Source organism: Myodes glareolus, chromosome 6, assembly GCF_982192425.1.
Source record: "Myodes glareolus chromosome 6, mMyoGla1.1, whole genome shotgun sequence".
Classification (NCBI taxonomy): domain Eukaryota; kingdom Metazoa; phylum Chordata; class Mammalia; order Rodentia; family Cricetidae; genus Myodes; species Myodes glareolus.
Genome location: NC_142031.1, coordinates 115,059,271 through 115,131,359, shown reverse-complemented (window position 1 = coordinate 115,131,359; position 72,089 = coordinate 115,059,271). Strand labels below are relative to the sequence as shown.

The following is a 72,089-nucleotide window of genomic DNA, read 5'->3' as shown; positions in this document are numbered from 1 at the left end:
TTGTCATGGTGGACAGGGGGACTCAGGAGAGTGGCAGAGTGTTGAACCAGCATGCAGGGACCCTACTGTTCCAGCTCCTTTCCCTGATGCTGTGATAAGATACTGTTGACAAGAGCAGCTTAAGAGAGAAAGAGATTATCCTGGCTCGGAGTTCAAGGCACAATCCATCATGGTGGGGAAGCCAAAGTGGCCATGTTCTCTCTGTAGTCAGAAAAGAGCCGTGAAATGAATTCCCACCAGTGCTCAGCTCAGCTGACTCTCTCCATTTTACACAGCTTAGGGTAGTCTGCCCAGGGAATGGTCCCACCCATCACTAAGAGATTCTACCCACATGTTTAACACAATTGATATATTCCCCTACTGGCACGCTCAGAGGCCCCTCTCCCAGATGATTCTGTCAAATTAACAATACTTACAATTATACCTGGATTCCATCCATTCTCAATATCAGCAGACAAGAAGGAAGAGGAATAAGGGAGGGAGGGACAAAGCGGGGAGAAGAGGTAAGGAGGAGAAAAACTGAACAGGATGAGGTGACATCTTGACAACCTTTAATGCGGTTGTTCTGAGCACTGTGGGTGGTTTGTAGGATGGGACCATGTGATCTCATGCTTGCATTCATATCTTTAAAAGTGGAGGGCTGCCCTCTGGGAACGGTGCCACATCTGGTGACCTCGCCTACACCACTCTGGTAGGGATCCTGTGAGTCCCGCACTCCCCCAGATAAAGCTTTAGGGCAGCCTCAGGAAAAGGACAGCAAAAATGGGAGGAGGGATTTTAAAACCTCTCTGCAAATGGCTGATGCCACCCATGGAAAAGAATCTCTAACGTCTTCTGTTGGGTAAAAGACATTTCAGTGACTCACAAACAATAAGCCCAAAATAGGAAAAGAAACCTTAAGCAGCTTTCAAGTGAATTATGAAAGACTACACTGGCCAGCCATCTATTTCCCCACTCCTCACTGGGCCCTTGTATCTGCTGAAGAGACTTCCTCCAGGCTTCACTGTTGGGAGGCCAAGCTAACCAGTAAACACTCTGTATTAACCAGGGTTGACCAGAGACCCAGACACAATGTAAGAGACAGACAGATGTTGGAGGGAGACAGACTTGTAAGTCCAAGTTCTTCAGCACAGCCCCATGTGAGACCATTGGGTAACTGCAGAAACAGGAAGGGTCAATGCTCCAAGTCCAGAAGTGGGAGTTCCCATGTAGAGATGTCATCCCCGGGAGATAAGAGGTGGGACGGCCTTGGGAAGCAGGCCCAGTGAGAGGTCCTTAGGATGTGAAACTGTGCCTTCGAGAGCATGGACAGCCCTGACTCATCTCCTCTGCTGACAGGCTCACGTGTAAGCTGTTGGTTCTGCCAAATACGTCTGCCGTGATGCCTGCCCCTTGATAAAGTCCCAAAGCTATGGACTACCTGATCTTAGACTCTTGACTCCAAAACCATCAGCCCAGTATGTTAGGCATTTTGAGAGAGTAATGTAAATCTGGCCAGAGCAGGATGCCAGAAGGAATTTGCTCTCTGACTTTAGAATGGTGCTTTCAATCGAGGACATGAAGCCTAAAGGGAAAGTAATCCCACTTGGCTCAAAGTGGGAGTATTCAAACACTCATCTCAAGCAAACTCTTAGGTAGCTGGCTGTCATTCTATAGCAAAGTTGGCCCATGGGGTTGACTGTCAGGCAGATCTGTCGAACTCCTTTTGGAACAGCAGAATTCAAATGGCCTCAGACTCATTTTCCTGGATTCCTTCTGCTGTCATTTTTTTTTTTTTGAAGAATAGGCAATGGTTAGGGTTTATTGAAAGCTTGGAGGTATAGGAATATATAACAAAACATAAAATATATTGTTAACCAATAACAAAAAATAATGAATGCTGCTTTTTATTAAAACAACCATTCAAGCCATACATGGTAGCTTACCCCCAAATTAAGACTACTCAGAAAGCTAGAGCAAGAGAATTGTGATTTCTTTTTTTAATTGTTTTTATTGAGCTATGTATTTTTTCTCTACTCCCTTCCCTTCCTTTACTCTCCCCTTCTACCCTCTTTATTGACCCTCTTTCTCCCAATTTACTTAGGAGATCTTGTCTTTTTCTTCTTCCTATGTAGATCCATGTATGTCTCTCTTAGTTGTCCACATTCCCTGGGATTATGAATTGTAGGCTGGTTTTTCTTTGCTTCATGTCTAAAAGCCACTTATGAGTGAGCACATATTATATTTGTTTCTTGGTGACTGGGTTAACCCACTCAATATGATATTTTCTAGATCCACCCATTTGCCTGCAAATTTCAAGATGTCATTATTTTTTTCTGCTGTGTAGTACTCCATTATGTAAATGTGCCACATTTTCCTTATCCAATCTTCAGTCGAGGGGCATTTAGGCTGTTTTCAGGTTCTGGCTATGACAAATAATGATGCTGTGAACATAGAGCACATGTCCTTGTAGTATTTTTTGAGCATCCTTTGGGTATATACCCAAAAGTGGTATTGCTGGAGATTGAGGAAGGTTGTTTCCTAATTTTCTCAGAAATTGCCATACTGACTTCCAAAAAAATCTGTACCAGTTTGCACTCCCACCAGCAATTCAGGAGTGTTCCCTTTACCCCACATTCTCTCCAGCATAAGCTGTCATCAGTGTTTTTGATCTTGGCCATTCTGGCAGATGTAAGATGGAATCTCAGAGTTGTTTTGAATTGCATTTCTCTGATGATAAATATTTATTTAATGTTGAGCATTTCCTTAAGTGTCTTTCAGCCATTTTAGATCCATCTGTTGAGAGTTCTCTGTTTAGGACTGCACCTCATTTTTTTATTGAATTATTTGTTCTTTTGACAACAAGTTTCTTGAGTTCTTTGTATATTTTAGAAATCAGACCTCTGTCTGATGTGGGGTTGGTGAAGATCTTTTCCCTTTTTTAGGCTCTCGTTTTGTCTTGTTGATCACGTTCTTTGCTTTACAAAAGCTTCTCAGTTTCAGGAGATCCCACTTATTGTTTCTCACAGTGTCTGTGCTACTGGGTTTATATTTAGGAAGTAGTCTCCTGTGTCAATGCATTCAAGTGTACTTCCCATGTCTCTTCTATGAGGTTCGATGTGATTGGTTTTATGTTGAATTCTTTGATACATTTGCACTCTACTACAGAGCTACAGTACTGAAAACAGCCTGGTATTGGCATGAAATCAGACAGGAGGACCAATGGAAGCAAATCAAAAACCCGGATATCAATCTGCATACCTACGAACACCTGATTTTTGACAAAGAAGCAAAAAATATAAAATGGAGAAAAGAAAGCATATTCAGAAAAATGGTGCAGGCATAACTGGATATCAACATGCAGAAAGATGAAAATAGATCCATATCTATCGCCATGCACAAAACTCAAGTCTGCTATCACTTCTTATGTGTTCTCTTTAGCCACTGCTTAGCCCAGTGTGACCCATACTGCCAGCCAGTCTTGGACCCTGCATCACTCAGCTGCCACCACAGCCTGGGAATGGCTAGCTTGTAGATCTGGGAAAGCCAGAAGTTAATCATTTGAGTTATAGGCAGTGATTTCTGGGGAGAAGCAAGGCCCATCCTCCATAGTGCCATCCCTTAAGGCGGTGCTTACTTCCCACTCACACCCAACCTTATCACTTAATGGTACTGACCTTGCAATGTTCTTGTTCCTTGCCTCAGGTCCCTGGAGCTACCCAGTTTTTGTGGCTAGAAGTTTTAAGCTTCAGCCTCAGACTTCCGAGGCTCAGGCCTCGGAACATCTGTAACATGAAGGGCCTTGCTTGTTTGTTGGGGTTTTTGTCCTGCCCGACCCACCAGCTGTTTAGTCCCAGAGAAAAATCACACAAGACTCCGTAAATTATAAGGCTGATTGGCCCATTAGGTCAGGCTACTTATTAGCTAACTCTCACATCTTGATTAACCCATTATTCTGACCTATTTTAGCCATGTGGCTCAGTACCTTTTTCAGTGGGGCAGCTTACAACCTGCGAGGGAAGCGAGAGGTGACAGCAGCAGTGACAGAGATTTGAGGACATCAGCAAGAGTCAGGGGTAGGTTTTTAAGATGTGCTGCTTTCCCCTGACCCTGGTCACGTCTGAGCATCTGGCCTCTCTGTGGGAGGGTCTTTCATCCCCAGGTACCCTTGCTGCAAATGCCCTCACAGACCCACTCAGGGGCAGGCCTCTTAGTTGATAATCAAGGTGAACCTGAGTTAGTCTGCTTGGTTAGCACAACACTGCTGACCAAAGGTTAGTGTATTTGCAGCGAACTATGTGAAACCATGGAAACTATGGCCTTTCCCACTATGTGACTGAGAAGGCAGGACTCCCATTCCTATCTATGTGATGAGACAAGTACCAGCTCATTATCCATCCCACACTGCGGAGGAATGAAACTTTCAGAACCGTGGACAAAGGACGAGGCGCCCTGTTTGAAGGCAGCATGCAGGATGAGAAAACTACAAGGTTCCTACTGGACAGACCTCACAGTCCAGACAGTGGCCTGAGGCCAGAGTAGCTCAGAGGGCCGTTCAAAGCCTTGCCAGTTCGATAGTTTCAGTCAACCTTGCAGATGCAAAGTTCACGTTAGAGTTCTCTGGGAACACTGCTGAAGGTGGTGTTCCCGAGGGGTGAAGTCCAGGTCTGGCACCATAGCGAGGTCTAAATCAACTATAAACATGTGAGCTCTCCTGCAGCTCCCAGCCCACCCCATTCCCCTGCTCCTGCAGCTCCCAGCCCACCCCATTCCCCTGCTCCTTGCTTAGGCTCTAACATGGCAGAGCTTTAGTAAAGAAAAGGGTTGGATCTCTGGGTCACTAGCAGTAAGCAAGCCCGTGTCATAGGAGGACTGTAAAGTGAAGCCAGGTAGAAAAGATTTGCAAGAGAGCCCTGTAGGGTACCCATGTGGGAGACCCACACCCAGGAGCCTAGCTAGATGCTCATGACAGACCCATGATACAGACCCATGCAGGAGACCCATGAAGGAGCCCCATGGCAACAGGCCCTATGGGAGAGACTTCAAAAGCAGTCCACTCAGCTCCCATTAGGTACCACTGAAAGCGACAGGGTCATTCCATGTCATGGCTAAGACCCTAGAACGCATTTACTACTGTAGCACACCTTCCTCTATTCTAACAAATACTCTGGGCATTGAGAATGGGATTCAAATGTGGGAGGAGGATGCTCCACATGGAGATGTGACCATGTGAACACAACCCAAATGTGGGATATGCCAAAAACAAATGGGAGAAACCCAAGCCTCTCTTACAGAGTGTCTCAGAGTGATTTTGTCTAACATCCAACCTTTGGTAGGGAGTCACCACTCCTTTCTGTGTGTTACTGACCCTAATGATTCTTTGGGCCCATGTAACATATTTCAGGCATCTCAATCAAATGCCAATAATAAAATGTTAAATCCTATCTCACTCTGCATACCTGACAGCAAGGAAAGGTCACTACTTGCAAAGATACCAAGCTGGAGAAACCCAGGCTGGCAGGCAGGTTGGGTCTGATCCTAGTCTGGGTTCAACGTTGTCCCTGACACACAGCAGGTGGCCATTATTACTGCAAACTATAAAGTTGAAAAAGATTTCCTTAATGGGTATAACAGTGTGTAAGTGCCTGATTCTTAATAGGGACACATCGAAAGGTAGTCTCTCTTTGTTTCTACAGAAAACTAATTGGATGCCTCTGCAGTTGGGTGACAGCTGCCCAAAGCCTCCCTGAAGCACTGATTTGCGACCAGGCCACAAACAGTATTTGGAAGAACATATCTGCTCAGGACCCCAAGATCAAGTTCTCAGCACGTGGAGAGTTAAAGGGAGCGAATAAGAAATAAAGAGAGGAGATAGAGACTGAGGCAGAAGGGGAAGGGAAACAAAGGAGGGGAAAAAGGAGACAAATGCAGCAGTTTATAAGGTGCAAGGAAAAATCTTGTGTTAGGATGAGGTGTTTAATTTTAATTGGGCATGTTCATTAGTTGAGCCAAAGGGGGTTTTGGTTGCTGGGCTTCAATACTTTGATAGCTGGACCTTGGCAGCCAGCCTCAGGAGGAGGAAGTGGCTGAATGAGGAAATGTCCTTTGGGGACTGGCTTCAGGAATGTAATCTAACAGCTTTTATCAGAGTAAAGGGAATGGGAGACGGGCAAGGCCTGACAGAGCTAAGCCTGCCATGCTCAAGCTGGCTAGAATCCCTTCGGTGACCCTCACCATAAAATTATTTTTGTTACTATGTCATATCTATAATTTTGCTACTATTATGAATCACAATGCAAAATCTGTATTTTTCCAGTAGTCTTAGGCAACCCCTGTGAAAACCTACAGGTTAAGATACAGGTTCAAGGATTGGAACGCTTGTTCCCTAGCTAGTGGCACTCTCTAGGAAGGTTGTGCAAGCTTCAGGAGCTGGACTCTCCTCACGGGAGGAAGCGGCTCACTGGCGAAGCAGGTCTTGGAATTTTATAGTCTGGCTCAACTTCCTGCCCACTCTCCACTTTGTGAGGCAGATGTGACAAATGGCCTTCTGCTCCCGCCCACACCACCCCATCACTACCTGCTGCCTTGTCTTCCCCACTATAGTGGACTATATCCCCTAGCGACTAGAAGCAAAGAAAAGCCCTTTCTTAGGTGGCTTTTACCATAGTATTTTAGCATAGCAGCAAGAAAGTAGCTAATACAGGGATTACGCTTCTAGCATTCAAAGCAGACTGCCTACCAAATGAATCTGGACAAAACCCTAACCTCTCTTGAGATATGTCTACATCATGAAGTACAGATCTACATCTACGCTATAGAATTGGGTATTTTAAGTGAATGTCTCTGTGCTGAAACCTACAACAAAATCCATCTCACAGCACAGGCTCTTATGAATTTTAATGAATGTGGGTGGCTGGGAGGATAGACAGATGGAAAACATCCTTTATAAAAACAAACTTGACTTTTTTTACTAAGGAAATAAGGGGTGCTTTAGGATATTGTAAGACCAAATACTTCCTGAATCTGTACCTCAGAGTTTGCTGCATCATGGGGACTGAGTTGCTGTCCTCTAGGTAGCCAGGCACACAGCTTCTCCCTGTCTGTCCAATGTGAGCTCTTCTCGTCCAGCCCTCAGTGCCTGGTGCTGGGCTATATGGAGATCACCCCACACTCATGTTCCGTCTCATCATTTGCTTCCCAGCTCTGCAGACTTTGATCACCATTGCCTCTCAGTCTCCTCATTCAGACTTGAAGTCTTTTGTGTTTTTGAGTTTGTCTTCACCAGTCAGCCTCCTTACACCTTTGATCATTTAAAATTCTCTTCTTTGGATCATCTGTGGCACCATTATGTCTTTATGATTGTCAGCTGCAGAGGGAGTTATCTAGGCATGGAGGGGCCTGAGAAAGGTAGGTGAATCTCTGTGAGTGCAAGGCCATTTTGGTCTACATAGTAATCCAAATCAGACAGGGATACACAGTAATACCTGGTCTCAAAAATATTAGACAGGCAGGCAGGTAGGTAGACAAGATAGATAGATAGATAGATAGATAGATAGATAGATAGATAGATAGATAGATAGATAGATAGATAAGGGGAGAGTGAAATAAACAGTGGAGGAGCAGGTCTGAGGACACTTGTGTACATTAGTTGCCCAATAAAGAAGTCTATCACCTATTGGTATAACCCCCCACACCAATATTCTAACCTAGTGTTGGACCAGACCTCCTTAGCCACACCAGACCTAATCTCCCAAACCTCCTGGAGCATGTGTTAGAAGACCAGATTCTAGGACTCTAGCATGATCCAGCAGGAGGTCCTGGTCCCAGGTAGCAGCGAGCACTTGAATTCCACAGTGAGTGGTGCAGCATGACCCAGATACACGGTGCAGGGTGTACCAGATGCACGGTGCAGGGTGTACCAGATGCACGGTGTAGCTTGAAGACTCACTACAAAGAAGAGCAGGAGGCCTCATTGCTACATGATATTGATTACTTACTAAAAGGATATTCACTTTGAGTGCACTAGATTAAATGGGAGATATCAGAATTATTGTCCCCTGTCAGGCTCACACAGTGTTTCTGGCAGAGGGGGCTGGGTCTGGCATATAGAACCAGTGGGAGGCCTGGGAGTGCAGGTGATTCCTGGCCAGGAAAATTCAAGAAACACTATAGAAATAGGACCTTTTTGGCAAATGAAGTTTGGGATAGAAATTTTTCAGTAGACCAAGGGTTTGGAAGTCAAACTGCAGCTTTGCGTGCACACACACACACACACACACACACACACACACACTGAGGCATTTTGTTGACACTACACCACACCCAGTGTTTAGAGAAGCGCCTGGTAAGTGGGGCTGGGGAAGCATCACAGCCAAGCGAAGAGCTTGCCACGCAAGCCTGAGAAGCCAAGGTCAATGCCTATGTCAAAGTTGACTGTGGTAGCCTGTGGCTGTAATTCCAGCACTGGGAAGGCAGAGGCGGGTGGATCTCCGAGGTTCACTAGAATCCTACTGAGTTGTTGAATTCCAAATGTTGGATCCTGTCTCTAAAATCAAGATGGCTGGCATCCTGAGGAATGGCACCCAAAGTTGACCTACGGCCTCACAAGCGTATGTGCTTATACACATACACAGAAGCTGAAAGAACGGTGTTGGCCCACATGGCTCCTGGAACTAACTGCAGAGCCCTGCCACAGGCTAGTCTGTTTCATTCTGCGCTGCAACAACAACAAGAAACCACCCATGGCCTAATGTGGTGGTGTGAATAAGAATCACCCCCATAGGTGCCTATATTTGAATGATAGACTCTGGGTTGGTGGACTGTTGGAGACTTGGCTTTAGTGGTCTGGGTGTGTCCTTAAAAAGGTGTATCACTGGGGAGTGGCCTTAGCCCACCCCAAGCCCAGGGCCTCTCTAGCTACTTCTTCAAGATCATGATGCAAAGCTCTCAGCTATGGTCCAGCACCATGACATGCCTGTCTGCTTCCCAGCATGAAGATCACAGACTGACCCTCTGAATTTGTAAACAAGACCCCAAATAAGTACTTTCTTTTTATAAGAGTTGCTTTTGTCATGGTGTCTCATCACAGGAATAGAACACTAACTAAGGTACCTAAAAAACCACACTTCAAGTCCATCTGGACCTGCTAGCCAGCATCCCCTTTGCTGTCAGACCTAGCATCCAAGCCTTCAGGAGAAAGCATCCTGGGAACAAGTGAGCCTCAGAGAAAAAGCCACCACTGGTTGTTATTGCTTTTGATCCCACCTGTTGGAAATGCTGCTTCCTCCGCCAAAAACGGTGAGGAGAGTGGGCTTTTCTTCAGATACCTCAGCCCTTCAGCACTCAACTCTCTCCGGGGCTAATTGGCTTCTATTTTTAATCACTGCTGTGTGCAGAAAGAAAGCACAGCTTTGGAGTTTTTTTTTCATCGGAGGACTGTAAACACCTCCTCCTCTCCTTGTGAATATGACTTCCCGGAAGTCAGAACTCCTCACCAACAGAAAGAGTCTGACAATGGGGAAAACAAAACCCAATTACTTTCCTTGTCCTCCGAGTCTCATAAATTACTCAGCAGGCAGGGCTAGTGGGAGGCAGCAGGGCTAGGGGGAGGCAGCAGGGCTAGGGGGAGGCAGCAGGGCTAGTGGGAGGCAGCAGGGCTAGGGGGAGGCAGCAGGGCTAGGGGGAGGCAGCAGGGCTAGGGGGAGGCAGCAGGGCTAGGGGGAGGCAGCAGGGCTGGGGGAGGCAGCAGGGTTGGGGGAGGCAGAGTTTCACAACATCATCACCAAGTAGCAAAGTCAGTCTTGAGTGTGGGCAAACATTTAGTGAGATGGGAGGGAGATTCGCGAGCTATTCTGGCGTTGTCAGAAGGGACCCCCACCTGCTGCACTACAGGCTGAAATAATCCTCTGTCAGGCTATTGTAGAAACATCTAATTGCACCCCTGTTCCCTCCCTGCCCCTCTTGAGTCTCTCGCCCACGAGCTCTGTTTTAATTACATAATGCTCAGAAGGAAAAGCAGGAATCACGAAGTCAGCTACAGGCAGTTAGTGGATGTAAACTGGTTGACTTGACCACATTCTTAGTGGTCTGGGGACCCTGATAGAATCATGGAGTCCGTTCCCGAGCCCATCTCAAACACTCACATCACCAGCAGTGTGAGGTCCAAGCATCTGTGTTTTAATAAGCTCTGAAATGATGCTGTCACTCTGATGGTCAAGGCTGCCTTGAATTGCAGTTGAGTGACAGAATGCAGAGACAAGGGTGTCACATCTTTACACACAAGTCTTATTTTCTAGACACTAAGCCTACTTTTCAATATCAGCCTAGAAGCTGTTGTAAGTCAGTGGCAGAACGATGTAGGAGGGAATCTGGAGGACAGCCTAGCTGTGCCCATTCCTTGGTATCTGAGCTGGACCTGAATTCTGCATCCCTCATGTGGGGTTTTGCTCCAAGCCATAACCCAGGTACATAACTGGTACTTGTTCCTAGGATTTTGCACCGTCCTGTACTACTCTGCCCAGATCCATAGTGGGCTAGCCTCCTCTATCCCTCCTAGCATACTGTATGAATCACATCTTACATCTCTTCTACAGACAGACAAGCCCTAACCATAGCTAGAGTATTCCAGAGCTGAATGGTACAGACGTGGATCCCAATTAGATGTGTTTTGCTGTGTTAAAAAGGAGAACAGTCCATGGGTGAGTTATTAGTGAGAGATTGTGCCAATTAGAAACAAACAAAAGAGAGATGGGTGTGCTAGAAAAGGCCGGCCTACACTGTTTTAGTGCCACTGGGCCGGCTGAGACCAGGAGGAAATCATGGTCGCTTCTTGGCTCTTCTTCAGACCCCTCCATCCCCATCACATTAGCTCCTACATCTCCCAAGACTTGGGGAGGGGGTGAGGTTTGTTATTTACAGGCCAGGTACAGGTATTGTTCTGATATCAGTGTGTTGAGCAGTACAATATTGGTTCACCTGATTAGTCTCTGGTGTGGGAGAATTGTCTGTATTCTGTCAATCATGTTTTAAATAAATGGTGATTGGCCATGCAGGAAGTATAGATGGGTCAACCGGACAGGAAGTAGAGGCAAGGCGATGAAAATAGGAGTATTCTGGGAAGCAGGAAGCTCCCTCCGCAGTTCTTCCCAGACCGCCGAAGAATCAAGATGAGAGCTTCCCCGCTGAGAAAGGTACCAAGCCATGTGGCTAGCATAGATAAGAATAATGGGTTAATATAAGCTACAAGAGCTAATAAGGAGCTAATGGGTCAATCAGTTTTATAGCTTATGGAGCTCTCTGTGTGGTTTTCTTTGGGGCTTGCTGGCAGTGGGGAACTGGGCAGGACATAAACCTCAACAAGCTGGTCCTTCATGTTACATCCCTCTGTCTGTCTGTCTGTCTGTCTCTGTCTCTCTCTCTCTCTCTCTCTTCATTTCTGTCTCTGTTTCCTTGGTGTTTCTTTCCTTCTATCTGTCTTCTGTGTTTTGGGATCAGCACAAGCCACTTCTTCCTGAGGTCTTGCTATCCCTTTTTCTAAACAGAGCCTCATCTTTCAGTACTGAGAGCTGAACTCTGGGCATAGCAGGCAAACACTCCATATCTGAGAGACCTCCATAGCCCCACAGACTTCTCCTCAGTTGGCCCTGGCAGCTTTCCACTTTGTCCTGAGCACCTCTACCCTATCTTTCTCTTGGAGAATCTCTCTTTCTGATGGTGGCTCCTTCACATGAATCTGATGGTAGATAACTCACAAGTGCCTCCCATGAGAACGATGCTCAGAAAATTTAAAGCTCTGTTCAGTGGTCTGTGGAGGTGATGCTTTCTCCCCCAAGAGCCCATTGCTTTGGCCTTGCTCCCAGTCACCAAGGCCCAGTCTCACCCTGTTTTGCTGAGTTACCCCAGAGTCTGTTAGGCACCACGACTCTTCTGTGATTCTGAACTGCCATCCACCCCATTCCCCATGTGTATTTGTTTCTTTTCCTGTTGCTGTAACAACCTGACAGTAACAACCTAAGAGAGAAAGTGTTTATTTTGGCTCCCAGTTACAGAGGATACAGTCCATCTTGGCCAGGAAGAAAAATAAATGGCAGAGAGGTATTGGGAGCAATAATTTAACACTGCATCTTTACTCGGGTAACAGAAAGCAACAAATAAGGCCAGGACATAAACCCACAAAACTCACACCTCCTAAAGTTTCCACAAACTCTCCAAACATCAGGACTAGTCAGGGGAGACACATGAGTCTATGAGTGCCATTTCATATTCAAACCGTGACCCTATCTCTGGGATAATAAGGGAGAGGTGGGATAGAGGGGCAATGCCCCGTGCCTCTGAAATCCCAGTCCCCACAGCCTCTCTACAGGCAGGAGGTAGAGAATCAGTAACATTGACATAGGCAGCTGCAGTTCATTCCTCAGCAATCCCTGAACAGTCCGTCTAGTTCCTTTCTTTAATGTGTGGAAATAAGTTGTTTTGTGTGCCCAGTCTTTGGATCTACAGACAAAATGAATAATGGTCTCGCTTTAATAACTTGTATCATATACAATTATAAATTCAAGATGATATTTATCCTAAAGGAAATGGTAGAATTTTAAGGGAATCTGGGAGCAACATGAGGAGGGAAAGCTCATTCTAGTCTGGAGCAATGGAGAGAACGATTTGCAAAAGGAAGTGTTCCTGGAGGAGGACTGGATGGAGAGGCGGAGGTTCTGGGTGGAGATGGCTCAAGCCTAGGTTTCAAGTAGTGAAAGTCCTCTTTCCTGAGACAGTCACGTTCTTTAGCTCAATTAAGAATCTAGTGTGGTTCTCAGAGCTGCTGCACAGCACAGGTAGCGTCACTGGTAGGAAAGGAAATGGGGCTGGGAGAGCAAAGAGCTGGGTAGTAACTGATGCCACAGAGAGACGCTTGGCATGCCCATCCCAGTGTGCAAACAGATCTGTGCCACAAGGGAGAGCACAGGACTTGGAAACAAGAAAAATAGCATTCTCACCCTCCCTTTGTTTCTCACTCCCTCTCTTCTGCCTCTTCTATCCCCTCACTTCCTCTTTGTTCTCTAAACAGGCCTTGGATTTCTGGTCTTTCTATCTGCACACATTCCAGGTAACAGGGAGCCTTAGAAAAAGAAGGCAATCAGTGAGAAAGCCCGGGTAACCCCAGATGATTGTAGGTTTGTGTCCTGCAAACTGTTTGTATGTGCCCACAGGAGAAAGCAGAGTGTCAAGTGACTGTTGGGAGCTCACTGATTGTGACAGGTGCCCCATGAAAGTCATGCCAGTCTTCTCTGGGCCTGAGGCAAGCTCATCATCACCTACCCAGGCATTTTCTGGGAGGCAGGTGCAGAACCCCAACTCCCTAAACTCCCACGTTAATCAAATGTCCCCTTAAGATGTGACACACTGCATAATCAATAGCACTTCAGAGTGGAAAGGAATCTTGATGATCAATCTGCTAGTTCATTTTACAGAAGAGGAAACTGAGGCTTGGAGGCATTTGCTGTCTGGCTGCAGAGCTCACAGTTAATCATGAGTGTCACAGAAGTGGCCTTCAGGTTTCAAGCTCTTGTGTCGTCACATCGGACCTCAAGGAAATGTTGAGTTCCTGATGAACATGTGATCATTGGCGTAGAAGGCTGCCTTCATCTTCCCTATGGTCTCCCTGGGGGTCTGGTGGAGAGAAAGCCCTGTGTGCCATTGAATATGAGCCTGCAAGGACAAGGAGAGTGCTCAGGAGGTGATGCCAGATGAGGGGTGTCAAAGTCACCAAAATTTCCGAGGAGGCAAAGTAGATGCATGGGTGCTAAATAATACATCAGAGCGGAAAATGCTGAAACCCAATATCCTGCAGAGAAAGAAAGCAATCAAAAGCCAGGCGATTCACACCACTGAACTGTGAAAAAGCCTCAGGAATTAACACCCAAGGATCCGTGGAAAGTAGGACTGAAGGGCGGACAAAACAGAGGATGGGGAACAGTTTGTATAAGGAATATTTAGAACCCCCATAACCCAGCTAGGTGGTCCACCCACTGTCCAAGCTCCACTCCCTGAGACACGTAAACCTTTCCTAAAGTACCTCACAGGCAGGGCCTGAGGCAAGGTTACACAGATGGGCAGATTACCTGGAAATACAACCCCACCAAGAAGAGGTAAAGGGGTCTAAGGAATGGCAACATGGGGAGCGGGGAAGGGAGCCACAAACAGAGGCACTGCCACAGTGGCTAGGATGTAGGTGCCTCCAAAACTACTATGTGGATCAGATTCTAGGACATCTTCTCTGCCCAAGGCCAAGGGGCCCCTGAGAGGATGAAAATGGGACAACTGAGTCTCTAATGCAGTTACGGAGCTAAAGCTATGAGCTCCATGTTCTTGGCGAGTGAAAGCCATTTAAAGGATACCAAATCAAGTGCTTTTCCAAACATCTCAGTACTGAAAAAACAAAACAAACAACAAAAAAAATCCTCAGATACTTCTCCACTTGCTTGTGAGGCATTGGTGGCCAGATGTGCACCCTCAGGAAGACAACTGGAAGGCCTTCCAAAAAAGACAGGTTAGCACAAGATTAAAGGTCCTCAAACTTCAACATATGTGACCTCACCAACATGGTGACCAGCTCCTAGTCCAACAGCCAAGGGTGGCCCTTCCATTCAATGAGTCTCTAGTCACCTTTGTCCTTCACGGTTCTCTATCAGTAGAAGAAGCTAAAGACCAGTAAAATTAGAAGGAAAGCTGCTCCTGTAAGAGGTCACTCTCAAATGCTGCCCTTGTATACGTAAGTCACTTTCTCCCCTTTAGAAGCATTCTGATGCTTGTTTCTTTTTGGTGTTCGTACTGCATAAGGACCAAAGACCTCACACTTAAGATGCAGGGTTAAGATCAATGGCATCTTCAAATGCTGGGATGAAAACCTGATCTCATTAAAAATAAGAGCAAAATCCAGAAGGTGTTGAACTTCAGTGCTCCTCAATTTTCTCAGCAGAAAAATGGAAATCCTGAGCACCCTACGCTCCCGGTACTCTCCCGGTCTCCAGTAAAGGGCTGTGTTCATGCAGGGCACCATTCATAGTGAACGCACGCCAAGAACTTCCCCTGGGTGTGCACGCTCAAAAGTCCAATCAAGGACCAGGCTGCCGGGGATGTGAGAGTTCACTGTGCCACAGCTTCGCTTGCCTCCAAACTGCCCTCTTGTGATGGGGCTGAAGACGCAGTGAATCCTACCAGCTTCTGGAGAAGCCTCCTCTGTGCTTCCCAGACATGTGGTCTCTCCACTCTAACATGCAAAAGATTCACTCCCTGTCCATCCCTCTGTGTGCCTCAGTCACTGTCCCCCAAGCCATCCCTTATCAAATGGAAGCTTTGTGCCTCCTGAGCCTCCAAACACCTCAAACCCTTCCATCGGCCACCACCCCAGCTTCTCCATACCAGTCTTTTCTCCGAACACACTTTCTGCCTTTTCCCCCAAATGAAGCCTGGCTGTCACTTGAGGACACTGTGTCTCCTTCAAGGCCCTCAAAGCAATAGGCTGGGGGTGAAGCAGGTGTTCTCTGCTCTCCTTACTGAGGCTCCTAGAACATCATCTGTTTGAACTCATTGGGGAATGCTCTTGCAGACTCCAAACCTAAAAATCTATTAAGACTTAGATGACTGGCTGTCTCAACCCATGCTCTTCTACTCAGTCAGTAGAGAGTGGGCAGATCCTCCTCACCTCAGCCTGCCTAGCCAAAGGAAGTCCCTAGTGTTCAGTTAGTCATGACTGTGGAGTCTTTCTGGCTGGGGCTTCTTCCGAGGCATCAAGAGACTCTGAAGCCTATAGGGCAGCCACCAGAGCCAGTAAGGAGTCCACTTGTCTGGGCCTCTATGCTTTCAGACCTATTTAGCAAAATTATAACCTCATCTGCATTTTTGTTTGCACTTCAATTCAATAAATACTTCCTAAGCACATCAATTCACTGTGCTAAACACTGTAGAGGCAAAGATGTCTACAAGGGAGGCATTTTTCAAAGAACATGCTGAAGTGGTCCCTTTGCTCTTTATCCTATGCACAAACTTGCCACCTCCAAGCACATGCAGTGTATCTTTCCTGGTACCTAAAATTCTGTCTCCTTGACGTACTGACATAAACAATTCTCAAGTGCAGATAGAAACAAAAATGATGGTTCAATCTATTCATTTTTAAAACAGAATGATTGCCTTCTCCACTTAGGCTCCTGCACGTTAAATATAATAATACTAGGTATTAAATTGGAGAGATGACTCAGTGGATGGTTTAGCGGTTAAAAGTGCTTACTGTTCTTTAAGAAAACCCTAGTTCAGTTCCCAGTCCCCACACTGGGCAGCTCACACTGCCTATAACCCTAGTTTTAGGGTCCAAAAACAGTCTTCTGGCTCCTGCAGGCATTGCAATAACACATACACTTTTTAAAGAAACTTAAAAACATACTGCTATCTAAATAAGAATTGGTATTTTACAATGTAAACATTTGCACACATGCCAAATAGGTACATTGGGAATAATATCAAAGCACAGAGCAGTAGGCTTGCCAGCCTCACAGACATGGTTTCCTGAATCAGAGTTGTATATTCTTCAAACTTGCACCAAACCATGTAATTGAGAGCTTGTATGCTTGCATTTCCCCACTTACTGAATACCACTGAATACTGTTGAATATGCTAGGTACAGTGTAAGTAAGTGCCAGATAGGTCGGATTGCTCACTGCTAACTACTAACTTATCATTAGGTCAAACTGCTAACAGCATCTTTCTCCCAATATTCATAGGCTACAGTGTGGGCAAATGACTAGTTCCATTTGGGGCTTTAGTTTCTGAGTTGTGGAATCTGAAAAGCCCAGATAGATAGTGATACATAGATATCTATTTAGAGAGATGTAAATATACACACTAACCCATCTACCGGCAACTGCAGAAGAGTTATTTCCAAACATGCCATCTCATTAGAGAGATATCCCTCATACATCTACCAAAGACCAAAACTGCCACTTTTATAAAGGTCTACATATTTTCTTCCTAAGACATTTTTGTGTATATAGACATGAATAATAACTTCCTAAACCCAGTCTGTTCTCATTCTCAGAAACTCCCATGGGTTTTGGTTTGGGTGGTTGATTTGTCGTGTTTATCTTGCGGGGTGCCGTCCCCCACACTCTGCATTTGCTGGTGGCATAGTGAGGGACTGGGGCTCTTGGTTCAGCTCACCTATTCTGCCTTCCTTTCTTGTCTTCTCTGTGCAGAGACTGTGCAAACTCAATGCTCTTACCCATCCCACAGCCCTCACATTCACATCCAGTCTGTCTTCACCATGACTTGCCTTTTTACAGGAACTGAATCTGTCCCCAGTTCTCTGTCTTCACCACATCCCTCTTCCAGAGAAGCCTTACCTCTCTCCTGGACTGAAGGCACAGGCTCCTGAGATCTGCGTGTCTGTCTTCCGTCAAAACCCATTCTCAAACGTCATCTCTAAGGTCTTCAGAAATAGTATTTGGGAAGAAGTGGGGACCAGATGATGCCATAAGGATATGGGGTCCCTCCATTGGCATTCATGGCCAGATGATAAGGAGATTATGGGCCTGGTTCTGTCTTGTCACGTGATCACTATGGGACTGGTTCTGTTTTGTCACGTGATCATTTCCTCAAAGTTCCCTTGCTTTGAGCCTCTGGGCTCTCCCACCCTCCTCCTCCTCTTGCCTGACTGAGATAGCCTGCTTCCCTTGACCATGTGGGAAAATTTATAAAATGCAACTGTTTGTGAGAAATTTATTGTGCTCAGGGGTCCTGTGTCTGCCTCTGATTCTCCCTGTGAGGTCTTGCTACCTGAGTGTGGAATGAAGTGGAAGGATCAGCTGAGAATGTCCATGTGGTGGTTGAGTCCATGAAGGAAAAGAGGGCCCTGGCACCTTCTTCCATTTCATAAGGAACCAGTCGCCCTGGGTCTGCAGGGCTCTTGCGACCTGATTGTCACCTGCTGGAGGCACACGTCCTGTTGGCCACAGAAGCGCTTCCTTTCTCAGATGGAAGGAGAACTGAGAAGTGGGTGGACAAGGCCAGGAAAATGATCAGGCAGCCTGCCCACTGAGTGTCCATGCAGTCAGGATGCCCGACCCAAAGGGACACCTTAGTGTGGAAATATCAATGAACCATTGCCTGGGCTGAAGTGTCTACCCCGGGCCATGAAAGGCTTTTCTAAGGCCTGGTGCTCATTTCTTTCTTTTCTGCTTCCTCCTTCCAGCCTCACTATGTGTCCTTCTCTACTCCTCCCGCACTGTCGTTAGCCTGCTGTGGTTCCCATTTTTCCATCCTTCCCTGGGCCAGCCTCAGGACCACTGTCCCTTCCTGAGGCTCTGCTCCAGCTCATTTCCCCTTCATGCTGGGCCACAGATGCTCTGTTTCCTCCTTGATGCCACACTGGTGAATCAATCCAATCAACACTCCTGAAAGCTCAGGGCATGCCAAGTGCAAAGGTGAGATTACGAGACAGGGACTTTCGTGCCCGAGGTATCAGAGTTTCCAAATCCCATAATTACTGGATGAGTATGGGCTTCAATGTTATTCTAAAACTATCTCTTAATATCTCTGTAGTTTCAAGGATTATTTAAGAGGATGGAGAGCTGGCTAAGTCAGTAAAGTGCTCACTGTAAAAGAATGAAGACATCAGTTTGAATCCTCAGCTCCCAAAAAGCCAGCTCTGGCAATGGAACACTTAGAATCCCAGCACTGAGGAGGCAGAGCCAAGTGGATTCATGGAGTCAGTCAGTGAGTCCTAAAAAATAAGGTGGAAAGCAATTGAGAAAGACATGGAACATTGATTTCTAGCCTTCACACATGCCAAACATGTGCACATGGGCTCATATGCACATGCCCACACACTCATGTGAACACATATATGCAGATAAACAACCAGAAGTGTTAAGCTTCTCCATGTTCTGTTTCCTTATTCATAATATGGGCACTGGATAAGACACCTACTTGAGAAGGTGTCAATGAAGGCATATGACATAATTTTGGTGGGACACACATTGCATCATGGGATACACAATACTGATAACTGTGGATGCAGTTATCCACACGTTGGCGCCATCTGTAGAAAGGAGTTGCGGGCAGGCCTGCTTTTCATCCTGCCCGGCTCCCGCACAGCTAGCTTAGCCCCAGAAATAATAACACACAAGTTATATTCATTTAAACACTGCCTGGCCCATTATCTCTAGAGAGTTAGTTACTGACTAACTCTCATATCTTAATATTAACCCATTTCTAATAATCTCGTGGTAGCACCACGAGGTAGTGGCTTACCGGAAAAGATTCAGCATGTCTGACCTGGTGGCTGGCTCCATGGCATCTGCCTCATTGCCCTCTTCCCAGCATTCTATTCTGTTTACTCCGCCTACCTAATTTTCTGTCCTATCAAAGGGCCAAGGCAGTCTCTTTATTGACCAATGAAAATAACACAATAGACAGATAACCCTCCTCCATCATTTCCCCTTTTTCTGTTTAAACAAAAAAGAAAGGCTTTCATTTTAACATAGTAAAATTACACATAACAAAACAGTTATCAAGCAAGAATTACAGTCACAATATTTATAACTATATCTTTATCATCATAATGGAAAACTATAACTACGACTATCCATTCTTTAACTCCATCAAAGACTCCAGAAGGATATATTACCTAAGTAAACAAGAAGTAAGCAACTTCCAAAACTCTAGAAATGACAGAGACATCTCGCTGCCTGGACAGTCACCCAAAGTTCCTCTGTATCGTTGGGGCACCCATCTTCGGCCTTCAGGCCCACAATATCCAGAGACATTTCCATGAAGCAGGAAATTTCAAAGGCAGTTCAGTCACTATCTGCTATGTCCTGCAGAATGTCTCGCAGACTCTTTCATGAATCAGGAACCCCGAAAGATCATCTCACCTTTAGGCAAGTTCAGCAGTCTTCTCTCTGCGGGTTCTCTGTGTCCAAGTTTATACAACAGTCCAGGTAAGAACAGTTTCTTGCCCAAATGGCTAACCAACTCCATAAGGAGCCTCTTTGATGCCCTTCTTCCTCTTGAAGTAGATTGGTGCTGCCAGGAGCAGACGTGTCTCATTGTCATGAAAAGTCCTAAGTTATTAAAACATTAAATGCCATGTTCTGTAGTCTTTGAAAGATATGAATGTCTATCTGAAATATATCTATGCACTTCTAGAAAATCAGACTAACATTACTACAAGCTTGACTATTATCGATGATTATCCATTAACAACCTATATTTTTAATTATACATTACATTTTTAAATGAACTACACAATCACAATACATCAATCAAGATCAGAAATATATATACATATAACAAAATTGACCTTAAAATCCACAACAAAGAAAATTATTCATATCTATACCATATCCCCCTTTAAATGTAAAAGAACATTTATAAACAATATCTGGGAATATGGACGTAGTTATTTCTCTCCAAACTTCTTCCTGCTGAATAGGGGCGCTATTAATCAGGTCTTTCATAGTAAACCTGTTTGCTAGCTTCGTCTCAGTTGATAGTTGAATGAAGTAATTTTTTGAGGGTGTTCACAGCAACCTTTCAGGAGGGCGTGGTCTATCATACCATATTGGGATAGAAGCAATCCACAGGGTCTCATCCTCTGTGAAAACAAAAGAAGAACCTCCTTTCCAAAGTATCATATCCTTAGATCCAAGTTCAGAAGTCAAGGTATTTTCAACATATCTATCTTGGATTAGTTCAGCAGCATTTATAAACAAATATCTTTTAGCAGCTGTTGCTCCTTCCTCAGCATTCAAACAATTCAAAGAGAGCATAATAGCATACAGTATCAAGATTCTCTGTGTAATTTTCATCTTTATGCAGCTTTATTTTTAACCTCTATTTCTTTTATTTTTACTTTTACTTTTTGACACAGGTTCTCTGTACATCTTTGTCCTGGAATAACACTGTAGACCAGGCTGTCCTTGAACTCAGAGATCCCACTGTCTCAGCCTCCCCAGCACTGGGATTAAAGGTGTGTGCTACCACACCTTGAACTCACAGAGATCTGTCTCTGCCTCCCAGGCATTGGGATTAAAGGCGTGTACTACCACACCTTGAGGTCACAGAGGTCAATCTCTACCTCTGTCTCTTGAAGTCACAGAGGTCAATATGCCTCTGCCTCCCAGGCATTGGGATTAAAGGTGTGTACCACCACACCCTGTATCTCCCTTTCTTTTTTATTTTTAATGACTTTAACCTTTTAACCTGCATATATTTTAACTCATAGTAAACCATTTAGAGGTTTTCTTCCTCTTTGAATCTCTTATTACTGTATATTTCTCTTTTTTTTTGACCACCTGAGCCTTTAAGGAGAGGATTAAAGCTGTGGCTTTTACGGCTGGAATTAACCCATTCCTTAGCTTTCCAGCCTCATGGCAGAGGTACCGCTGGAGCCATTTTTATCGCCACAACTCTACAGTGTTTTAAGGTCCCTGCCAACAAGCAAGTTGTAGCATTCTGCTCAGAGACCATACTCAGTCGGACTGCCTGCCTGAAAGAGTCAGAGTTTGCCCTGGCAGAACAGCCCAGAAAACTGGCATTTTAAAACAGCGCAGTTTTTTCCTTCTATGCCTGAAAACAAAAAAGCATGCATTCAGCTTTTCAACAACACCGTTTAAGTGTTTCGTGGCAGGACCTCTTGATGAGCTGCAAGGTTTTGCAGCTAAAGCTGAGTCAGGAAGCCTCTCTTAGATGAGAGCGCTTGCTTGCCTCTAGCAAGCAGAGCAGACCTGAGAAATTGCTGCCACCAAGAAAACATGCTTTATTCTATTCTTTCCCAAACTTTCTCAGGCTTTCTGTGGATGCAGTTATCCACACGTTGGCGCCATCTGTAGAAAGGAGTTGCGGGCAGGCCTGCTTTTCATCCTGCCCGGCTCCCGCACAGCTAGCTTAGCCCCAGAAATAATAACACACAAGTTATATTCATTTAAACACTGCCTGGCCCATTATCTCTAGAGAGTTAGTTACTGACTAACTCTCATATCTTGATATTAACCCATTTCTAATAATCTCGTGGTAGCACCATGAGGTAGTGGCTTACCGGAAAAGATTCAGCATGTCTGACCTGGTGGCTGGCTCCATGGCATCTGCCTCATTGCCCTCTTCCCAGCATTCTATTCTGTTTACTCCGCCTACCTAATTTTCTGTCCTATCAAAGGGCCAAGGCAGTCTCTTTATTGACCAATGAAAATAACACAATAGACAGATAACCCTCCTCCATCAGATAACTGTTGTTCCAAGAGAGCATTACCTCCCCAAATGGATGCTGAACTCACTCATGAATCACTGTACTAATGTCACAGGATACTTGATGACTTTGAACCTACACCCAGGAAGCTGGGCAGGCTCCATATATAGGCTAGCATATGTGCAAAAAATGTCCACAGCAAGGAAGTCCTTTGCTCCAGGAAGGATATGTATGGCTGTGACGTATGGCAGATCTACAAAAGCTGTACCGTATGGGAGATCTATTTGTAACTTACTGAGAAACCACTATGTTTAAGGAGCCAGGTCATATCAGGCGGTATCCACAAGTCACTCGTGGTACAGATGCTACAGTGGTTGGCAGATATCTCCTCCCATTGTTGGGCAGAGCACAGAGTCTCTAGTGCAACAGTTGCTCTCTTCCATCTCTGTGAAGGTGAGACAGCTTGAGCAGATAGAAGTACAAAACTTATCAGACCAGGCCTCACCCTGGTTCACAGTGGCAGAGATTCTGTTGGTCACTCAACCACTCCACGGAATGAGCACAGCCACCAGGAGATGATGTGACCTTCGACAGTCTGCCTCTAACAGGTCCAGGAACTCCAACCACAAAGCCACCCAGAAATGTGGGACCTGGCACCTGTGACTCATACCAGATTGTCCAGATGATGATCTGAGAACCTTGTGCAGGGCACAGAGTCCTACAGACCCAGGCAGAGATTGGGAAATCCAGCTGGGAAGGTCTGCTTGACCCCTGCAACAGTGAAGCACCCACAACTTCTTTGTCTGAGACTACAGATGATAGCATGACCCTTAGGAAGAACTGGGTCTGAATATGGGCTGAGAAGATGGTAAGGACAAAGAAGTATCCTGGTAAATAGAGGCTTAGTAACGCTCAATATGCACATACCTACAGAGGCCCCAGAGGGTCTTTTGAGAGTCACTGCCCTTAAATGTCAGTTGGCAATCATCCCCGAGAAAGGACAATGCAGCATGGAAGGAACACAGACTATGTCTAACTGCACGCTGGTAACAAGTCTCTTCTAGAAAATGAACTTTCTAAAACATAATTTATGTTCTTGTGGGATGGGAAGCAGTGGTGGGAGATCGGAATCCCCACCAGGGACCAGTGAGAAGCTAGGCTCACACTACCTCTACTGTCCGAGACCTGAAGCTACAGATCTTTGTGAAACAAGGCGGCTGAGAAGTAGCACGTATGTTCATCTCACAGAGAAGGTGCTCATGGAGGTATTACACCTGAACTGTACGTAAGGGTGAGCTTCAGCACAGAATTAACACACCAGTGTGCCATATGATGCTAGTGCCGCTGACTTGAAAACTAACTTCGCATTAAGTTCTCATTCCAGGACTTTAAGAAATTTTGACAGAATCTGTCCTTGTATCCCCAAGAGATTGTCATACTTTGGGTAGGAAGGTCAATTTTCCACACTAATAAATAATACAAGTCTGTCTGTGTCCAAACATTGCCACATCATGGGTTCCACAGTGGATAACCAAAAACAGCCATGGTTAGCCCATGGGGAAGACAGCACATGACCAGGCTCAGGACACAGTGGCTACTTCTTCACCTGCCGTGCAAGCCTGTCCTTCCTTCAGCAATCTGACTTCACACAGACTTCAAATGATATTCACAGGGTCCTCGCGCTCATGAGCCATGTTACATGGGAGGCTGTCTGAATGTAAACACACACAGTGTGACCCCTTAACACATCCTCATGTCACAAGTCACCATTTCTATCTCCAAGGACAGAGACAGGATAATTAAGCTAAAGGTTTTTAAAGATTTTCACAACTAATGCTGGGGTCTTGCAACAGTCTGTGAACTCACAGTGGCCCATTGCCATGAGTGCCCAGTGACCCCAGTGTGGAGTGTCAATCATGATTTACATCCACCTTCATGGAAAATACTGGAAACCTGGTGGTTGAGGGACTGCAGCTCCAGCACAGGGGAAGCATGGACTTGAGAAACTGTCCCAGGTCAGAGCAGAGATAGAGAACCAGCCCACCACGGCATAACCTGCTAGAACTTGGGGACAGAGGGCTGGACACATTCTGGACAGCATGACCATGCACTCTCACAGATGTTTGGAAGGTCGGCTGAGGATGACAGCAGTAAAGCAGGGGCTCCCAGGAGTCTGCACCTCACAAGCTGAGCTCTGCGTACAGCACCGTCTACGGTGATTCATACACAAAGTGGACATCAATTCACTGATAATCTGTGGACTTTTGTACTGTTCACTCTAAACCCAGGACCACAGGCATTCCAGGCCTGCAGTCGGCTAACAGGCCACAATCCAACTAAGCCAAGAGATCGAATGTGCACAGGAGACAAGTTAGAAACACACAGAAGTGTGTCGTTATTTTTGGAGCCAGATACAAGTGACACTAGATGGCACTTTGCAGGCTAAAAGACAGCAATGAACCACGATGGCTGTAGAGAGTCCGAGAGGAAGAGGAAGGGTGTGAAGGCCAGAGATCTGAGTCGAGGAAGCAGCATTGTCCACTGTATTCCTCCTCTCAAGACTGATGCTACCTATGGGGAAATGGAGGACTGAGAGGAGACACGTGGAGATGATTCCCAGGGAACAGTCTATGAGAAATGCCTCCACATGAATCTCCAAAGCTAATTGCTTCAGAGGATGCCATCTCCACAGCAGTGGATGGGGCATGCTGGGACAAAAGAGGCCTGGATGTCTGAGTGACTCCCAGAATGTGATGAGGTAGGCCTCTGTGACCTCACAGGGTAAATCCATGTCCTAGGAACAGCTGTGGTATTAGCCTGAGGACAGCTCAGAGTCAAGTCAGGAGGACTGGAAGTCAAAGCAAGGCCATGTCTCTGGGAGAGTTTAGGCTGTTTGCTGGGGTGGACACCACCCAAAATTAATCAGAGTGACCCATTCAGTGTGAGGCACTGAGTTGGGGCTTTAAAGGGTGGGGGGATACTGAAACATAGTGAGATACTTGAAATGTCCCTTACATAGGACGACAGCTCATCCTACAAAGATCTAGAAACCGCAGGGATCAGGAGTCTCACAGCAGTGGAACTGGACACTCAAGAACCAGGAAGAGAAACCTTCAACTCATCAGAGAGGGGTCTTGGAATGGAGCCACACAGATGTATCTGAACCAGGACGCCAGCCTCCAGCCTAGGTAGAGTATTGAGGGTTACAGTTGGTATGCCCACATTTGACCACCATTCATAGCTTGTCCAGCAATGGTAGGAAAGCCTATGGCGTACTGATGTCTGAGCTTCACTGACAGTAGCAATCTTTTCATTTGAACTCACATAGCTGATACACTTTACAATCATGTCACCATCACTGGAAACACCGTGGCAGAACCCTTTCCTCTAATTCTGAACTTACATACATGTTTTCACTTGGTATGAAAACATGTCACTCTTATCTTCAGGGTGACATCCATGTGTGAAGGTGCATGTAGATGAAACTGAATAATGTCGTGTGTCATCCTCTATCAACATCAACGAGACAGTAAATTTATGCTTAGATTTGTTAGTAAGATGACAACACCACCACATGTACAGCATTCCACTTGCTGGGACCCGGCTAAGAACAGTGTGAGAAAGTATGGCTTTACCGCATACTACACTCTGGCACACAAGAAGAAACTGGACAGAGGTGTGGTCGGGCCTCTGTTACCTCATATAATAGCTCACTGCTGTGGAAAAGGCTGTGGTCTTCGTGGGAGGGTAGACAGTATCTACTGGGGTGTGCTGGGATTCTGATGGAGCTGCAGGTGTGGAAGGAGGTTGGGGCTAAGTAGGGGGAGAAATACATACAGGATTCTTGGGATGAAGGCCTAACTTAAGCCCCTGTGCTGTTCTGGGAGGAGGGAGTGATAAAAGGTCTGAGGCACCGTGTGGCCCTTGAAGAGACCGCTCACAGGACGTGCACTATAGAAGTACAGAATGTTGCAGTAAATATCAACAGACGTGTTCAAGGAACTAGCCAATGAAAGATCCAAGGAATCACAGTTACTATTCATCAGAGAGTGATCACACAGGCCGACCCCAATCTGTGCCATGTGAAAAGATTTCAGGCTACAGATGGTGCAGGCTCTGCTGTGGCCCCAGTCAGGGACAACTGTCCCCTGTGACAGAACACAGTGTCCAGGCATGTCAGCGCTTTTCTATGCAAACCTCCGCCTGTATTCGTCACAATAGGAGACAGCAGCTGAGGCAGAGCAGCACCTGTCCCAGGACTCCAGTTTCCTTACTGCCATGGGATGGAGCTCCGTGTTAGGCTGTTCTCCAGTGAGTGACATTCTCAGAAGTCATCAACTACCATCCAGGGACAGGTAGTGAAATTTCATGACATTGTGGTCTCTGGGCAACCCAATTCAAGGCTGTGTTTAGTGGTGGTGAAGGGACAGGCTGCTGTCACATTTGTCAATCAGCTCTGTACCCAGCATCCTGCCGGTGACAAACTCCATGTGTCATGATGAGAGAAACTTGCTGATAAAATAGATTAGCAGAAATGATGGACCAACCTTTGAACTTTGCACTCAGGGCTGAGCGTGACCTATTCCAGCTGCACTTAAATTCCCAGGCAGGGTGATCCCTTCGTGAGAAGGGAGATTATGTGTGAGATTTTTCCCCAAGAAATCATCTTAAGGGAAGCCTTCATGTCCTTACCCTAAAAACCAACCCAAAGATGCCCATTTACCTGGACAACCTTTGACCTTTCCCAAACAAAATGAGGCCTGGCCTCTGGGACCTCACATGAGGGTCACTGTCATGGACATGAGTGTGACCTGGTTCTGATGGCAGCAGAGTTCATTATCATGGGCTAGGATTTAAACATTGGAGAAGGTGGGCAACGACCCATTTCAGGCAAGTGGCTGCAGAAAGTTTTTTAGGTGACGATGTGGTCTCACACCAGTGTATGCAGGCGCAGGGGCTTTATAGACAAAGGGTGACTAAGGCACAATTCAACGTCACGGGTTTTGTTATACAAGACAGATGTGATCTTGAGAAGAGTTGCGCTAGAAAGGAGCAGAGGGACAGCCTCACAGAGAATGTGCTTGGCACACACGGAGAGAACACCAACTCCACAGCACAAACACAAGCCTTGTGAACATCCGCACAGCCTCCAAAGCCTTAGCAAGGCACCGCCTAAACCATGGTTCTCAGCTTTCCAGTGATGTGACTCCTTAACACACTTCCTCATGTGCTGGTGACTCACTGTTCTAGAATATTATTTTTACACTGTGTAAATATATGGTGCCATGATTGGTTTGATGAAGAAGTCAACTGGCTAATAGCTGAGCAGGATAAAGTTAGGTGGGAAAGCCAAACTTAGAGTTATAGGATGAAGGCAGAGGGAGAGGAGTCAGCAACAGATGCAGAGAGAAAAAGAATAGGCATGCCATACTGTAAAAATATACAAAAAATAGGGCAAAACATGGGGGGTATGTGGTAATTAACATGTAAGGGTTAGATAGCAATAAGTCTGAGACACTGGCTTAGCATTTATTGCTAATATTAAGCCTCTGTGTCAGTGAATTAGGAACTGGCATGTTGGGCAGAAACTTTCATCTCCACAGTGATGTACATTTTAATACAATTCTTCATGTGCTAGGGACCAACAACCAAAACATTGTTTCCATTGCCACTTCATGCCTGCATTTTGCTACTATTATGGATTATAATGTAAATATTTTTGGAGGCCAAGGTCTACAGAAGGGGTCACAACTGATGGTGAAAACTACTGCCCTAGCACATGAGGACTACCTGCTGTTCTTTCTTTAACTTCCTGTGATACTCCTTCATGGGAATGGGATTCCACACAGATTGGGATAAAAGTTTGTATGAGTCCTCGTTAGGACTCGCTTCAGCTCTATTGAGAAGCAATTACCTTCCCACATTAGGTCATCGAGCCTCCCCACCACAGACACTGTCAGAGATGCATCAGGAAAGACTTTTCCAACCACCTTTCTCTCCTACATTTTTCATCTATTTGTGTAACGCACAGTTTATTACATCTGGTGTATGTGCATGTTGTATCTGCGTTCCTAAGGGACAGGTCATTGAGTTCTTAGTATATTTACATGACTGAGAAGAACACCAAGTGTTTTCCTTTGTCAATACAAGCCTGTCAATTTTTAATTTCAGAAAAGCTGGCCATAGACAAAGGCTAATGGGAACGTACTTTTGGACACACCTGGACTCTACTTCATCAAACCTGTAGAGAAACAGGCACAGGGCAATGTATCCAGGCAAAAACCTGAACACTAAAAACTCAATATTATAGAAAATACAATTAGCCAAGGTGAAACCCTGATGAAGCCTGGGCTAAAGGCTGAAGTGAAAGAACCTTAGGTTTAAGCATAAACCTAGAAAAACAGGAACATAAAAAAGCAAGAAGCATTTCCTGGTCTTCCACTGAACAGTGTACTGCCAAGGCCCAAATGTAGGACATAAGTGTGTCTGAATCAAATCTTAAAGTGAAAGAGGCTTCAACCATAAAATTTACAGTATGTGGTCAAAAAGTAGACCCTAAAGAGCCCAGGTACACATTAAGAAAAACCTGGGTCCTGAGTTCATCCCTGGACCTGAATAAACTCAAGCCTAAAGACAGATTATGTCTTTTTTTTTAAAAAAATATTATTTATTTATTTATTCATTCATTTATTTATTATGTATACAATATTCTGTCTGTGTGTATGTCTGCAGGCCAGAAGAGGGCAAGAGACCTCATTATCACAGATGGTTGGGAGGCACCATGTGGTTGCCGGGAATTGAACTCAAAACCTTTGGAAGAACAGGCAATGCTCTTAACCACTGAGCCATCTCTCTAGTCCCCAGATTATGTCTTGACATAAGTAAATTACCCAAATTAAAAAGTGAACACCAATCAAAGAAGAGGTATGTGCCCAAACCTGAGCAACCAAAGCTCAAGAAATGAGATGTTGGCCTGAGACAAAGACTTTTGCTACAAAAGTCCAAGTCAGAAGCAAGAAAAGATGAGTAAATTTCTGTGTTTAAAATATGAAGATATATGAGCATGTGGCAATCCCCCAAGTGAAAGAGGCAAAGGTTAAACCACAAAAGAAGTTGCATGTGCTGAACCCTAAAACTGGAGAAGCAGGGACCCAAAGAAGAAGAGATATGATCCTGGGTAAACACCTTACTCTTAAAAGATCAAGACCCAAAGAAAAGGAGATGTGGACCAAGATGTGGACCTTGGAAGATACTTGGGCCTAAGGCAAGAAGACATGAGGGCCTGGGCAAGTCCCTGAACCTTAAGATGCCTGGGGCCAAAAAGACATGATATAGTCGTCTAGAAGAATGCCACAAATGAAAGAGGCCCAGGATAAACCACAAAAGGAGTATCCCCAGGCCAAACAGAAACCCTGGAGTAACCGAAGATCAATGAAGAAGAGATACGGTCCTGAGCTACTACCTCACCCTGAAAAGGCCCAGCACAAAATAAGAATTGAGGGCCTGAGCTACTACCTAATCCAGAAAAACCACAAGCCCAAAGGAAGAAGAGATGTGGGCCTGGGATAAGAACTTACCTTGAAGAACCCTGGGCCCAAAACATGAGACTTGTGGGCCTGGGTCTGTTTCTGATCACTATGATTGCTGGGCCACAACAATGCCCCTCAGTTCACTGTCCTGACGGCCATACTGTTCGTTGTCAATTTTGATGCAGGTGTGCAGGGTACCAAGGCCTCTTCCAGAAAAGGCCCTTTCCTAAAACACAATTTGGGTTTTTTATGACATGGAAAAGGGCATTGGAAGATCTGAATACCACCACAGAGGAGCCAGTGGGCAGCTAGGCTCACACTACTTCTACTGTAGAGACTTGAAACCACAGATACAAGAGATATTAGGCTGGTTGAAAATGACACAAATGTTCAGCTCACTGAGAAGCAAATTCATGGGGGAATTTAACCTGCACCAAACACAACTGAGTTTCAACATAGAATCAACATATCAGTGTGCCATTAGGAGCCAGTGCAGGTAAATGTAAAACTAATTCTTCTTTAAATTCTAATTCAGGATTCTAATCAGGTTTGGACAGAGTCTGTCGTATCAGCACAGAGAGAGTCACACTTTGTGGAGAGAGGGCTTCTCATAATAATTAACATACAAGTCTGACTGTGCACAAATATTGGAACATATAACCTGGACAGCCAGCTGCAGCCACACTGAGCCCATGGGTAGAACAGCACATGGCCAGGTTCAGGACACAACAGGAGCTACCCCTTCTATTTCTGTAAAAGCCTGTCCTTCCATCAGGCACTCGACTCCCCACAGTCTCCCATGACACCCACAGTGTCCTCATGCTCATGTCCTGTCACAGGGGAGGCTATCTGAATGTTATCTGAATGCAGATCACACAGGGTGACTCCCTTATAACATCCGCATGCCACAGGTTGCATTTCTGTCTCCAAGGACAGAGGGAGGCTAATTCAGCCCAAGGCTTCATGCTTTTCACTACCAATGTCTGAGTCATTCAGCATTCTGTGTCACCACAGAGAATATAAAGTGACTCCATGGCCAGGAGTTCCCAGCATTCCCCAGTGTGGGCTGTCAGTCATGATTTACATCCAACATTCCCTTCATGGAAAACCCAAAAAAACTGGTGGTTGAGGGACTGCAGCTCCAGCACCACAGGGGAAGCATGAACTTGAGAAACTGTCCCAGGTCAGAGCAGGGATGAGAGAACCAGCCCGCCACTGCATAACCTGCAAGAAGTTGGGGACAGAGGGCTGGACACATTCTGGACAGCATGACCCTCCACACACACAGATGTTTAGAAGGTTGACTGAGGATAACAAAAGTAAAAGCAGGGGCTCCCAGGAGTCTGCATCTCTCAAGCTGGGCTCTGCATGCAGCACCGTCTATGGTGATTCATGCACACAGGCTGATGGTACCTGTGGGAAATGGAGGGCTGGCAGGAGATACATGGAGATGATTCCCAGGGGACACCTTATGAGGAATATCTCTACATGTTTCCCCAAAGCTAAGTGCTTCAGAGGATGCTCTCACAGCAGGGAACAAGGATGGGCCAAGCTGGGACAGAAGAGCACTGGATGTCTGTGTGATTCTCAGAATGCAGTGAGGTGAGGGCTCTGTGACCTCACAGGATAAATCTGCGCCCTAGCAACAGCAGTGGACATGCCCTGAGCACAACTCAGAGTTCAGCGAGGAGGGCTGGGAGTCAAACCCATGTGTCTGGGTAAGTTTGGGCTGTTTGCTGGGATGGACAACTGAAACTAATCAGAGCGACTCATTCAGTGCCAAGCACTTCTTCTTTGGGCCCTCAAATGGCAAGACTGAAACAGTGGGGTACTTTAAATGCCTGTTACTTGGGACAGCTCATCCTAAGAAGTGTTAGGAGTCTCATAGCTCTAGGGTAACTGGAGAGGTGAGTAAGTGGCCACAGGGCTGGACAACCTGAAGTGTCACTCTCTGGGACAGTCCCAAGGGGACTGAATCCAGCCCCACTCCAATCCCCTAAGCTTTTCTGGCCATCCAGCAGGGTCTGTTCCTGCTGCTGGCTTTCTTTACCCTATTCCACCCTGCCCCCAAGCCCACATTTTCATCTGTGGGTCCTTGGAACACCCCACACAGCCTGCTTCAGGACTGAGGGGATCTGAGAGCCTGCTCCAGTGCTGACTGGGTGTAGGGCAGACCAAAAAAAAAAAGAAACCAAAAAAACGAAACTCCTGAGTACTCGGTCAGTCACAGCAAGGATTGGACCAAGACATAAAGACTCTGCTGGCCTCATTTGAAGAAAGAGATGGGTAGGCGCCAATGCAAGAATTCCTCCAACATCCTGAAAAGCAACGCGGTAACACCAGAATCCAGCAAAACAGGAAGACTTGAACATCCTAACCCAGAAGAAGAAAACAACTTTAACGTAATCTTATGAAAATGATGGAGCCCTTTAAACAGGAAGTGAAAAACTCCCTTAAAGAAATGGAAGAGAAGACAAACAAAAAGTTAGACGAAATTAATAAATCCCTCAGAGATACCCAAGAAAACCAAGAAAAAACAATCAAACAGGTAATGGAAACATTGTTCAAGACATAAAGGGGTAATAAAGGAAATACAAGCTGAGGGATGGCTGGATATGGGAAATCTGGGTAAACGAACAGGAACTACAGAGAAAAGTATAACCAACAGAATACAAGAGATGAAAGAATCTCAAGCACTGAAGACACTATAGAGGAAATAGACTCATTGATCAAAGAAACAGCAAATCCAACAAATTCTTAACACAAAACATCCAGGAAATCTGGGACACCATGAATAGACCAAACCTAAGAATAATAGAGGTAGAAGAAAAAGAATTATAGCTCAAAGGCCCAGAAAAAATATTCAACAAAATTATAGAAGAAAACTTTCCCAACCTAAAGAAGGATATACATATGAAGGTACAAGAAGCTTACAGAACACCAAATAGACTGGGTCAAAAAAAATCCCCTTGCCATAAAATAATCAAAACACAAAACATACAGAATAGAGAAAGAATATTAAGAGCTGCAAAGGGAAAAGGTCAAGTAACATATAAAGGTAAACCTATCAGAATTACACCTGACTTCTAAATGGAAACCATGAAGACCAGAAGGTCTTGGATAGATGTGCTGCAGAAACTAAGAGACCATGGATGCAGGCCCAGACTACAATATCCAACAAAGCTTTCTTTCACCATGGAAAAAAACAAGATATTCCATGACAAAAACAGATTAAAACAATATGTATTCACAAACCCAGCCTTACAGAAAGTACTAGAAGAAAAACCTCAACACAAGAAAGCCAACAACACCCACAATAGCACAGACATATGACAACCCTCCACCAACACAACTCAAAGAAGGGAAACACACAAACACTACCACCAAAAAATAACCAGAGTTAACAACCACTGGTCATTAATATCGCTTAATGTCAATGAACTCAATTCATCTATGAAAAGGCACAGGTTAAGAGAACAAATATGAAAACAGGATCCAAAAATTTGCTATTTACAAGAAGCACACCTCAACCTCAAAGACAGACACTACCTCAGAGTAAATGGTTGGGTAAAGGTTTTTCAGTCAAATGGACCTAAGAAACAAGTGGGTGTGGCTATACTAATATCTAATAAAATTGATTTTAAACTAAAAAAAATCATAAGAGATGGAGAAGGAAACTTCATACTCATAACAGGAACAATTCATCAAGATGAAGTCTCAATTCTGAATATCTATGCCCCTAATATAAAAGCACCCACTTATGTAAAAGGAACATTACAAGAAATCAAATCACACATCAAACCCCACACACTAATAGTAGGAGATTTCAACACTCCTCTCTCACCAATGGACAGGTCAACCAGATAGAAATTTAACAGAGAAATAAAAGAACTAACAGATGTAAGTAATCAAATGGACTTAACAGACATCTAAAGAACATTCCACCAAAACGGGAAAGAATATACCTTCTTCTCAGTAACTCATGGAACCTTCTCAAAAGCTGATCACATACTCGGTAACAAAGCAAACATTCACAGATACAAAAAAATTGTAGTAACCACCCGTGTCTTATCAGATCACCATGGAATAAAGTTAGAATTTAACAATTCCACCCCCAGAAAGCCTACAAACTCATGGAAACCGAACAGTCAACTACTGAACCACCCCTGGGTCAACGAAGAAATAAAGAAATTAAAGTCTTCCATGACTTCAACAAAAATGAAAACATAACATACCCAAACCTATGGGACACTATGAAAGCAGTGCTAAGAGGAAAGGTCATAACCCTGAGTGCCCACAGAGAAAGCTCACATTAGAGACTTAACATCACACCTGAAAGCTCTAGAAAAAAAAAGCAGACTCACCCAGGAGGACTAGAAGACTGGAAATAATCAAACTGAGGGCTGAAATCAACAAAATAGAAACACAGCAAACAATCCAAAGAATCAATGAAACAAAGAAATGGTTCTTTGAGAAAATCAACAAGATTGACAAACCCCTATCCAAACTAATCAAAAGTCAGAGAGAAAACACGCAAATTAACAAGATCAGAAATGAAAAAGGGGACACTGAGGAAATTCAGAGAATCATTGGGTCTTACTAAAAAAAAGTCTGTATGCCACAAATTTGGAAAATATAAAAGAAATGGACATTTTTATATAAATATCATATATCAAAATTAAATCAAGACCAGGTAAACAATTTAATCAGACCTATAAGTCGCAAGGAAGTAGAAGCTGTCATCAAAAACCTCCCAACCAAAAAAAAGCCCAAGACCAGATGGTTTACTGCAGAATTCTACCAGAACTTCCAAGAAGAATGAATACCTATACTCCTTAATGTGTTCCAAATAATAGAAACAGAAGAGTCATTGCCAAACTCTATTTATGAAGCTACAGTTAGCCTAATACAAAGACACAATCAAGAAAGAGAATTACAAAGTAATCTTACATAAACATCGATGAAAAAGTTCTCAATAAAATACTGGCAAACCGAATCAAAAAACACATCAAAAAATCATCCATTATGATCAAGTAGGCTTTGTCTCAGAGATGCAGGGCTGGTTCAACATAGGAAAATCTATCAATGTAATCCATCATATAAATAAACTGAAAGAAAAAAATCATATGATCATCTCATTAGATGCTGAAAAAGTATTTGACAAAATTCAACACACCTTTATGATAAAGGTGTTGGAAAGATTAGGAATGCAAGGAACATATCTAAATATAATAAAAGCAATATACAGCAAGCCGACAGCTAACATCAAATTAAATGGAGAGAAATGCAAAGCAATTCCATTAAAATCAGGAAAAAGACAAGGCTGTCCACTCTCTCCATATCTCTTTAATATAGTGCTTGAAGTTCTAGCAATAGCAGTAAGACAACATGATATCAAGGGGATTCAAATTAGAAAGGAAGAAGTGAGACTTTCTTTATTTGCAGATGATATGAGAGTGTACATAAATGACCCCAAAACCTCTACCAAAGAACTCTTACAGCTGATAAATACCTTCAGTGATGTGGCAGGATACAAGATCAACTCAAAAAATCAATCAAAAAATTGTGTATAAGTAGCCCTCTTATACACAAAGGATAAAGAAGCAGAGAGGAAAATCAGAAAAACATCACCTTTCACAATAACCACAAATAGCATAAAGTATCTTGAGGTAACACTAACCAAAAAAGTGAAAGATCTATTTGACAAAAAAACTTTAAGGCTTTGAAGAAAGAAATTGAAGAGGATACCAAAAAATGGATCTCCCATGCTCTTGGATTGGTAGGATCAACATAGTAGAAAGGGTAATTCTACCAAAGACAATGTATAGATTCAGTGCAATCCCATCAAAATTCCAACAAAATTCTTCACAGACCTTGAGGGAACAAAAATCAACTTTCTAAGGAAAAACAAAAACCCAGGATAGCCAAAACAATCCTATACAATAAAGGAACTTCCAGAGGCATTACCATCCCTGACATCAAACTCTATTTCAGAGCAACAGTAATGAAAACAGCTTGGTATTGGCATAAAAACAGAGACATTGACCAATGAAATCAAATCAAAGACCCAGATATTAATCCACAAACGTACGAACACCTGATTTTTGACAAAGAAGCCAAAATTATACAATGGAAGAAAAAGCATCTTTAACAAATGGTGCTGGCATAACTGGATGTCAATCTGTAGAAGAATCTGTATTTATCACCATGCTCAAAACTCAAGTCCAAATGGATTAAAGACCTCAACATAAATCCAACCACACTAAACCTGATAGAAGAGAAAGTGAGGAAAAGCCTGCAATACATGGGCACAGGAGACCACTTCCTATGTATAACCCCAGTACCACAGACAATAAGAGCAACAATGAATAAATGGGACCTCCTGAAACTGAGAAGCTTCTGTAAAGCAAAAGACAGAGTCATTAAGACAAAAGGCAGTCTACTGAATGGGAGACTTAACTAACCCCACATCAGACAAAGGTCTGATCTCCAGCTATATAAAGAACTCAAGAAGCGAGGCATTAAAATTCTAAATAACCCAATTTAAAAAATTGAGAATTTCTCAACAGAAGAATTTCAAATGGCCAAAAGATACTTAAGGACATGTTCAACTTCCTTAGCGATTAGGGAAATGCAAAGCAACCATTTTACACCTGTCAGAATGGATAAAATAAAAAACACCAATGATAGCTTATGATGGAGAGGATGTGGAATAAGGGTAACACTCATCTATTGCTGGTGGGAATGCAAAGTTGTGCAGCCACTTTGGAAATCAGTGTGGTGGTTTCTCAGAAAATTGGGAGTCAACCTACCTCAGGATCCAGCAATACCACTCTTGGGAATATACTCAAGAGATGCCCAATCATACTACAAAAGTATTTGTTCAGCTATGTTTATAGTAGCATTATTTGTAATAGCCAGAACCTGGAAACAACCTAGATGCCTCTCAATGGAAGAATGGATAAAGAAAGTCTATCTACACAATAGAGTACTATTCAGTGGTAAAAAACAATGTCATCTTGAATTTTGCATGCAAATGGATGGAACTAGAAAAAAAAACTATCCTAAGTAAGATAAATCAGACACCAAAATATGAATATGGTATGTACTCACTCAGTGGATTCTAGTCATAAACAAAGGACATTTGAGCCTATAGTCCGTGATCCTAGAGAAGCAACGTAATAAGGTGAACCCAAAGAAAAACATGTATAGATCCTCCTGAAAATTGGAAGCAGACAAGATCGCCAGGCAAAAGTTGGGGGCATGGGGGTATGGGGGTAAAGGAAATGGAGAAGGAAAGAGGAGAAGAGAGCAGGGAGAAAGGGAGAGATGGGGAGGGCTTGAGGGAGTGGGATGGTTGAGATGGAGGAAGGACAGATATGGGAGCAGGGAAGGAGATATCTTGAGGGAGCCATTTTGGGGTTGGCAAGAGGCTTGGCTTTGGAGGGGTTGCCAGGAATCCACGAGAATGACCCCAGCTAGGACCCTGGGCAGAGGAGAAGGTGCCTGAACTGGCCTTGTCCATAGTCACACTGATGACTATCTTGAATATCACCATAGAACCTTTGTCTGGCAACAGACAGAGATAGAAACAATGACCCACATCAGAGCACTGGACTGAGCTTCCAAGGTCCAGTTGAAGAGCAGAAGGAGGGAGAATATGAGCAAGGAAGTCAGGATCATGAGGGTTTGGTTTACCCACTGAGACAATGTGCCTGAGCTAGTGGGAGCTCACCAACTCCAGATGAACTGGGACAGAATAAGCATGGGATCAAACTGGACCCTCTAGATGTGGCTGACAATTGGGGCAGACTGAGGTGCCAATGATAATGGCACTGGGATTTGTCTCTGCTACATGGACTGGCTTTTGGGGATCCTATTCTATATGGATGCACACCTTCCTAAGCATAGATGGAGTGGGGAGGACCTTGAACTTCCCACAGGGCAGGGTACCTTGCCTCTCTTAGGACTGAAGGGGAATGGTGGGGAGGATGTGTGAAGGGTGGGAAGTAAGTGGAAATTTTGATTGGTATTATTTATAAAGTAAAAAAATTAATAAAAGAAAAAAGATAATACTGAATAATGTCATTTGTTATCTTACAAAGACACATACTATGAATATACTTTGAGACAGTAAATTTATGCTTAGGTTTGTTAATGAGATGACATTACCATATGTACAACATCCACTTTGCTGGGACTGTGTGCTAAACACAGTATAGGAAACATAGTCGTTCCTCATGCTACACTCAGGCATGGAGGAAGAAGATAGTAGACAAAGGAGGCCTTGGGTACCTCCTAAGTAGCTCATTGCCATGGTAAAGGCATGCTAAAGGTCTTTGTGGGAGGGAACACAGTGTCTACTGGGGTGTGCTGGGATTCAGATGGAGCTGCAGGTGTGGAAGGAGGTTGGGGCTAAAGTGGGTGAGAAATATATACAGATTCTTGGGATGAAGGCCTAACTTAAGTCCCTGTGCTGTTTCTGGGAGGAGGTTGTGATAAAGGGTGTGAGGCACAGTGAGATCTATTGACTGAGTTTTTCTTTACCACCCAGTCCTGCGGCCAGTAAGTCCCAAAGAAATCATACAGAAGTCTACATTAGTCATAAACTGATTGGACCATTTGCTCAGACTTCTAATTTACTAATTCTTTTAACTTACGTTAGCCCATTATTCTTATTTATGTTAGCCATGTGGCTCAGTACCTTATTTGGTGAGACAGAAACATCTTGCTTCTTCTGTGGCTGGGTCACTACTGCAGACTAAGTTTTCCTCTTCCCAGAATTCTGTTTTCATCGTCCTGCCTCTACTTCCTGCAAGGTTGTCCTGCCTATACTTCCTTACTGGATACTAACTAATCAGCATTTTATTAAAATACAATTGACAGGGAACAAACCATTGTCCCACAGTGTGGCCCTTGAGGAGACATCTCACAGGACATGCACTATAGAAGTAGAGAATATTGCAGTAAATATCAACAGATGTGTTCAAGGAACTAGCCAATGAAGGACCCAAGGAATCACAGTAACTGTACATCAGAGAGTGATCACACAGGCCGACCCCAATCTGTGCCGTGTGAAAAGACTTCAGGGTACAGATGGTGCAGGCTAAAGCTCTACTGTGGCCCCAGTCAGGGACAACTGTCCCCTGTGACAGGCATGTGTCCAGGCATGTCAGCACTTTTCTATGCAAACCTCCACCTGTATTCGTCAGAACAGGTGACAGCAGCTGAGGCAGAGCAGCACCAGAGGGAGAGGAGTCGGCACCAGAACCAGATGCAGAGAGAGGCAGAATGGGCATGCCGTACTGTAAAAAGATACCAAAAATAGGGCAAAACAGAGGGAAAAAAATATGGGATAATTAACATGTAAGGGTTAGATAGCAACAAGTCTGAGACACTGGCTTAGCATTTATTGTTAATATTAAGCCTCTGTGTCAATGATTTAGGAACTGGAAGGCTGGATAGAAACTTTCATCTACAAAGTGATACAGCATTTTAATACAATTCCTCATGTGCTAGGGACCAACAACCAAAACATTGTTTCCATTGCTACTTCATACCTGCATTTTGCTACTATCATGGATTATAATGTAAATATTTTTAGAGACCGAAGTCTGTAGATGGGGTCACAACTGACAGTTTGAAAACTACTGTTCTAGTACATGAGGTCTTAATCTCTGTTTTTTCTTAACTTTCTGTGATAGTCCTTCATGGGAATGGGAATTCACACAGATTGGGATAAAAGTTTGCACGGGTCCTCGCTAGGATTTGCTTAAACTCTATTGAGAAGCAATTATCTTCCCACATTAGGTTGTCGAGCCTCCCCACCACAGACACCATCAGAGATGCATCAGGAAAGACTTTGCCAGCCACCTTTCTGGTGCGGGAGAATTGTCTGTATTTTGTCAATCATGTTTTAAATAAACACTGATTGGCCAGGCAGGAAATATAAGCGGGTCAACCAGACAGGAAGTAGAGGCGGGGCAATGAGAACAGGAGTTTTCTGGGAAGCAGGAAGCTCCCTCTGCAGTTCTGCCCAGATCACCAAAGAAGCAAAATGTGAGCTGCCCTGCTGAGAAAGGTACCAAGTCATGTGGCTAACATAGATAAGAATAATGGGTTAATATAAGCTACAAGAGCTAATAAGTAGCCTGAGCTAATGGGCCAATCAGTTTTATAACTTATGGAGATCTCTGTGTGATTTTCTCTGGAACTAAATGGCTGGGGGAATGGGCAGGACAGAAACCCCAACAAGCCAGCCTTCATGTTACACCTTTCTCTCCTACATATATATTTCATCTATCTGTATAATGCTCAGTTTATTTCATCTGGTGTATGTGCTTGTTGTATCTGTGTTTCTAAGGGACAGGTCACTGATGTTCTTAGTATATTTACATGACCGAGAAGGACACCAAATGTTTTCCTTTGTCAATACAAGCTTGTCAATTTTTAATTTCAGAAAAGCTGGCCATAGACAAAGGCTAATGGGAACGTACTTTTGGACACACCTGGACTCTACTTCATCAAGCCTGAAGATAAACAGGTACAGGGTCATCCAACAGAGCAGTTTATTCAGGGAAAGGCCCGAACACTAAAAAGTCAATATATATGTAATGAAAGTAGCCAAGATGAAATATAGACCCTGAAGAAGCCTGGGTTTAAAGGCTGAAGTGAAAGAACCTTAGGTTTAAGCATAAACCTAGAAAGACAGGAACATGCTTAAAAAAGAAGCATTTCCTGATCTACCATTGAACACTGTACTCCCAAGGCCCAAATATTTAATTGTGCCTGGATCAAATCCTGAAGTAAAAGAGGCTTCCACCATAAAAAATTAGTGTGTGCAGCCTAAAAAGGACCCTAAAGAGTCCAGGTTCACAATCAGAAAAGATGGGGCCCTGGGCCAATCCCTGGTCCTGAATAAACCCAGGCCTAAAGAAAGATTATATATTGACATAGGTAAATTACTCAAATTAAAAGGTGTAGGCCAGTCAAAGAAGAGGTGAGTGTGGAGATCTGATCAACCAATGCAGGAATAAATTAGATGTGGGCCTGGGACAAAGTCTTTTGCTACAAAAGCCCAGGTCTGAGCAAGAAGAGATGAATACCTGGGCCTATTCTTGAACCTTAAGATCCTGGGCTCAAAATTTGAAGATAATGAGCCTGGGACTATCCACCAAATGAGAGAGGCAAAATTAAACAACAAAGGAGTATTCCTGGATCAAACCTAAACTGTGGATTATCACAGGCCCAAAGAATAAGAGATGTAGGCCTGGGCTACAAACTTAACCAGAAAAGGCCTGGGTCCAAAGAAGAAGAGGAGATGTGGGCCCGTGCATTTCCTGAACCTTAGGATGCCTGGGCCCAACCCTTACCCTGGAATAGCCTGAACCCATAGAAGCAGTGATATGGGCCTCAGCTAACATCTAAGTCTGTAAAGGGGCCCAAAGAAGACGTCTTATGTTCTAGGGTACTGCCTAATCCTGAAAAAGGCCAGTCCCAAAGCAAAATAGGATGTGGGCCCAGGCTTATATCTTATTCTGAAGAATCCTGGGCCAAAAGAAAGAAGAAATGTGGGCCTGGGCAAGTCACTAAATATTAAAATGAGTGGGCCAAAGAATAGATGATTCTATTTGGTATAGGAATTTACCAGTCCTGCAAATAAAATGGCCCAGGTAAAACCACAAAATGAGTATGCCTGCACTAAACCCTAACCCTTGATTAGCCCAGGGCAAAAGTAGAAGACATATGGGCCTAGGCTACTAACTTTCACTTTAAATGCCTGAGCAGAAAGAATTGTGGTAGACCTAGGCTACTCTCTAATATTGAAAAAACCCCAGGCCCAAAGAAAGATGAGATGCAGGCCTGGGATAATACCTTACCTTGAAGAAGTCTAGGCCCAAAACAAGAAGAGTTGTGGGCCTGGTACAGTCCCTGAATGATATGATGTCTAGGCCCCAAAGGGTATGGTATATGAGCCTGGAACAGTCCTGCAAATGAAAATGCCCATGTTAAACCACAAAATGACTATGCCTTTTGGGTCAAACCCAAAGCAGGACTATCCAAAACCCTAAAAAAGGAGATATGGGCCTGGGCTACTCCCTTACCCTTTAAAGGCCTAGGCCCAAAGAAAGTAGAGTATGGACCTGGGCCTGTCACTCAACATTAAAATGCCTGGGCCCAAGAAGTGACGATGGATAGGAATTAGAAAATCTTACAAATAAAAAGGCCCAGGTTAAACCACAAAAGACATATGACTGGGCCAAACCCTAACCCTGAATTACTCCAGGTCCAAAGGAGAGGTGATATGGGCCCGGGCTACTACCTTACCTGTTAAGGGCCTGGGCACAAAGAGTTGTTGATTCCTTGGGCTAATACCTAATCTTGAAAAAGCCTGGGCCTAAAAGAAGAAATGTGGGCCTGGGCTACTAACTTATCCTGAAAAGTCCAGAGCCCAAAGAAGAAGAGCTGTGGGCCTGGGCTATTGCCTAATCCTGAAAAACCTCAGGCCCAAAGGAAGAAGAGATGCAGGCCTGGGATAATACCTTACCTTGATGAAACCTGGCCAAAACAAGAAGAATTGTGGGCTTCGGCCAGTCCCTGAATACCTGGGCCCCAAAAGAGATATGTGTGCCCGAGACAATCCCACAAATGAAAGAGGTCCAGGTTAAATTACAAAAGGACTATGCCTGGACCCAACCCAAACCCTGGAATAGCCAGGACCCAAAGAAGAAGTTATATGGGTCTGGGCTAACACAATAGACTGTAAAAACTGGGACCCAAAGAAAAAGACTTGTGATGGGGGGTACTGCCTAATCCTGAAAAAGGCCAGACCCAAAGCAAAATGGAATGTGAGACTAGGCTTATATCTTACTCTGAAGAAGCCCGGGCCAAAGCAAGAAGATTCGTGGGCCTGGGCCAGTGATGAAATGATGGTGCCTGGGCTTAAAAAGCAATGATATATTATTAATCAAAACAAATTCCTGAAATGAAAGAGACCCAGGTTAACCTGAGATATAAAATGTGTCTTCCCAAAGCCTGACCCTGTAGAAGCCCAGTCCCAAAGCAAGAAGACATGTGGGCCTGGGCCAATACCTGAAATAACAGAGGCCCAGGACAAACCAAGAATAGGAGTAAGCCCAACCAGATTCATCTCAATACCAGCCAAATTGTTAAAATAAAATTATTCTGGATTAACCACTCACACAAAGAGACCTGTGCCCAAACAAAAGGCACTGTATCCAAGCCAAATCAAAACTGAAACAATATTGTGGCACAAGAGTGTACACTGTGAGGCTTCTGATCCAAGGCCTAATTTCTATTGCTGTACTACAAGCAACCAGGCATCAAAACAGATAAATGCTAGGGTGAACATCCGTAACGTTAGACTCACCCACAATACACCCTCTTCTAATGACTGATAGAGATGTACAACCTGAACAATATGTGGATCACACACATGTACCACATTCAGTTCAAACATGTTAAACACATATGAGCAAGGATGATACTGTCATCACACTGTGACAAAGGCACACCTAAATAACCTGTGTGTACATGTGATACCAAAAGGGTGTTATGTTGTACCCTGCAACTCTCTGAAACAAGAAATTATCATGACTGATTTATTTTTAGAAACAAGTATTTCTCAAATGTACATCAGGCGACAAAATGTCCTCCAATATTTGGACAAACCCAAACTTGGGCTTTTCTGAGTAACAGATATCTGGACACAATATGTCCTCCAGGATTTAGAACTTGATGATTTTATTATTGACTCAGGTACAAGTTACCTCAAAGGAAACTTGGCAGCTCCTTGAACCCCAAGTAATCTGGGCCTATATTATCTTCAAGGGTGTGTGAGGTGCACCCTCTCTATGCAACTCAGGACAAAATCCAAAAACAAAGGAGCCAGGCCTTAAATGACCAAACCTCACATTAATGATGAAAGGAAATGGGCATATTCATGACCCTGACCTGCTCTGGCACCAGGCATTACCTTCATGTCACTTTATTTTGTAGGACATCAACACAAGCTGGGGTTGTTTCACCACCAAGATCCTTCGGCTAAATTCCTCGTGGGTTTGGGTCATACTCTCTCTTCTATCAACCCAAGTTATATTAACAATACAGAGGAGCCAGGCCAAACTGCACACTTGATGGTTTGATCACAAATGATCAAACGAAATGGCAGACCTTGTATTTAGGGGTATGTGGGCCACACCCTCATTTCAAGTCTGACCGCATACTATTTGACTGCAAAGAATGCAAGGAAGGTTGATGTGAAGTGGGAACTGCACACAACAAGCCATCCAGAATGGCCCCTCTGTGCAAGAAAACATGGGCAGTTTAATCATTGAATTTCCACATATTACCTTCAATATTTATCAACTAGACACTCCTTTCACCCTACTCAGGCAGCATGCTCAAATCAGGGAGTCAAGACTACCACACACCCTTCATGTCCATCTGCTTCATAACTGAATTTCAAATAGCAAGCGCACCTTGCATGTGTGGGCCACACACCGGAATCCCCTGTGCCCATATATACCAGGACTGCAACAGATCAAGGACAGCATTTTGATCTCAGATGTGACCTTTACCATGCAGTAGTCCAGAAAGTTTGGACACATTTTAACACTATAGGGTCATAGTCTGGAGAATGACGTAATGGGAAATACCATAAAGTGACACGAATGGGATCCTGCCAACCCACTGATATCAGTGTAAGCTAGGAGCTAACATGCCACAAAAAATCCAGAATCAATTTTAACTTTGAAGGTTGTAGGCCTCATCCTCTCTTCATCAACCCCAGCAGATAAGACTTAACTCAGAGGACCCAAGGCCACAAAGCATGACCTTCATGATATCTGGGTGACACCAGAGAAGCACTTTGGGCAGACTTTGCCATGATGGGTATGTGGGCCACACCCAAGAGCTATTATTTGTCCAGGTGCGATCTTGTCCACAAGAGATCCAGGACAAGAAGATCTCATGTATGACTTGGGGAACACCAAGACCTCATAGGAAATTGGAATCACCTCAACAGCCAGCATTAGTGATCTGATATGTGACATCACCCTCACAAACATCAAGACTGTGGTCCAAACCATCTTAGCCTGACATACCAGGTTGTCTTTCCACTCTCTGTTGACTTCATTGTCTACTTGACCTGATTAGAAACATCAAGTTCCCTCTGGATTAAGAATGTGATGACTGAGGAATACAGACACAGCTTTAATGCTAATGTGGAATGGAAATCTCTGAAGTCCCTCCTCTGGAGGTGTGGATTTGACATATTCACTGTCTAGACATACTTTCTGAGGCTTCCTTAAACTCTCACAAGAGCTTACCTGAAGGAAGTTGGAATTATACCGTGATTTCTACAAATCTCTGGCTTCATTTTCTGAGCATAAAACAGTTCTAATACTTTGTAGGCTTACATTATTCCTTATTGTACATCTCATGCCCCAGCATTGTGTATGTAGTTTTTAATAAAATAGCATTCATCTGTAACCATGGTTTTTCCTGACTTGCTGATTTGGCCTTTTCCCTATACTTCCAAGAAAATATTTTCAATCTTTGGATTGAAGATTTGAAGAACAGGCTGTGATGATCATGGACAAACATCAAGTGTGTTTAGCTAACACATCTTTCTCACCTGCTGTCTCCATGTGTGCAGCACAAATCTGCATCCTTAGATCTCACCCTGAAGATGCCTGCATCTCTGTTTATGCTTTATATCTGTGCATTAGGCTGGAGTCTCCCAAGAAAAATAAAAGCAAAGGAAGAAGCAGGCAGGGGTGTTCTCCTTGTCATGAAAACACACTGATAAAATTCCTGAATGTGAGTGATGGTTTCCCACTTTTTCCAATGCCAAAATCAGATCAGCACCATTTCTAGAGAGTTGCTGATAGTGACCTGAGAGACAGAGAAGGAATAGAGTGGGTCACAGGGCACCAGGCATCTAGAAAGTGTTTTCCAATGAGATTCCACATGAGGATGAAAGGGCCACCAATGATATTCTATGCATGGAGCCTAAACACAGTCAGATACAGGTTCATGTTAAGGGAACAGTAAAATATGCCATGTTCCTTTAATTAGAAGTAGAGGCTGATACATTGCCCCTCTGGACTTGTCCTTGATGATCATGGAAGTTTAGGTGGCAGATTTGTTGGTGTGTTCACTATCATCCACATACACCTCTGCCTCCTTTTCCCCTGGTCTAAGTATGTTCTTCCCATTTCCCCAGGGACTTTGCAGGAATTCTATGGAAAACATCCTGTGTCTTTCATGGTCTTGTCACTCATTGTCCTTCCTTATAGTTGGACATCCATGGTCATAGGACTCCTCCTTCCCATTCAGGTCTGATTCACTCCGTTCCCCATGCACACATTCTTTCCCTTCAGAGATATGAGTGTCTATCAGAAAGTATGAAAGAAAGGCCATTAACTTTCAAGTGACATTCTAAGGAGATCTAAACCTAGCAGCTTCCATTCATGGAAAAAAGCTGACAGACTCTGAATGCATCAGAAGAAATGGCATTTAAAAAGTCAGTGACTTAGCAGGAGAGACATTCTAGGGATGCTGTCACCTTCCCTATGGATAACTGGGTTACTTTACCCAAGATCTCATCATGTTTTTGTTCATTCACCATTAATGGATTAATTTGCAAGTTCAAAAATGGTGAGATACACCTTTAGTGATCTTTGGGGAGTTTACATGTAGTTCCTACCACTAAATATGTGTACTTTAAGCATGGGTTCAAAACTAACACAAAAGTATACCTTGTTAAACCCTGAAATCAAAGGATCCCAAATGAAACATAAATGGGAGAACCCCAGGACAAACCATCATAGGAAAGCAGTCTGGTCAAAATAGAACCCATAGCAGCCAAGGACACACTCTAAATCTCAGGCATCAGGTATCCAATCCTATCTCTATAATCCCAAAACAAACCAAGTCCCCAGAGGAGACAAAAAAAATATCCTGAAACAAAAGATCCTCAAGCTAAAGCCTCAAACACAAAGACCCTGGCATGAGAAAACTCTCTTGAATTGCTGGTCACTAGAGTCCAAGAGTGTCCCAAAACAATATAAGGTCATGCTGCTTCCCTTGGTCACCTCCCAGAAACTAAAGACAAGGCCCTATTTCCCTAAATTCCAATGACTTGGGGCATGGAACTCCAGAGATTTGGGATTGGTTGTGAGACTAAAACCTCCTCCATGAGGACGAGCTTTCATAATTCTGATGGGTTCTATAGAGCCTGCCAAGGGCGAGAATACTCAATAGTGACGCCTATGAACCACAAAATGACCAATATGGTAGGGTGTCAAAGGATTCACACTGGCGCTCATATATGGCAATTGCTGGACTGTGACAGGACTAAGTCTTGTTCAACAGGATGGAAAGACTGCCTGTTACAGGAATCCTAGTCGATTACCCATGGCTACTGCAGTCATGAACTGTTGACAGAAGCTATTATTGACCCTTTACTAAACCACTGTAATTCCTGACTATATTCTCCATATTCATCCTAATAGTCACAAGGTAGGTGTCTCCTAGAATTGGTATGAAAACTGTACCCAAGAAACTACAACAATATGGCTGCCTAAATGAGACATAAACAAGGCAATTCCATTGGACATGCTAGTGTGGATGGGGAAACCTCACTGGGACTCAACCCTAGACAAAGAGCTACAGACAACTAAATATTGCTGAGAGATAGAGAATTAGCACTTCCCAGGGATGAGCTCCCTAACTGGCTATCCAGTACCTAGTGTTCCACCCTGAAAGTATACCCATGCAACCAGCACTGAGCAGAATTGGCACGTTGTTTGCATACAGCTATGCTATTTTTGATAGATGAATATCAATTATAAGTAAGAAAGAGGCCATGAATTTGAGAGGGAGTGGAAGAATGAAAAATGGTAAGACAGAGAAAAGGAGTGTGGAAAAAGGTGTGATTTTATTTTCATTTTAAAAATGGTAAAAATAAAATTTGGAATTACTTCATCAAAGTCTTAATCTGGGTTTGATACTCAATATTATTTATGCAATGACACATATTTCATGTATGTCTGTTTCAGTTTAGCATTTCTCTCTGCACCCCTGGATTTCTTTTCTAACTAGGAGTCACAACCACAGACATTATAACTTCAGCATGTAGGTTCCAGTGTGACTCAGAGAAAACCTTGATCCTTTAACTCATCTTGACATCCAAGGATATAATGCTTTATCCTGTCATATAATCCCATTCCACCCACACATTTCCCCAATCCCCATCTCTCATATTAATCAGTCCCTACTATTCTGCCTTCATCTGGAAGAAAAGCAACACAGAAGAGAGGACTCCAAGCATACACAGATTCTCTCTGGATCAGAAGAACCCTGGTCGGCCTTTTGCTTCATATTTATATGGTGACCTAAGTCTGAAATTCCAGAAAGTCAGAAATTATCCTATAAATATCTTCCTAAATTTCCTATATCAATGACCAAAGGAAAATAGATTTAGATATGGTATTCATCTATTTTCACATACTTCAAATGTATTTACAATGCTTTTGTACTATCCACATAAATAATTTTTCAATTTTTATGCAAATAAAGTGGTTAGTTAGTTGGTCTGCATCAGAAATAAAACTTTTGAGATGTATGTAATTCACGCTGAGAAAACCAAAGAAATGAGAAGTTCTGGTTACATCAAAGACGCCTATATTATTGCATGGTATGTGCCAGCCAGAACCTTGAGTACCCAAATTATAGGAGACTCCTTAACATGTGGTTTTCAATATCCAACATTTCTAACTGTTCAATCAACCATTATTTGTTCATTTATAATATCTGATTTAATTTTTGAGACCAGGTATAGCTACCTAGACAAACCTGGCCTTGAACTTACATCACTCTTCCTTTCTCTGTTCTCAAATGATGAGACTCAGGGACCACTATCCTGGCTCTGTTGCTCACAGAGTACAAATGGAAGCAAATTAGCACGCAGGGCTTGCAATCTTCTGAGCTCAGTGTGGAGGCTGGTGAATGGCTCTGCAATGACAAGGAGGATCAAGAACAAGCAGAACACACATCAGTACATAGGGAGCCAAACTCCTCTGCCTGTCTACCAAAGGTCTGCACTGATGAGAGTTACTTGTGTTGGACACTGAAGAACAGAAGAGTCAAACAGCAAGACTATTCACTACAATTTCATATGAACGTTAATACCTTAAACAGTTCTACCTTATATATGAAATAGTTCTTAAAAGCATTCTGCAAAATGATCTTCTATGGACTTGCATTATCAGCAACTATACAGATTCCACAAGAAAGGGTGGCCTCTACAAGTAAGTTTGCAAATTAGCTAAGACGTATGATTGGCTAAATAAAACAGTGTTGAAAGGGCTTCTGCTCTCACTGTGCCCAGATAATTTCACCGGAACAATTACAGGTGTCAACAGCTATGCCTCAGAGTTCTTTCTTGCAAGACCCTCAGGGCAGAGAAGCAATTAATGAATCTTCTCAAAGCTAAGTAACTGAGTCTCAAGACTTTCTGTTTCTTTCATGTTCCATTCAGGGTCCAGGGTACTGCACAGTCAAGGTATTTACTCCCCCCCAAATAGAAAGAAAATTAAATGGCAGCTAACATTACCTTTTTCCAAAATATGCTGAAAGCATGGATCTGTAAGATACTTCAAAACCTGAAGGTTTGCCAGCTGGCTGCCTACCTCCTACATTTATAGGATCATTTGTTCCTGGGACTGAAGCACACTGACAGTCAACACAAGCACCATGGCTGTAAGAACACAGAATCCTGGTCCCTTTGCTTGGACAGATGCTAGGGTGGTGCTTCCCTTCAGGGCTCCTTCCTGGGAATTCACTTCATCCCTGGGACTCTCTGAACCCATGTGGACTGCCTGTTGAAAGGAACGGTGGGCCACTTCCCGCCTCCCACCCGGCTAGCTTTACCCGAAGTAATTACACGGAAACTGTATTCTTTTAAACACTGCTTGGCCCATTGTCTCCAGCCCCTTATTGGCTCACTCTCACATCCTGATTAATCTATATCTAATAATCTGTATGCCACCACGAGGTCGTGGCTTATCGGGAGGATTCTAACCCATGTCCATCATGGGCAAGAGAAGTATGGCGACTGCCTCATTGCCTTCTTCTCAGCATTCTGTTCTGTCTGCTCCACCCACCTATGTTCTGACCTATCAGGCCAAGCAGTATCTTTTTTAATTAACCAATGAAAGCAACACATAGAAACAAGACCCATCTACATCAACTGCGTAAACAAGGGAACCCAGGCCAGTGGCTTCTCATGAACAGAAATTCTCTTCTCACAGATATGAAGGCTGGAAGTTCAAGTTCAACATCCTAGCAGGTTCCATGTCTGCTGAGGGCTACTTCCTATCTCATGAGCCCTCCCAAGGTGACCTTTCATCAGAGCATTTACCCTGTTCATTGGGGTACCACCGTCATGACGTCAGTACTTCCCAAAGGCCCCATGAAGATCACAGCATGTGAATTTGGGCCTCACCAGTTCTGAATCAGGGCAAAGGTCCATTGTCTTAGATACCAGATATGCAGCTTTGGCTCTTCTGCGTGGTTACTCTTCCTGCCAGTCAACAAGTTGTCAGTAACAGAACATTCTGTGACTTTCTAATTAGAGGATGAAGATGGGATGACTCCAACCACAGAGATGTGAAAGGAGCTGCAGCCAACACCACCCCCTGAACTGCAGTGGGAACAAAAGGGGAGTTACATACAACATAATCCAAGCCTCCTCAAATTGCCCTGGCTCTTGTCTCATACCAACCCAGGAAAGCAAGAAGGAGCACTGGGCTGGTTTTAGAATCCTCCCACAGAAGTGCTCCCTGGGAAACACTTATGTGTGTATGCATGATGTTGAACATCAGACCACAGATGTTTTATTAGTCTAGACAAAACCCCAACATACCAAGAAAAATTGCTGGGCAAATAAACTGATAAAAAGTATCAGTCAAGTATGAAGGATCTGTACCTCATAAGTGAGTGAGGTCCATATGAATGGCCAGAATTCTCTTATTCCACAACTGGATATCTCCAAGGTGGTCAATACAGGGACCCAGGACTCACTAGGATACAGACAAGATGACCATATAGTAGGTCACTTCATACTCGAGTAGGGAAGGTCACTATTTTCACACTTGTATTAAAAGAACAAACCATTTGAAGTAAACAGAGTCTGAGCACTGATCTGCTCACAAATTGGGCAGCCTTCAGAGCAGGTCATGGATCCTGGCCTGTAATGATGAGAAAGAGAATAATGGAAAGAGAATGAGGTTTGCGCACAGGCTTCCTGGACACTGGGGCATCAGCTGGACCAGCTGAGCTCTGGCCTGCTCTTTATCACATGTCCTAGTTATTTCTGTCTGCCCCAGTTCACAGATTTGTTGGGAGAAGGTGTTCATTCGTTCCCAGCTGCTCAGTCCCGAAATAATCACACAGAAACTATATTATTTAAATCACTGCTTGGCCAATTACTTAAGTGTATTGCTAGCTAGGTCTTATATATTTGGTTAACCCATTTCTATTAATCTGTGTATCGTCATGCAGCTGTGGCAAGGTTCCTGTACATCTGTCTGTAGTGGGGCTACATGGCTTCTCACTGACTCTGCCTTCTTTATCCTGCCTAGTTCTACTCTGCCCTAACACAGACCAAAGCAGTTTCGTTATTCATTAACCAATAAAAGCAACGCATATACAGAAGAACTTCCCACACCACAGGTTAAGTCTGCAGATGCAGAAACAACCACAGGCAAGTAGCTTGCAATCCATAGTTGTAATGAGTCTGAGCATGACTCTATTTCAATCTTCTGTTTATTTAAATTGATGGTTTAAAAATATTTTTATTAATTATTTGATGATTTCATGCAAAGTTTTCTGATTTTTACCTTACACTCCTTCCCTCAACTACTAACAGATCTACCCTAGCTCCCTACCCCATAAATTTTCTTAGAAAATAGCCCACTGACTCTGATTTAAGCTGCCCATATACTGGGTGTGTATCCGCTGGAGCATAGTAATCTTACCAGGAGCCATGTCCTTAGAGAAAGCTGACTCCTTCGAGAGAAGCCAGCAACTCCCCACAGTTCCTCAGATAGCAATTAGAGCTTACGAGTTCCTCACCCTTCTATGCTGGAATGCTGACAGATTTGATCTTACACAGGTCTTCTAGAGGTAGCACAGATGCGGTGAGTTCATGGGCGCAGTATTCTGGTGATGCTCGGGAGAGGCTGTTCCTCTCTGGTCCTCTCTGTCCTCTGGCCCCTATAGTCTCTCTGCTTTTCTTTCACTGTGGTCCCTGATCGCGGGGAAGGAAGTGACACGGACGTCCCATTTGTGACTGAGCATTCCACAGGCATTTAATCTCTGCATTTTGACCAATTGGGAGTTTCTCTATTAACCCCCTTCCACTGCTGAAGTCTGAAAGCTGCACTAATCTCTTGATTTAAAGATATGAAATTGGAGACACTTTGATACTATGCCAATTTAGCATAACTGTAGTAGATTCACCCTTGGGGCCTCTGGGCTCCCCAACCATGTGTATTTTGCCAGAGTCACAGTACCACCCCTGTTTTTTTAGTTTATTTTCACTGATAAATAGTAACAATTATACAAATGAATCTCCTAATGTTATGGAAAACAACATGGAAGCTCTTCAGGAAACAGAGCCATAGTCACCATGAGATCAAGCAATCACACTCCTGGGTACAGAACCAAAGGACACAGCCAGTGTGTCAGAGCTTTGCTCAAATGCTCACAGCAGAGCCATTCACAATAGCCAAGGAATGGGAACCACCAGGTGCCTGTACGCTGGGGAAGAGCAAAGACATGGAACAGCCACACCGTGAGAAACTCCTCAGCCATACCAACCTCCAGTTACAAAAATTCGACGCAGTGCTGGTTTTCAGCAACTATGGAACATGGTCGACTTATTAATAACGGTAACTTGTGACTTATACTTCTTCATAGTGATGTCTCTCTTATTCCTCTTCATGTCTCACTTTTAATACCACCGTGTGGTTGCACATGTGCATCTACACCACTGCCCTTGAATTTATATAAGGCAGAACCATAAAAACTTTGATATTCCTGAAGGTTCTATCATTTCCTTATGATCTGGCTTTATGGAAATCCCTCCTCCCCTATAAATTACCAAAAGAATACTTCTTTCATAGATCTTTGACCTCCTGAATGTCACAGAAAACAAATTACACATTTTATGTGAAATACTTTAGGCTACCCCTGTACTGAAGATTCCCAAGATTCCCCAGCTTCAAAATGGAATTTTTAATGACTTAGAGTAGAAAATGTCTCCTGACAATATCTTCGTGGGCTTTGAAACAAGTTCTGCATTTGTGTCTTTAAGGGAAATGGGAGGTTGTAAGGAGACCGCAGGGTGAGAGGGTGAGGAAGTGTTAAGAGGGAAAAGAAAAGTGAGCTGTGAACAGAAAATATAACAGTTACCAAGAAGCAGCATCCAATAGAATGAATGAAGACTCCACGTACCCCAGAGATAGCACCTTTGCTAACAGCATTATCACACCTGGCCAGACTCAAAACCAGGCCCACAGATAATTAGGGTCTGGGCTCTAAAATAAAACACTAAAGGAAGAGACGCCCAAGTGAATAAGGCTTTGAATAAATCAGCTTGAATTTGAAGATGCCCTAACCCTCAAAAATCTGTAGTATATGGAAATGTGGTTTAATACAGACTGAAAACGTTATTCTAGTCTTTAAAGACTGTTGGTAGAAAATCTATGTGTTTGAAAATCTTCATAAGACTTGCCACCTGCTAAAGAGCTGCCGCTTGACTCCTAGGGTCAGTGGTCAGCAACTGTGACGTCACCTCAGAGAGATGTTTCATTTCTACCAAACAAACCGATCAGATTCTACTTACAGACCAAAATATTTGATAAAATTTGATAGTCTCTGTGATCGCGGTCTAGTTATTTTTTCTACTTATGTGCCCATGTGTGAGTGTGTACAGGTGAGTACAGGTGTGCATGGAGGCCAGAGGTGTCAGAGCCACCTGGAGCTAGAGTTACAAGCAGTTGTGAGTACATGGTGTGCGGGTTAAGAATCAAACTCATGTCCTCTGGAAGAACAGTATCTGCTCCTGACTCCCAAGCCACCTCTCCAGCCTCTTGTTTTGTTTTGTTTGCTTATTTGTTTGAAAGTCTGACAATGGAGTGTGACTGAATCTGGGGACAAAGTGTGGCTGTGTTTTAAGTGATATACAAATATCTTGTATTCATATCAAAAGCGAAACTACACAGATAAAAACAAATCTATGTGTGTGCTTTCCAATCCTCTAATGTGCACTGTCTCTTTTCTTTAGACTTCTTCCTCTGGCACATGACACAGTCCTTCTCTTCTTTACTTGAAATTAGTCCTTTTCATCAGAGTAACCTTTTCTTATATTTTGTCCCTCTAAAGTTCCATGAGATGGAGTGATATCTGCAAAGCATTTAAAAAGTTTTTTTTTTAGTTTGGTGTTGTGAAAACAGTATTGAGGAGGCATCTGAATCAAATGAGGGATGAGAAAAAATGCATAGTGATCATTTGTTTTGCGCATTAATTGCTTTTTATTAATTTAATTGATTTTAGATAGGACAAGTTCTTCTTATAGATCTTCTAACCTTTCTTATTTATCTTCTCCTAAAGAAGCCTAAATAAAAATCCACTGCCATTGGCCACTTTGTGTGACTTCCACCACCAACAAACAGAACTCTCTGTATGTTGAGAAACAAAACAGAAGACTTTGAAAATGTTTAGGTTCATTTCATTGGAATCTCCTATGATAGATACTTCACTCAAGATTTTCATACATGAAGAAGTAGAGATTTTGCTTCATGACTTTGTATTTCTCTCTATGTTGGGAAAATTCTACACACGAAGTGTATTTCACGGGGCTGGAAAGATGACTCCATGGTTAAAAACCCTTATTGCTCTAGTAGAGGACCCAGGTTGGGTTCCCAGGACCCACAATGAGTGACTCACAATCATCTCTAGCTCCAGAGGCTCCAAAGCCGCCTTCAGAACCATGAGGACACCTGCACCCATGAGGCATCTATTCATACACATAAAAATAAAAATAGTAAGAAAACCTTTTAAACAAGAGTCCAGAACATGAGAACTCAGGGGTTTTTATTTCCTATCACTTCTTCTGTGTTCCATATCTAGAGCCTTGACAAGGTGGCTAGGTGGCCAGGGTATCTCCTCTGCAGGAAGGAAGGGGGGACAGTTTGGCAATCGTCTCATTGTCAAAGCATCCCAACCCACAGCTGTGAAGATGCCCTGTCGCACTACACTGTGACAATGATCATGTGTCCATAGATAGTTGAAATCCCAAGTTCAAAAACTGTAAGACCTTGACCAGATCTCCACAAGACTTTGCTGGCTGTGAACTGGAGGACAAATGGCAAGGTGTTTGAGATGAGGAATGAAAGACAAAATGTATTTATTGGTGAATGTCTTTGCTCGTTGTAAACAGCAAGCTTCCTTTCACGTCCCATGCTTACCTGGTGTAAAGATTATTATTTCAACTTTATGCTTTGGGGAAAAAGGAGGAATAAAAGAAAACAATCTTGTCAGTGAAGGAGACAAATAAATAACCTTTCGAAGGACAAAGTACTTCATAAGCTGCAAATAAAAGGAAAATCCCAAGAGTCTGGACCTCCGAACCTACAGAGTTTTGTGCTCTGGTATTAAAGAGATAAAAATTCTGCAGATGATGAGAACTAGACTTCCCAGTGTTGGGGAGAGAAACAAGAAAGGGGAGGGAACTGAAAATATCCCATGGTGCTGAAGGAAAAGAATAAAGCAAACATCCACACGCCCACGCTGGCAGACACAGATGCCTGAACAGGAAAAAAGGAAGAAGTGTGGGTTCTTTCCTGCAGAGGAACTGCAGTGAAAGAATATGAAGTTGGAAAAAATGCATTCACCATTAAAACAGCACAACAAGACAGGGGAGCAAGGCCGGATAAGTGGTAAAATTGAGGGTGAGGGAGGAAGCAGAGAGAGGGTGTCTCCACAGTCCTAATGCATCCCAGTAGGGCAAAGGGACAAATTAACAATGGAGAAACAGAGCAGGTGTCACTTTGGCTTAGAAATTGATTTCTTAACAATACTAGATAGAAACCATTGTCCAGTGTCTTCAGAGGCTGGGAAGAAGGTTTAATGGATAAAGCGAATGACTACCAAGTCCTGCAGAAGGCTAGCTGCTGTATATATCTGTAACACCTGAATGTATATGGGGTGGATATCGGCAGGTCCCCACAACTTACTGGACAGCAAGATAAGCTGAATTCAGAAGCTCAGGTTCAGTGAGAGGTTGTCTCAAAAATAAAGTGTAGAATAACTGAGGACACCCAACATCAATCTATAGCCTTCACTGGAACATACATACAACACATATACATACATACACACATACATATATGCACACACATGCATACAAACACACACATATATACATTCATACACACATACATACACACACCATAAATACATACACACATACACAAACACACATATTCATATCTTCATGGAGAAAAATAGGAAACAGGCTATGTCATGAGCTGAGCACCTTCCATGTACTTATCAACTCTCCCTTGGACTTGGACCATCTTTGTATCTTTTCATCTATGTGGCTTTGTGGTCTATCCTTTATCCTTGGTTCCAGCTCCATAAAGGAGAAATCAGACTTCCTGTCAAAGCCTTTCATTTTCTATTATCTACAAAAATTCAGAACATGATCTGGTCCGAGAGGATTTTATGATTCTTAATTATAGCATGGGCTGAGCTTGTCTCTGCTGCTCACTGATGACAGATGGCGGGAGACTTCCCTGGATGCTGAAATGATGGCAGGAAAAGGTGTTCTCCCCAAGCCCAAGAAGCCAGAAAGTAGGTAGCTGTGACCTGCTGTTGGCCAGTGTCCTCTGTGACTCTGGGCTATGTATCAGCATTGCTTCCTTACTCTGAGAACACACATTCTAGTACCCTCTGGAGAGATGAGCGGGGAAGTGACAACTTCAATTCTGTACAGAAATCACAGAGGACATTGAGGAGAGACAGAAGAACACAACTTTTTATCTCTTGCAAACTCATTCCCCTTGGTAACGTGCATTGACAGACAGGGAAGACTTGGTTCTGTTCCAGTTAGGGAGGCAGTGACAGGGGTGTCTGCACAGGGCAGGAAAGGCCCAGAAGGGGAGTGTGGGAGAGGCTTGAGACCAAAGTACAACAGTGAAGTAAACAAGGGCCAACAAAACTGGGTACCTTCTTGCACTTAATGACTCTCCCTTTGGATTTGGACCAGTACTTGCATCTTTATACATGAAGGGGACAGACAAAAACATCACAAGTGATGCATGTAGCTTCATAAGCCACATCAGGCGAGTGAGGCTCCAGGATATGGGCAATGGGAAGCCACAGATGGGCTGTGTGGGGCAGTGATGTGGACACAGAAGAGACAACAGGTACCCACATGCATGTGGATACAGATGCAAACATATACATGAAAATAAGTCTTTGAAAATCATGGTAAAAGAATGGCAGAGAAGGCATTCAGCCCCAGCTAGGATCCTTGCACAGAACAAGGGGGAGGATGCTGGGGTGAGACCCAGGATCAGCATTTGGTGCAGTTCTTTGTTTGATCTCCCCGACTGAGGGTTCAGGTATGCACACAATTCTAGACAAAGCTTCTGAGCGAGCATGTTGGGTTGGCATGTATTTACTTTGTTATGCCCCAGAAATACCTGCCAACGAATAAAAACACAATGCAATCACAGAGAAAACACTGAATAAAATTAAAAACACAGTGTTTTAATAGGGCTGTAACAATACAGAAATTTCAATAGTAAAGGGGATTGGAAAAGGGTCAATATATTGGTTTGAGTGTATGATGTCCCCACATATGCTTGAATACCTTACCCCCAGCCAGTCACACTGTTTGGGGAGGATTAGGGTCTGGCTGGTGGAGGTAGGTTGCTGCAGGGGTTGGGGTGTGGAGGTCTCCTCAGCTTCCCAGTTCTCCCTCGCTCTGGTGTGAAGAGCCCTGCCACTCACACCCACTCCATGCCTTCCCTGCTGATGGACTGAGACTGAAAAAAAAATCTTGCTTCCCTGATATTTTATCCCAGTGACAGTACTGACACAGAGGAACTGCCCCCCCCCCCCGCCCCATGGAAGTTCACAGTAGGAAATCAAACAGGCAAAGCCATGTCCTTCCCAGAACACGGATATGCTCCAATTGGAGGCAGTGCCCTAAGCCTAAAGACTGGGTACTTTTAGATGCCCACTTAAAACAGAGGGATGTCCTAGGTGGCTTTCTTAACTACATCAAAGACACAGATGAGTCCTCGAAGCAATTAAATCAGGGCCTCCAAGAAAATCAGCCTTGAATCATAGGCAGGCAAAACAGAGTACAGGGAGACAGGATACATGTTTCCAGACGGGAGCATTCATTACTCAATAGATAGTCACCTGAGAAAAGATGCGAGGGCTTGACTTTAAGGAAGGGGTTGTCCTGGGGTAGATCGTTTGGAAGCTTTCTTGTTAGTATTAAAAGCAGGAGGTTAAAAAGAAGGCTCAGCAGTTAAGAGGACTTGCTGTTCGCCCAGAGAACCTGAATCCACTCCTAGCACCTGTATGAAGAGGTACACATCTGCCTGTGTCTCCAGTCCCAGAGAATTGATGCCTCTCATCTCCAGAGGCACCTGCATTCACATACGCATACCCATACACAGAACACACAATTTAAAAAAATGAAAATAAATAATAATTTGATATATTAAAAAAGGAAACATCTGTCACGATCAGACTTGAAGTCTTTGATAAATATTGACCTTCCTTTGCAGAGGTGGTTCAAGTTCCTATGATGTCGTGAGTATCCTGAACTGTCCAGGAGAGCCTAGAATGGCCATCCAGACCCTCAGAAATGAAGACTCTACCCCTGCTGCAGTAAGAGGGGTTTACATTTTATATCTGAAGGTCAGATGGAGGCCACATTGCTCACTTGGGGGACAGAGAAGGGATAAGCTAAGGGATGTGGGCAACCTCAAGAAATTCAGGGAAAGGATCCTCTTCTAGAGGTCCCAGGAGAAACAGCCCCGCCACGCCTGGACTCGGGGCCAGCTGTGTGCTGTGGGACTTCCGAGCTCTAGAACTACAAGGCAATAATTTATTCTTTCAAGGTACTTGGTCTGAGATAACTGCTAACAGCAGTCACAGAGGACAGTGTCTCCTAAGACGACCTGATAGGGCAGAGCATGTGCAGAGGTCCCCGGCTGAAGGCTGGAAGGAGCAAGCCCCAGGTGAAGGTGGCCAGTGCCTTGCTCTTTGCCAGGGAAGTAATTTCTCCCTGATGTCCAGCTCTCTGCCACTGGGATAGAAGCATCTTACACAAAATGGCTTTTTTGTGGTACACAGTTGCTCTCCATACTACCCAGGAGGAATAAAATGTTCCCTGCGGTTCACAAAGGAAAGAGTTCTCTAGACTGTAGAGGGAAAGAGACACCGTGACACTTGTTCCCCTGGGAGTCAGGGATCAGACCCCTGCTCATGTTCCCTCTTTTTCAACAAGTTATCATCTCTGTAGAGATGCAATGCCCTGACAGTTGTGATCACTGAGCAGAGTTCATGTTCTAAACAGTGTGATCTCTGTAGAGATGCTATGTTCTGAACAGTGTGACCTCTGTAGAATCTGTGCCCTGTACTAGAAGGAATCTTCCTACTGGCCTTGACTTTTTCCTGTTTCAAATCTTGTCTTTCCCTGTATTCCATTCTAAAACTCACAATTATCCCCTGACAAACAAGATTAGCATCATGTGAAACAGTAATTCAACATTCACATTAACTATCTACTACATAACAAAGTATCCCTTCACTTAAACCTAAAACAATAAGCACTAATTATCTTGCAATTTCCTGGTTTCAGACGTACATGAGAGTATTGAGCAAGAGAGGGTGTTCACGAGGTACTAGGACTGGAGGACTCCTTCCGAGATGAGATGCTCAGGATCCTGGTGAGGGAACTCTGGCTGTTGCAGGAGCCTTGTTTAGTCACGATGCGGGACTCTTTGTGGTGGTGGTGGTGGCTTCAAACTGTCCTCAAAATGCTGTGATTGGTTCCTAGAGCAGAGACAAAAGAGGGCAGAGATGAAACCACAGATCTTCAATGACCCAACCTTGAAAGCCATATACTTCTGCTGCTGACTGTCCTGTCCTTGGCATTGTGCATGATACCGTCCAAGGACTTGGGGATCACTGGAAGTCATTCTGAAGCCTCACTGTTTTTCTTGTAATTTGGAGGAGAAGAAATCATGACTAAGTCCATGATGAGTCTGTAATTTTGTTTCAACTCTCTGTATTTTGTTTACTTTTCCCAGGGTGTCATTATCAATCAATGACTGCGAGAAACCAGTCACAGTCACATTTACCCTTCTAGCCACTCCTCTCTGTTCAAAGGTTAGAGGTGGTAAATAATTCCTTGGTGAGAAACTGGTCTTAACTGACAGGATGTGAGAGAAGGTGATGGAAGGACACGCAGACACTGAATGCGACTCTCTAGAGAAACTGCTCCTAGCTCCAGATGTCGTCTAAAGCTGCAGGCAACGGTAGCACCCTTCAGACTGCCCGTCGGGTCAGTAGACTCCATCAGAAATTCACAGAGAGCAGAAGCCACTGCTGCAGTCAAATCAAAGGCCTCCGCAGATTTGATGGATGAGTCATTGTGACTGCATAGTTGAGTTCACTCATTTGCTGAGAGTGAAATGGATCAGTGGTTCTTGAACTTGGATGATTGTCTCATTCTTCTGTGTTAAAAGCAAATTACCAAGCCCTGTCTGTGCACAGTACAGGTTGGCAGGCACATCTCCAGAATCTAGGGACAGCTACCTGGGATGAGCTGATGGCTTGGACATCATTGGGCCAGCTCGGGTTGTTCTGATAGGAAATGGCAGAGCCTCTTACTTTGAGAGAGAATAACCAGTGATGATGGTTTTCTCTTTAAGTGAGCTTTGGCCTTGCATAGGATGTACTCCACGAGAGGGAGATGGCCTTCTAACCACAAGTGTCTAAAAGTCTATGTACCTAGGTATTAAAAAGCACATACATGGTGGGAAGTAAGCATCTCATTCCGATAGATGGGCAAAGCCAACTGATCTGAAAAGTCCTTCTCAGGCAGGAGATCATGTCCTATATATTGAAAAGGCCCACATAGTGAATTATTGTCCTCCATCTCCAGTCATAATGATTCCAATGGAGAACACTTTGGAATGAATCCCAGCTCTGACACTGTATGCTTTCCAACACACACAAGGATAACACCCCCTTAAAAATAAATACACATGAATTTCCCACTTAAATTCATGTTAACTAATGATCACACTCCTGGGAACCCCAGAGCCTTCACATTTCTACATATGAACCAAGAATAAACTAGAGTTCCAAACCTTCCTCCAAACATTAATTATAAAAAATGGAAACACACACAGTCAGCGTTTGTTAAGGGCAACACATAGAGGTCTCATCCCTGGTTCTTCTGAATGGCTACATTGTGTTGCACACATGAGTTCCAAGTGAGTCAGGGAAACTATTCTTACAAGAAGTAGGGACCCTAGTGGTGACGTACCTGGACTCCTTGTGCAGAAGGGAGAAGGGCAGTCACCACCTGGCCAAGTGTCAGAGCGGCTCATAGCCCCTTGAACTTGTCTGCAAGTTGTGTACGTTGTTGCTGGTGCTGCTGTTTAGTATCTGCTCTTCAGAAGCAGTGTGGGCTTGACAAATTCGGCTAGAGACAGATTATAGCAATAAGACAAGGCAAGCCAGGAAGGAAAAACTAATTAGCAAATTCATTTTATACCCTGTCAAAGTAAAATGTAAGAAGAACAAGAAAGCCAGGAACATCTCCTGTAAACATGGGATTTAACCCTCTGAATCAGATGCCTCCCAGGGTCAGGCACCTGAGGGTTCTTGTGCTAATTTAGAGGAAGACGAATAAACCTGTATATAGGAAGCAGGCTTTCTAACTGGCTGTGTTCTCTACATTATTTCAAGAATGACCAATTCCTAATCTAACTGAGGAAAACCTCATTTGGAGGTGACCTCCAGTGAGACTGTGGGCAAGCATTAACACTAGAGACAAGTGTTCACACAAGATAGTTTCACGGAAACAATTCTACCAACAAGAAGATCCTGGGGGTTGTTTATAAGAGCAGTGAGGAAACTAGCCCTCCCCATGCCAGAGCATTCCAGGCTCCTGGTCAGGCTGTGCTAACACCGGGTGCTCTCTCCACCCCTGGACATCACCAGTGCCCAGCATTGATATTGATAGCACAAAGGAAGTCAGAAATGATAAATGGGGAGTAAATAGGGCTGACTTGGTTGAAGGACTAGACCCAGACTTGAACTTTAGGTCTTGAATGACACAAACACAAAAGTTGTTCCATGGGTAGCTCCCAGCCACTCTCCGCAGGTGGCCATGGAGAGCTCAGCTCACAGTCTTTCCTCTCCTCTTGGAAACACTGCCCTATGGAAGGGAAGGCTCTGTCCCTGCCCACTTCCGTACCTTCTTTCCATCCCCAGGAAACAACGAGTGGCTACTACGACGGGTCCATCCTGATGTATACTGGATCATACTCTCAAAGTGAGTGATGCCTCTGTCTTCTAAGTCCCAGCCCAGGGCACCCCCGACCCTCCTGGGTATTCAGGCAGCCAGGTACCTGCCCCTCCCTGTCCCACAGAATTAAGCTGTGGTTTCATTTCTGTGGCTGTCATAAAATACCCTGGGTTTATTGGCTTACAGATCCAGGTCACAGGCCGTCATGGAGAGATGCCAAGCAGGAACTCAGAGCAGGAATCTGAAGGCAGCCTGCTTGTCGTTCCATGGAGCACTACCTCAGACCAAGAAACTCACTTTAGGGCCAAGGATGCCTGGCAGGAACTAAGCAGGATGTTGTCTGCCAGGTGGTGGGCAAGTTTGTGTTCAGCTGACTTTCTTACACACTGCAGGGCCACCTACTTAGGGAACGGTGCCACCTACAATGGGCTGGGTCCACCCATATCAATTAACAATTGAGACAACCCCCACAGACATGCCTACAGGTCAGTCTGATCTAGGCAATTCATCAAGATTCTCGTCACAGAAACTTCTAGGTTATTTCAAAGTTCTGACTATTTTCCAATATTTTCTGCCTGCCCAACTTTAAATAAGTGCCAAGTCCTTGTCCACCTATTTATCCGAGAAATTGGTTTCAATCCACTTCCCTTGGTTCTCTACTAACAGAGAATTATTAAAAGGGGGATTTTACTGAGTAACCACAGGACTCTTGCTCAGTGAGGTCACATGACAAAATGTAGGTATTTTCCTCTTTGCCCAGAACCTGAAGGCCAAGAAAAATCAGGAAACTTCACCTTGAATTCATCACTGGGGGATGCAAAAGCTGGGGATGAAGATGGGCGACATAACCGTCCTTTCCATTTCTACTCCCTCTAGAGTGTGAGGCCTTGGATTTCCATTGCATTCTCAGTGACTCTAGAAGAACTGGGAAGAAGCAAGTCATCAGGTCACATGCCCAGATCAGAATAAGCCCAGGATAGCCCCCAATGGCCATAGAGAGCCCCCCATATGTCCCTCCCCTCTCTTGGTAGCTAGAATATAGACAGACCAACAGCTTTCTGATCTCTGATGAAGCATTGCCTTCACACACTTTGCTTCTAACTTCAATTTTCTTCTTTTAGACAATCGTCCCACAAAAATCTCTGCTGGACCAGAGCAGGTCTGTTGTACCAACCTCTGTCAGGATGACTTCTCCGGGGAACTTTTGGTCACAATCAGGAATGACACAAAATGTGCCGAGGAATCTGGTTGATGGGATTAGGGGTCTCTTCGTCTCCTTGTATCTTTATTGTTGTCCTCATTGGGTCTGTTCACAGATCATTCTCCTTTTGTGGCATCTAATCTTCATCTTTTTGATAAATGTTAGGATTGTCACCTCCCACACTGATGTTTATTTTGTACTTTGGGTGGCATGTTCTACATGGGGGATTCTTGTTTATTTCTACTATGCCAGATTTGAATTTGAGGATTTGAGTCTTTCACCAATTCCGAATCTTTATCCAGTTTCACCTTTTATTTTATTTTTTAACTTAATTTTTAAAAAATTAAAACAATCTTTTTTCATTTTTCATATCAATCCCAGTTACCGCTCTCTTCCCTCCTTCCTATCCCTTCTCCCTCTTCTCCCACTCCACCCATTCTCTCCTCAGAGAGGGTAAGGCACATTACTTTGAGAAGGGACCAAGGCACTCCCTACTATATCTAAGCTGAGCAAGATATCCATCCAAAGAGAATGGGTTCCACAATGCCAGTGCAAGCAGTAGGGATAAATCCTGGTAACACTGCCAGTGGCCCTGCAGTCTGCCCCAACATACAACTGTCACCCCCATTTAGAGGGCCTAATTTGGCCCTATGCTGGTTCCTTCCCTGTCCGACTGTAGTTGGTTAGCTCAGGTAAACTGCTTCAATTGTTGTCTCCATCATGGTCTTGACCTCTTTGCTCATATTCTCACTCTTACTGGACTTTAACTGGACTTTGGGAGCTCAGCCAAGTGCTCTGCTGAGGGTCTCTGCCTGTTTCCATCAGTTGCTGGATGAAGATTCTATGGTGACATTTAAGACTTTCATCAATCTGATTACAAGGGAAGGCCAGTTTGGGCACCCTTTCCACTGTTGCTTAGGGTCTTAGACGGGGTCATCCTTGTGGATTCCTGGGAATTTCCCTGGTACCAGATTTCACGCAAGCCCCATAATGGCTCCCTCAATCAAAATATCTCTTTCCTTGTTCTCCATCTCTGTTCTTCCTCCATCTCACGTACCTCATCCTTCAAGTTCTTCTCCCCTTTCCTCTTCTCCCCAGACCTTCATGCTCCCAATTTTGTCAGGAGATCTTGTCTATTTCCCCTTCCCAGGGGCATTCTATAAATGTTTTTCTTAAGGTTCACCTTGTTACTTAGCTTGACTAGGGTCATGAATTATAGGCTCATTGTTCTTTGCTTTATAGCTGGTATCGACTTATGAGTGACTACATACCATGCTCATCTTTCTAGGTCTGGATTACCTCACACAGGATAGTTTTTTTCTAGTTCTATCCATTTGTATGCAAATTTCAAGATGGCATTGTTTTTTCCCACTGAGTAGTACTCCATTGTGTAAATGTACCACATTTTCCTTACCCATTCTTTGGTTGAGGGGCATCTAGGCTGTTTCCAGGTTCTGGCTATTACAAATAATACTGCTATGAACATAGCTGAACAAATGTCCTTGTAGTATGATTGAGCACCCTTTGGGTATATGCCCAAGAGTGGTATTGTTGGGTCCTGAGATAGGTTCATTCTCAATTTTCTGAGAAACTGCCATACTGATTTTTAGAGTGGCTGTATAAGTCTGCATTCCCACCAGCAGGAAGGAGTGTTCCCCTTAATCCACATCCTCTCCAGCATAGGCTATCATTGATGTTTTTAATCTTAGTCATTCTGATAGGTGTAAGTTGGAATCTCAGAGTCATTTTGATTTGCGTTTTCCTAAAGACTAAGGATGTTGAACATTTTCTTAAGTATCTTTTAGGTATTTAAGATTTTTCTGTTGAGAATTCTGTTTTGATCTGGACCCCATTTTTAATTGGAATTTTGATGTCTACTTTCTAGAATTCTTTATATATTTTTGAAATCAGTCCTCTGTCTGATGTGGGATTGGTTAAGATATTTTCCCATTTGGTAGGCTGCCTTTTTGTCTTATTGACTGTGTCCTTTACTTTACAGTAGTTTCTTGCTTTCAGGAGGTCCCTTTCTTTTATTGTTGCTCTCAGTGTTTGGGCTACTGGTGTTATATTTAGGCATAGTCTCCTATGTCCATGCATTAAAAGCTGCTTCTTACTTCCTCTTCTATCAGGTTCATTGTGGTTCAATTTATATTGAGTCTTTAATCCATCTGGACTTGAGGTTTATGCATGGGGATAGATATGGATCTATTTGCATTCTTCTACATGTTGAGATCCACTGTCTGTGCTATCTTTTTTCTATTGTACAATTTTAGCTTCTTTATCAAAAATCAGGTGATTATAAGTGTGTGAATTAATATTCAGGTCTTCAATTTGATTCCATTGGTCAACCTGTCTGTGTTTATACCAATACCAAACTATTTTCATTATAGTAATTAGAGCTTGATGTCAGGGATGGTGAAACCTCCAGAAGTTCCTTTATTGTACAGGATTGTTCTGGCTATCCTGGGTTTTTTGTTTTTCCACATGAAGTTGAGTATTTTTCTTTCAAGGTCTGTGAAGAGTTGTGTTGGATTTCGATTGAACTGAATTGGAGATTTCACTGAATCTTTTGATAGGATTGCCATTTTTATTTTGTTGATTCTACCTATTCAAAAGCATGGGAGAATTTTCGATTTTCTGATATCTTCTTTAATTTCTTTCTTCAAAGACTTAAAGTTCTTTTCAAACAGGTCTTTCTCTTTTTTGGTTAGTGTTACACTAGTATATTTTATGTTATTTGTGGCTATTGTGAAGTGTGATGTTTCTTTGATTGTGTTTTTAGCTTTTTATCATTTGTGTATAGGAGGGCTACTGATTTTTTTGAGTTGATCATGTATCGTGCCACATTATTGAAGCTATTTATCAGATGTAGGAGTTCCCAGGAGGAGTTTTTGGGGGTCACTTACTTATACTATTATATCATCTGCAAATAACAAATGTTTGACTTCTTTCTTTCCTATTTGAATCCCCCGATCTCCTTTTGTTGTCTTATTGCTCTAGCTAGAACCTCAAGACCTATGTTGAAGAGATATGGAGAGAATGGACAGCCTTTCATTGTTTCTGATTTTAGTGGAATCACTTTGAATTTCTTTCCACTTAATTTGATGTTGGCTGTCTATTTGCTTTATATTGCTTTTATTATGTTTAGGTATGTTCCTGTATCCTTGATTTCTCCAAGACCTTCATATGAGGGGTGATGGATTTTTTTCAAATGCTTTTTCAGCATCTAATGAGATAATCTTTTTTTTCTGTCGGTTTATTTATGTGGTGGATTACATTGGCAGATTTTCATATGTTGAACCATCCCTGCTTCTCTGGGATAAAGCAAACTTAATCATGGTGGATGATTTTTTTTATGTGTTCTTGGATTTGGTTTGCTCATATTTTATTGAGTATGTTTGCATCTATGTTCATAAGTGAGATTGGTCTGTAATTCTCTTTCTTGGTTGAGACTTTGTGTGGTTTCAGTATCAGGTTCATTGTAGCCTCATAAAAAAGTTTGGCAATGTTCATTTTGTTTATATTATGTGGAACACCTTGAGGAGTATAGGTATTAACTCCTCTTTGAAGTTTTGGTAGAATTCTGCACATAAACTATCTGGCACTGGGATTTTTTGGTTGGGAGGCTTTTGATGACAGCCTCTATTTCTTTGCAGGTTATAGGTCTATTTAAATTCTTCACCTGGTCTTGATTTATTCTTGATATGTGGTACTTATCCAGAAAACTTTCCATTTATTTTACATTTTCCAGTTATGTGGAGTATAAAATTTTGTAGTGTGGCCTAATGATTCTCTGAATTTCCTCATTGTCTGTTATTATGCCCCCCTTTTCATTTCTGATTTTGTTAATTTGGATGTTCTCTCTCTATCTTTTGATTAGTTTGGATAGGGGTTTCTCTATCTTGCTGATTTTCTCAAAGAAAAAGCTCTTTGTTTCATTGATTCTTTGTATTGTTTTCTTTGTTTCTATTTTATTGATTTTGGCCCTCAATTCGATTATTTCCTATCTTCTACTCCTCCTAGGGTTAGTCTGCTTCTTTTTTCTAGAGCTTTCAGGTGTACCGTTAAGTCTCTAATGTGAGATTTCTCCATTTTTCTTACGTGGGCACTTGGTGCTATGAACTTTCCTCTTAGCACTGCTTTCATTGTGTCCCAAAGGTTTCGGTATGTTGTGCCTTCATTTGCCTTGAATTCTAGGAAGACTTTAATTTCTTTCTTTATTTTCCTTGACCGAGTAGTGGTTCAATTGAGCATTGTTCAATTTCATGAGTTTGTGGGCTTTCTGCAATCAATGTTATTGTTAAATTCTAACTTTAAACCACGGTGATCTGATAAGATGCAGAAAGTTACTTTAATTTTTTTGTGTCTGCTGAGGTTTGCTTTGTTACTGAATATGTGTTCAATTTTAGAGTAGGTTCTATGAGGTGCTGAGAAGAAGGTATTTTGTTTTCTGTGTAGGTGGAATGATCTGTTAAGTCAGTTTGAGTCATGACATCTGTTAGTTCTCTTATTTCCCTGTTAAGTTTCTGTTTGGTTAACCTGTCCATTGTTGAGAGTTTGGTGTTGAAGACTTGTACTATTAGTGTGTGGAGTTTGATGTATAATTTAAGCCTTAGTAATGTTTCTTTTACATATGTGGGTGTTCTTGTATTGGGGCATTGATGTTCAGGATTTAGACTTCATCTTGATGGAATATTCCTGTGATAAGTATAAAGTGTCCTTCTCTATTGCACCTGCACTTTGGGATGGTTCACGAGTCGGGCAAGAGGCTGGAGGTTGAAACAAACAAACACACACACACACACACACACACTCACTCACGACATCCTTGAAACAAGAATGCCATTTTTATTGTGTTCCAGGCAGCTTATATAGGTCTCTTCTTTACTAATGGCCACACCATAGCTCTCAGAATTTTTCAGCTGCAAGCCCACCATTAACTCATAAGGGTCTCATGCTCAGAGTAGCTGCAAGCATGGGAAAACAAGTTGTTTACTCCAGCAGGCAAGGGGCCATAGAAAATTCAGGGTTTGCTGGTCTATTGTCCCCAGCAGTTCCCCCTTTCTATATAAATAGACCAGGCCTGTCTTGGGTTTCAGAAGCACAAATTCACATTCCACCCATCATCAAGAACACTTGTCTCAGCACGCAAGGCCTCTGCTTTAGATTGATTGTGACAGGCTCCTGTCCTACCTGTCTTCTGCTCACTGGTCTTTCCGAAGCCTATGATCCATACTCAGAGGAAGCCCACTCACTTGGGCAAAAATTGCTGTTGCTGGGAACAAATATGATGAAAGGAAAGGGAACAGTCAACAGTATGCAAATCCCACAAGAATTCCAACTGCTCTTATAAAAGGAGGTCTATAGGTCAAGCCAGAAAATGCCCTGGAGAAAATGCTCATTAAGGGAATTTTGGATCTCTAAGGCAGTGGCAACCTGTCTGGCTAGGGGATCAACAGTGCTAACCACATCAGTCATCTGACTGGTGGCGATTCCAGCTGTCTCAGAAGCCACAGCGGTGACAATAGTGGCCACCGGATCCCAGAAGTCTCAGCGGGGACAGCCCAGCACCAGCTAACTCACTGGGACAGGCACCAAGCCCAGAACCCAGGCCATAGCAGAAGTCTCCTCGTCACCCAACAGTTGCTTAAATGACATGAAACTTGAGAGCAGTTAAGGTATAATTAGCCACAGACAACCGGATGAAAAGCCCTATTTTGGCTCTGTTTTTCCATCTTGCTGTGCCATTAAACAAGGTAGAATCCTAAACAGCCAAGGGTCCAAAATTTAAACAGGCACAAAGTCCACAGAGGTATTATCCCATAAAGGTAGACACTATACCATATTGGGCTGGATTCCGGAAATGGAACTCCTGAAAATTCTTGCTAACATTTTTGTAAAGTGATCATGGTCCTCATCACCATAATGAATTATGGTGCTCTGGCCATAAACCATAGTACTGAGCCAACATTTAGTGGCTGAAGCCACACAAGAGGTGGCCTTGTGAACAAATTCAGCAGAAATAAAACACAAACTGCCAGATAGTTTCCACATACCAGTAACATTATGGTGTCTCCGAACAATGGGAATGGAAGTGTGGCCATGCGGAACTATCCAGGCCCACGGGCATCAGCACCAGCATTCCTGACCAGGACCCATTATACCTGTTGGCTGTGACTGATGGTACAAGCCCAATGGCCTCCCCAAGCTGCTCCCCAACCCCACAACCTTCAGTAAACAATCATTTAGGGAATTTGGGCATAGTTCTCTCTAAACTGCTTTCTGCTTTTTATTGAGTGAAGTTATTTGGGGGAGTGTTTATGGTGACCTTTTTTTGGGGGGGGAGGGGTCTTGGTCCATGACATATCCTTAGACTCAAACCTTAAAGTCAAGATACCCTTATGCTGGTTTATCTTAGCAGCCCATACAATAAAATGTCTCTTCTGTTTATATTTCATTTTTATGTGGCTTATTTTTATTTATTCTTATTACTTTTTCTGCAAGTCTCTTTAAAAACTTTAATTCCAGTACCCTGCTTCTCTAGAAAAAAAAGAAACTATCAATTGACCAGTCAATACTTGAACAGAATTACTGGCACCCATCTTCAGTCTACCCTCACCCTCAGTCTCTTACTTGCTGGCCAGCCTCCTGAGGGTGATCTCTCAGGGATCCCTGGTTCACGATCTCATGGGGGCCTCCACCTGTGGTGCCTACACCACAGGATGGCTCACGAGTCAGGCAAGGGGCTGGAGATTGAAACACACACACACACACACACACACACACACACACACGCACAAAGAGGGGGGGAGTCATCCTTGAAACAAGGATGCCAAATTTTGTTGTGTTCCAGGGCTCTCCTTGACTAATGGCCACGCCCTAGCTTTTGGGATTTTTCAGCTGCAAGCCTACCAGATACCACTCCCTTGTTATCAGGAACTCATGAGAGTCTTGTGCTCAGAGCAGCTGCAAGCATAGGAAAACAAGTGATTTACTCCAGCAGGCAATGGGTCATAGAAAATTCAGGGTCTGAGGGTCTGCAGTTCTCAACACTTCTCCGTCTCTTCTAAGATTTCAGTTTGAAGTCTATTAGGATATTAGGGTAGATACCAGGATAGCCATGCCCACTTGGTTCTTAGGTCCATTTCATTGGAAAATCTTTCCCCAACCCTTTACTCTGAGGTGACGTCTGTCTTTGAGGTTAAGATGTGTTTCTTGTATACAACAGAAAAAAAAAAAACTGACCTTGCTTTTGTATCTATTCTCTTAGGCTGTGTCTTTCTATAGGTGAATTGAGTCCATGAATATTAGTGACAAGTAATTGTTAATTCCTGTTATTTTTTGATGGTAGTGTTTGTGTGTTTCCCTTCTTTGGGGTTTGCTGATGTGAATTTATCTGTTGCCTGTATTTTTGTGGGTGTAGTTAGCTTTCTTGAGTTTGAGTTTTCCTTCTAGTACTTTCTGTAGGGCTGGATTTGTGGATAGGTATTGTTTAAATCTGATTTTGTCATGGAATAATTTGTTTTTCCATCGATGGTGATTGAAAGCTTTGCTGAGTATAGTAATCTGGGTTTGCATCTGTGGCTTCTTGTTTCTTCATCACATCTCTCCAGGACCTTCTGGCTTTCATGGTTTCAATTAAAAATTTGAGTGTAATTCTGGTATATCTGCCTTTATGTTACCTGACCTTTTTCCTTTGCAGCTCTTAATATTCTTTCTTTGTTCTCTGTGGTTTACATTTTGATTATTAAATGGTGGAGGGACTTTGTTTTTGGTCCAGTCTATTTGTTGCACTATAAGGTTCTTGTATCTTCATAGGAATATCATTCTTTAGATTGGGAAAGTTTTCTTCTGCGATTTAGTTGAAAATATTTTCTGTACCTTTGAGCTGGATTTCTTCTTCTATCCCTATTATTCTTAGATTTGGTCTTTTCATGGTATCCCAGATTTTCTGAATGTTTTGTGTTAAGAATCGTTAGATTCTTTGAACAATGAATCTATTTCCTCCATAGTATCTTCAACACCAGAGATTCTCTCTTCAATTTCTTGTATTCTGTTGGTTATGCTTACCTCTGTAGTTCCTGTTCATTTACCCAGATTTTCCATTTCCAGAATTCCCTCAGTTTGTGTTTTTTTTTTATTGACTCTATTTCAGGTTTTAAGTCTTGTACTGTTTGAACTGTTTATTTCACCTGTTTGATTGATTTTTCTTGGTTTTCTTGGGGTTCTTTGAGAGATTTATTGATTTCTTCCAATTTTTTTGTTTGTCTTTTCCTCTATTTCCTTAAGGAAAATTTTCATTTCCTCTTTAATGGTCTCCACCATCCTCATAAAGTTATGCTTAAAATCATTTTCTTCTGTTTCTTCTGGGTTAGGATGATCAAGTCTTCCTGTTGTATAACCCTTGGTTCTGGTGTTACCATGTTGTCTTTTAGATTGTTGGATAAATTCTTGCATTGGTGTCTACCTATCTCTTCCTTCAAT

General features: G+C 43.4%; 2 long non-coding RNA genes across 2 annotated transcripts; one reads left to right on the top strand and one right to left on the bottom strand.

The window, feature by feature from the left end:
- Positions 1 to 31,258: 31,258 nt before the first annotated feature.
- LOC125404361 (uncharacterized) lies at positions 31,259 to 60,255 on the top strand. Its single transcript, XR_007233254.3, has 5 exons — positions 31,259 to 31,457; positions 40,199 to 40,282; positions 58,644 to 58,746; positions 59,723 to 59,810; positions 59,921 to 60,255. It is a non-coding gene; the product is annotated as an uncharacterized LOC125404361 (long non-coding RNA).
- LOC146894393 (uncharacterized) lies at positions 57,589 to 62,517 on the bottom strand. Its single transcript, XR_015002461.2, has 3 exons — positions 62,354 to 62,517; positions 61,418 to 61,576; positions 57,589 to 59,916 (listed from the first exon to the last, which is right to left on the bottom strand). It is a non-coding gene; the product is annotated as an uncharacterized LOC146894393 (long non-coding RNA).
- Positions 62,518 to 72,089: the final 9,572 nt, after the last annotated feature.